Source organism: Prionailurus viverrinus, chromosome D2 (genome assembly GCF_022837055.1).
Source record: "Prionailurus viverrinus isolate Anna chromosome D2, UM_Priviv_1.0, whole genome shotgun sequence".
In the NCBI taxonomy this organism is placed as follows: domain Eukaryota; kingdom Metazoa; phylum Chordata; class Mammalia; order Carnivora; family Felidae; genus Prionailurus; species Prionailurus viverrinus.
In genome coordinates this window covers 87,960,610-88,029,804 of record NC_062571.1, presented here as the reverse complement: position 1 = coordinate 88,029,804, position 69,195 = coordinate 87,960,610, and the positions used below count along the sequence as shown (strand labels likewise).

General features: G+C 61.5%; 1 protein-coding gene across 1 annotated transcript; it reads right to left on the bottom strand.

Moving 5' to 3' along the window:
* Positions 1-10,042: 10,042 nt before the first annotated feature.
* ADGRA1 (adhesion G protein-coupled receptor A1) lies at positions 10,043-43,007 on the bottom strand. The gene is made up of 7 exons (XM_047825677.1): positions 42,784-43,007; positions 41,968-42,169; positions 34,740-34,867; positions 33,276-33,399; positions 27,185-27,306; positions 13,093-13,191; positions 10,043-12,570 (listed from the first exon to the last, which is right to left on the bottom strand). Exons 1-7 carry the CDS (start codon positions 42,981-42,983, stop codon positions 11,367-11,369), a joined length of 2,079 nt encoding a protein of 692 aa, XP_047681633.1. The 5' UTR covers positions 42,984-43,007; the 3' UTR covers positions 10,043-11,366.
* Positions 43,008-69,195: the final 26,188 nt, after the last annotated feature.

Here is a 69,195-nt window from a genome sequence, read left to right as displayed (position 1 = left end):
CGCCCTGTTCGGCGTGGGCCGGTGCACCTGGTGGCCCAGGTGTTGAGTGGAGCTCCCGGGTGCCAGCGCCCCTCCTCCGGGCTCCAGAGTGCCCGGCTGCTTCCCGGGCTGGGCGGCCACTGTGCTAACTGCAGGTTTAATGACAAACCCACTGCGGCGTGTTAGCTTGTGTTTTCACCGCATGCCGCTCATGAGTGATTTCTGCCAAGGACAAATGCAGGCGTGGGCGGCTCTGACTCTGACATCTCACATCTCAGTGCCAGCCGGTGGCCGGGGGGGGGGGGGGGGGCCCGGTCGGGATTGCCCGCTGTTGGTTGGGGGCACCAGATGCCTCCTCTCCACGCCCCCCCACTGTTACTGTTGGCACCTCTCCCCTCCCTCAGTTGCCCAGGATTCTCTGTAATTAAAAAGCCATCAGTGACTCGGTGTGGGCTTTGGGGTGCGTTTGGAGGGTCCCTGCGAGGCTTAGCCCTTCTCTGTGGCTGCGGGTTGGGTCTGTAGGCAGAGGAAGCCCTGGGCCTGGGAACTGGCACTTCTTTTCCTTGTTTCTATTTGTGGAACCGAATTTCAAATAGGGCTTTTTGTGGGTCAGTCTGCAGCCAGAGGAAGGCAGTGGCCGTTGTGTAACATAAAGTTAGCTCGCTCTCTCCAGGGGCCCCGGGGCCCACTTGAGGCTTCGTTGGCCAGTACACTAACCCTAACCCGTTACAAACAAACATTGGTCTTTAAAACCAAATTCCAGACTAAATTCAACTAAAGCCAGTTTAAAGGAGAAATCGCCAAGAGCTTTCTGGCTATGGTATTCCTTCCTGCATGGAGAGCAAAACTGATTTTACGCTGTGGGTCCCTATCGATGAAATGCTAAAATGCTACATCTTTCCCGGATGGATGTTTATGTCTCTTGAAAAACAACGAAATGCTCCATTTCACTCACTTCCCTGGGAAACGTTTCTCAGAAGAAGATGAAAAGATCTGAGACTCAGATCCCGATGAACACGGCCTCCGGCAGGGAGCCAAGCCCCGGGGCCCCGGACCCTCGGGTGAGGCACACCCATTCCTGCCATATTGGGGTCTCCCTCTCCTCTTTGCCCCGAACTCCATGCAAGTGTGTTCCTTTCGTGGACGTCCTGTGACCTGTCCTCTCCGGCTTTCCCAAAGCTTCTCAGGCCACGGCTTTGGCGACTTTTCCACAGAGCCCTGGGACCGAGGCCAAGCTCAGGGGCCTTCTCAGGGGTCCCCTTCGCCCCCCAAACGCTCAGTGTTTCTCACGGGCAGGTTTGTGAATGGACTTTTCCTTCTGTGCCGGGACTTCCGTCTTATCATTTACCCCGAAACACCGGTGGGTTCCCCCACCTTCATCTGAGGGCTGTTGGCCGTGAGGCAGGCACTACCTCCGTTTCCTGATTCGTCTCTTCCAGGGAGAGATCCCTTTGTGGCCTCCCGGGGCCTCAGGCTGACGTTCTCTGTTCAGGATGGTTTCACGCAGCTCTGGAACGAATTCCACGTGTTTATGAACATTCCAGAATGCCGTCTTCCCAGGCGTTCATAGTCACTTGCCTCAGTTTCTGGTGCATCTGCGGGAAGTGAGGGAACTCACTCTGCTGTCTTCAGCTTCTTGAGCTCAGTGTGCACGTCGTGCAAGAGGCTTTGCCTTCAGGACGTGACTGAGGCCACTCCCCTGGTCCGGGACGCTGTCCCTCCACATTGCTCTGCCCACCCCCATGTTGTCGGCCCTGGTGGTCGCTGGGGCCCCGACAGAGCGCGCTGTGAGGAGGGGCGTCGTGTGGGAACGGACGCAGACAGTGGAGAGAGGCCTGCGCAGCAGGTGAAGATCCGTCCCTCCTTCCCGCAGGTACGGGGCAGAGGCAGAGGCTGGTTGGGCCCGCGGCGAGTGCTGGCCTCGGAGCTGCTTCCTCGACGCGGCCGGAGGGCGTTGCCGGCAGGGCATGTGGCTCACGGATGTTCTGGCAGAGCCAGGCTGCCGCGTCCTGACCGTGTGGTCCCGGGCAGGTCACTTGACCTCTCGGAGCCTGTTCACGGGGCTGACGTCAGCATTTGACGAGTGGCGAGTGAAAGGCACGTGGCCCGGGGCTTCCGAATATACTTGGCAAAGGGCACGTGCTCCCCCAAATGAGAACGGCAGGGGCTGATACGTCAAGTGCACCGTGTGGGGGTCCCCGCGACTCTCGTCTTGGGCAGAGACCCCAAGGCAGGCAGGGAGTGGGAGAGTCCCCAGAGGAAACGGGGCTCAGGCGCCCTGCTGGAGGCTGGGACGGGGTCCTCGGCTTTCCCCAATCACTGCTCCTGAGTTGGGTGGGGGAAAGACACGGGCAGAGAGGCAGCTGTCACTCGCTGACTCCTGACACTGAGTTGGTTGCTGGGGAGCTCTGGGGGGGCGGGGGCGGGGGAGAGTGGGTCCGTGTGGTCGGGCTGACGCCTGCTGTGACTTCAGTGTGTCTTCTGCATGCTGACAGGGTCCCAGGGACCCAGGGAAGGCTGGAGGGGCCGCAGACTCTTGGCGGGCCACCTCCCCCCAGTGCCTCCCTCGTCGCAGCCCCAGCTCAGGCCGTGAGACGTGGGGTGTGGCAGGGACAGCCACCAGCACTTTGTAAACTCTTGAGTGTGGCGCACCCTGCTGGGGCCCTCAGCCTCCTGGGCCTCGGGTCCCAGCGATGGGACAGGGACGGGGGGGAGACCCGTGGCCTCTCCTCAAGCTTCTGCCTTCTCTGTGTTCTAGTTTCCAGTGCGGGGGTCCTGGGGGCTTGTGTGCAGCTTAAGAGACGAGCTGGGTGTAGCCGTGTCTGCAGGTGGTTTCTTGTTCTTACCTGGTTCGCTCACTTTTTGCTGACCTTGTTCCTTGGATCCAGGTGGGTCATGCTCAGGGGTGGGGGGGAGGTGGCGCTGCCCTGGGGGGTGCTCCAGGCCAGCACCCCCAGCAGCGCCCGGTGCTGCACGGAACCTGAGCTGGGGGAGGGCAGCAGCAACTCTGTCCTGTCTTTTTTTGAGATTTGGAGGCGGCTCAAAAAGGCTGTTGTGCATCAACTTAGATTTTTCATATATATGTGTATCTTTTTTTAGAGAGGGAGAAAGTGCTAGTGGGGGAGGGGTAGACAGAGAAAGAGAGAGAATCCCAAGCAGGCTCCACTCTCAGTGAGGAGCCCGACTTGGGGCGTGATCCCACGACCCTGGTATCATGACTTGAGCCAAAATCAGGAGTCCAATGCTCAACTTACGGCGCCCCCGGGAGCCCCCAAACCATCGCCTCTTAGTGAGAATCCTGCCAGCTAGTTTGGCCAGAACGCTGGCTGCGGGTCGGGCCCCTCCCCCTTTGCCGTGATGTGCAATCACTCGGCAGCCTCTCGCAGGGACCCTATTCGGTCACTTCAGCCAGAAACGGCTCCCCCTGACTCTTCCTTTCAGTGGCCATCCGTCACCAACCCTGGCAGAGAGAGCAGAGCAGGACAGAGGCCACGGCAGTGTGGGCACCTGTATTCAGGACGACTGAGTGGGGAAGGCTGGGCTCTATTCCAAATGCACCACCGACACAGGGGGTGATGGCCGAGGAAGGTTGGCGGTGGGAAATCACTGGGAGGAGACCTTAGGTCTGGGGGCTCTGGCCACACCGACCTCCCAGGATTCCTGCTGAGGGCGGCCCAGGGTGACCAGGTTTGGAGGGCGGTGTTCTTGCTGAAACCGGATGGGCCCAGGGAAGGTTTGGCCGAGGAGAGAACCTCTGTCAGACCTGCCCCGCTCCCTAGATTCCCGTCTGCCCATGCCGTCCTGGGGGGGAGCCTCACCTCTTGCCCCCACCGCAAGACCCCTCCGCAGTCCACCCTGAATGTAAATGTCATTCAACGATTTCGCTTTGTCAGGAGCCCCCACTGTTGCCAGGGAGGGGCATGTGCTCCAGAGCTATCTACGGGACAGCCCCTGGTCCAGGACCCGGTCAAGACCTTGCCCCAAGGGGACTCCGCTCCCCTGGTGCTCTTCGCAGCCATTGGCCACAGCCCCGTGTTTGGTGTCCACTTACTTCAACTCCGCAAGCATTTCTTGAGCACCTACTGTGTAGCCCACTTGCATTGTGCGGGACATACCCTTCTGTGGGAGGACGAGCGGCTTGGCCCTCCCCGGGAGGTCCAGCAGGGTCTACAGGGCCCAGGGTTGGTGGCACTGGGGTCTCCTGCTAGGGACCCTCATCCGGGACGGGCCTTCGGGTCACCCTGGCCACCCTGGGCTCGTGACCCCACACCTTGCGACCTCAGACTGTCCTGCTGTGTGTCTGCAGAGGCTTCTTTTTTTTAAAAAAAATTTTTTTTTCAACGTTTATTTATTTTTGGGACAGAGAGAGACAGAGCATGAATGGGGGAGGGGCAGAGAGAGAGGGAGACACAGAATCGGAAACAGGCTCCAGGCTCTGAGCCATCAGCCCAGAGCCTGACGCGGGGCTCGAACTCCCGGACCGCGAGATCGTGACCTGGCTGAAGTCGGACGCTTAACCGACTGCGCCACCCAGGCGCCCCTGCAGAGGCTTCTTGTGGCACAGCTTGTGGGGTCCCACGTGGACCCTGGTCCCCAGGATAGCGGTGGAGTGAGGCCAGGGGCTCCTGCCTCTGTACCTGGCCCAGTGAGGGTCTGCCTCCTGTCCGGATCCTGGCCTGAGCTCGCTGCCGGGGAGCTGGACCTTATGGCAGTGGACCAGGCCCTGGGGCTCTCAGATGCCTAGCCGTGGCCACCATTCAGCCTGGGCTGGCACCTGGGGTGTGCAGGGTCCGTAGTGGTCCCGACGGACCCCCCCAGGCCATGCTTTAGCGGCGGAGGGGCCAGGGGGCCACCGGGTTCTGTGCTGCATTTGGGCTCTGGCAGGCCCCGGCTCACAGGTCCTGGCTCTGTCTTTGGCCAGCAGCGGGACCTGAGCCTAATCCCTGTGTGAACACAGTAGGGAGGCTGGAAGAGTGAAGAGGAAGGGCGGAGCACCCAGCCCCGCCCCAGGCCCACCCTGCCCTCCCCCACCCCCAGGTCTGGACTCATCCCTTGGTCTGGAATGTTTCATTCCTCCTTCCTGGAGGGCTTTGGGCTGACTCCAGGGCCCGCTTCTTCCCGTGAGAGCCCCCAGCTGCAGCCTGGCCTGAGCTGGCCCCCTCCTCCCCTCCCCTCCCTTCCCTCCTTCATCAGAGCCTGAGCTAAGTGGTTCAGGCCCAGCTCCCCCAGGCAGGAGGCACAGGGAGCTGGCTAATGCCCAGGGTCCCAGTTTCTCGGGTCTGCCCGCCTCCTCTCTCCTGATCCCCTTAATGACGGCTCTGACCTGTGTGCCAGCTGCCAAGGTGCGTAAGGTGGATGGCCCATTAGCAAATGCGGCGTGTGGAACCAGATGGAAAAGGCTGGAAGGCCCAGGGGCCCCAGCATTCGGGAGGCAGGATGGCTGTTGTGCCCCTTCCTCCCCCCCGCCCCCCCCCCCCCCGCCAGGGTCCAGCAGCAAGGCGCCCCCACACATCTGAGGCCCAGGAAACATAACACGGTCACAAATTGTTCTTCATTCACTTTCACTGGTGACCCCTTCTGCCAGGGGCCCAGCACATCTTCCCAGGGTGGCCCCAGGTACCTCCCCACTCCGGCCCACAGTGAGCCTCCCGTGTCCGTCTTTGGTCCAGTTCTCCCACCAGCGGCTGAGGTCGTAACCCAGCAAGGCCCAAGTGTGGCCCCTGCCCCCCACCCTCTCCCACACCCACCCTCGCCCTCCCCGGGAGTAGAATTGACAAACCCTGGGCTGTGTGTATTTAAAACGCGCGTGGATACATCAGGAGGCCAGCACGGGAGTGGGCACAGCCGTCCCGCTGGCCCAGTGGGGCAGGGGGTCCTCTGGGAGCAATGGATGGGCTCAAGGGAGACGTAGCGTGGGGAGGGATGTGCCACTGGACAGCCAGGAAGGACACCTGCACACCAGGAGCAGGAGCCCAGAGCAGAGGGTGAGGGCCTCCCGAGAGGACACCGTGGGATGCAGGGCACTGTCCTCACCGGGCTCACCAGGTCCAGGGACGTGCGGAACAAGCAAGTGGGTGGCTCTGGGCTCAGCAGGCCTCCTCCAAGCACAAGAGAGTCCCCGAGTGTGTTCAGGCTCCTGTGGTAAATTATCAAGGTCACCAAGTTACTCATGCAGAAACTTGTTTTTTTTAAGTATTTACAAAATTTTATTTATTTATTTTGAGAGACAGAGACAGCATGAGCGGGGGAGAAACAGAGAGAGAGAGAGAGAGAGAGAGAGAGAGAGAATCTCAAGCAGGCTCCCTGCTGTCAGCACAGAGCCTGATGTGGGGTTCGATCCCATGAACTGTGAGATCATCACCTGAGCCGAAGTCAGACGCTTAACCGTCTGAGTCACTCAGGTATCCTAAAACTCATTTTTTATCGATCTTAGAGTAATTTTCAATCTGGTTAGATTTGGACTAAATTGAAGTTGGCCACTTAGCCTCTGCACCTGCTTCTGAAGCTCAGGTGTTCCGTGCAGAGAGCGCGTTCCGTCCCACCAGCCCCATGGGGTTTGGCTCTGTCCTCTGCACATCATCCTGCTTGAGGCCAAATGGAGAAGCCAGTGCTGGAGGGTTGGGTGGGGTGTGGGGGGGCCAGACTGCGACCTGGGCGGGGGGAGGTGCTGCTCTGCTCCCAGCACTGCCCGGTCCCCGGCCCCACGGGGTTGCCTTCCAGCCCCAGGACATAGCTGCCTGGGGACAGAGACTGACCATCCTCCCGCTGCTCCAGACCCCTGGTGAGGGGCTCAGACCTACCCACTGGGGCCCAGAGTCCTCCCCTGGCCGTCCCCCCATGTCAGAGCCTGGCCTCTCCCCCTGGGCCACACGAGCGCTTGTCCCGGACTCCTTCTTAGCAGCCCACACCAATGGTGTGCCCCTGAAGCTGGCGTGGCCCTCAGCACTGTCCATGACGTCCCCGAGCGGCTGCCATGGCGGTGCCATGTGATGGGGTCTGACCCACACCTGTGCAAGGGCTCCCACTTGGGTGCCGGGGGAGATTCAAGCCCCATGAGCTCCTGTCTGAGTGTGGAGACCCTCACCCGGCCCCACCGCCCGCCACAGTAACCCTGAGCCAGGCCCCTTCCCGCTCCCTCAGGCTTGCCGGGGCGGCCCCCCCACAGCCGCCGTGCTCCTGTGGGTGTGGAATCCTCTTGTGGGGTGCCATAGGTCGTGCTTCCGACCCAGGTGTCGGTGGTGGTTCCTGTGTTTGCAGAATCCACACGACTTCTGTTCAAAACCATCCTGTCTGTCTGCGGTGCTGGCTCCAATCCCCCTGCAGCCACGATGGCACCAGGAGGTGGCTCCAGGTGTGCACGGGCCACATGGAAGTGCACTCTGCTCCGTGGGCTCAAATCTGGCCAAGGCTCGAAGGCTGTTGCTCTGCGACGTTCCGAGCTGCTCCCGAGACCTGGGGATCTTGGAACGGCCTGAGGTCGTTTCTGCCCACTGACGTGGGGACATGTTTGGTTTGGGGGTGACCCATGTAGAAATTGTGAGGCATCGGTGTCGTTCGGACCACTCTCCCGCAGGTGCCTGCACACACAGGGGACCCCAGGGCTTTGCTCCTGGTCTGTTCCTTACTCTTGATTGCCCACCTCACAGCACACGGCTGCGTTCTGCACAGCCTGAAGGGACGACGTGGACGCGCCCCACCTGCTTATGCCACCTGTGGGAGCTCGTGGGGTGTCAGCCCTTAGACTGTCTGCTCTGCTCTGTGTCCCGGGACCAGCCTGGCTGAGTGGGGTCCACCGGGACTCACACCAGCTCTCCAGCAGCCAGGGCTTCTGGAGGGAAATTCTTCCTGGCTCTAGCCACACCCCCCTGCGGCATGAGGGGCTGGCACACTCCCCATCCGGCCTCCATAGCGCTCCGAGGTGGGGCGGTGGTGCCCCAGGCCAGCCCCTGGGGCAAGAATGGGGGGCAGGAGCCTGGCTGTGCCTGGGGGACCCCTGCAGGGAACTGGGCTCCCTTCTCCAGTGACCCCGGAGGGAAGGCCGCTGGCCCCGTGGGATGGGAGGTGGGGTCTCGGTGGGACCAGCTTTTGGGGGAAGATGGGCTGGGATGAAGCCTTCAGCCTGTGCATGTGCACATGTGTAAGCGTGTGTAAGCGTGTGTGCACGTGTATAAGCGAGTGGGCGCACATGTGCTTGTGTGCGTGTGCCTGTGACACTGTGCCCCGTGTCCTTGGGCACTCTGGTCCTGTCCCCTGCCCCACCGTCTGGGCATGCCCACCCCTGCACATCAGACCTGGATGTCCTTCCTCCCTGACCTGTGGACGGCAGAACGTTCTTTGATCTTGGATCCAGTGGGCAAAATTTTAACCCCAAGTGCCTGTTGGATAATAAGTCGTGTAATGAAACCTTTTGCCGCAGCCTCTGGGTGGTCGACACAGCCTGGTAAGGAGGTGAGAGGGTCACGTGTGGGTGGGCGGGCCCAGCTGCCCCGGGAGGCGGTGCCGTCCTCAGAAGGGGCGTGTCTGGTTGCCGTGGCCCGTGTTGTCCCCCTCCCACCCTGGAACCCCTGCGGGTCACAGGGTGAGTGGCAGGATGGCAGGCGTGGCTCGGGCAGCACGTGGGGCGGACACGGCCGGGCTGGAGCCTCCACCTCTGTGTGCAGCCCCCTACATGCCTGCCTGGGGCCCTGAGTGCGGGGGGCAGGTGGCCACTCCAGCCCAGCACAGAGCCTGGCCCCTCTCGGGAGGCCCCCACCCAAGAAACTGCTCCTGGGTGCCTGAGCTCACACCCTCGAGCTGATCCTCGTCCCAAGGTGGGTCCCTGAGGCTCAGGGCTACCCTTGACCATCCTGTAGAGTCCCAGCCAGGCAGACAGGGCGTGGGGCGATGGGGTGAGGGGCAGGGCTGCTGAGCCCGGAGCCCTGACCCAGCCGGCGTCCAGAGGTGGCTCAGCAGGCCTCTCGGGAGAGTCAGAGGGCTGGGGGGGGGGTGCCCTTCATCTAACTGCCATTGTGCCTGTGCTCTCCAGACCTGGAGCACCAGCTATGCCCGGAGGAGGGCCGAGCCTCGAACCGGGCCTCCCAGGGTCCCGCAGGGGCAGCCGACCAAGGTTGCAGCAGACGCTGTCTGGAGAGCAGCGGCAGATGCCCAGCCTGGCCCTGGCCGCCAGCTGCCTCGGCTCGAACCGCGGCAGGGATGCGGTCCAGATGTGTCCGGCTTCCAGAGGCTTCGCTGATGGGGAGAGCCTGGCGTCCCTCTACCCCGGGGGAGTGAGATGCACCCCCACGTGGGGTCGCTGTGTGTCTCACATGCTCTCTGGGAAGGGCAGGCACACGTCTCACACACACGCATGTGCATAAGTGCACGCGTGCATGCTCAGACAACACACACCCAACTCTCACAACCCACACACGTGTACATGTGGACGCATGCACATGCACAAATGCACACACAGACAGCACACGCCCGACTCTCACAACCTGCACACGTGTACACGTGCACACACACACGCTCAAAGGCACACACAGACAGCACGCACCCGACTCTCACAACCCACACACGTATGCACATACACACTCATGCACAAAGGACGGAGGTGACATGCCACGAGACCAGAGATGTTGGATCTGGTTCCGACCTCCCGTCCCGCATCCTTCTGGAAGTGTGTTCCATGTGGGGTGTCTGTGCTGCGGTGAGCTGTGGATTTATGCTCTGAGAACATTACATGCGGATGGGATATGTCACAACACTGTCCCAAGTGGACTCAGGAGGCCAAATCAATACTGAAACACACGAGGTTTAATGTTTAGTGTTGAATTTCTTTGGTTTGAATGCGGAGCTGCTGGGGCTGCTGGGGGCGGAAAGGACCACGGTGGGTGCCTCCAGAGGGCCGGGGTGTCCAGGGAGAACAGCCTGTCTGGGCTCCCCGGCCCTGGCTGGGTCCCGGCGCAGATGTGGGAGCCACGCACTGAGGCGGGCCCGCCCCCTCGCGGATGAGAGACGGACGCGGGTGCTATTAACCAGCCTCACAAAGGCAAACAGTGCAAAATACTGTATTTCGTGTGAGGTTCTGCATCTACAGCGTGTACACAGCACAGCGTCGGGCCTCTGGCTCCTATCGGCTACGGAAGCAGGCGAGCAGGCTGGACAGAGACAGAAACTGCCCGGCGGTCATCTGGTTGCCCATCTGGTTGACCTGTGAGGACACGCGGGGTTTGTGGCTGGTCCAGGACATTGTCAGGTTTGCAAGGATCCTGGGAAGCAAGGCTCCTTGTGCTCAGATACTGAGCGTTGCTGGCCCTGGGGACCCTCGACACGCCCCCTCGCCTCCCGGCGTGCGTTAGGAGGGCCTGCTCCTGGTGAAGCACCCCTGCCCAGACAGCGGGGCACACGGAGGAGGCACGGTGATGACGGCTATGCAGTGGGACCCGGTGCTCGGATGTCTGGGCGACGTGAACTCTGTGTGCACGGTGTGTGGTATGCGTGTACATGCGTGTGCACACGTGCGCGTATGTGTGCCGCAGAAAGGCCGTGCACAATCTCACACACGTGTTCCTCAGAATGTTCCCTTGCCCGGGGGACGGGCCCCTTACTGCACACAAGGCTCACCAAAACTGAGTCCGGGCTTGTGCCCAGGTGCTCATGGAAACGTTATGGCCCCTTCTTTTCGGGGCAGGGAACGTTATGGCCCCAAATGCCCTCGTTGGGGCGGGGTACGGTCCCAACAGTGGCTGGCTTTGACGGTCAAGTCTGCTGAAGGACACTGGGGCGTTTCGGAAGGCGTGGGGCCCCTCGAAGGCCCCAGCTAGCGCCCTGGAGAACAGTGGCAGCCCCCCCCGCCCCGCCCCGGTTCCCACACGCTCCCGGATTGTGGTGACAAGCCCTGGCGTCCATGACGCTCTCGGGCCTGTGGGGGCCGCAGGTAGGACAGGTGCTGAGCAGAGGCGCCGACGTGGCCTTCTGCCTCAGACGGCGGCTGGCGGAGAGGCTGGTGGTGACGGCCCAGGTCCAGAGCACCCCGTACCGGGCAGTAGCAGGCCCACCTGCGCCTTGGAACAAAGCTCGACGAAACACACACCGGCCACTGGAAGACGTGGGTGGCACGTCTTCTGCCGTGGCCAGGCCGGTGGGGCAGATGGGGCACACGCCAGGCGCCGAGGGTGATTCCCCTGACGGAACCCCTGCTCTGTTCCCGGGCCGGCCCGGACACTGGGCACGGGGGTCGGAAAGCCAGTGACTGAGACACGGACGGCCCGTCTGACCTCAGGGCCGGTGGATGCGAAGGTGGCCCACGGCGTCTTCCCGCGTGGGTCCTTCGCAGAGAAGGGGGCGGTGGAGGGCGACGTCCCCCGGCCTCACGTGGCGGGACCCTGCTGGTCCGCCAGGGGCTGCTACACGGTGGTCTCGTTCTTCCACGGCCCTGTCCGGATGTTGCCCGTGCCGTCCGCGCTGAAGGACAGGACTTCACACATGTCTCCCTGGAGCAGCCCGTTCTGGCCGGGCCCGCCGAAGGGCAGGGACTGCGTCCTCCGGAGCATCTCGAAGTGGGCCGGGCCGTGGGCCGCCGCCCTGGCTGGCCTCCGCGGGCAGCCGTAGAGCGCCGTGTCGCTGCCCTCGGGCTGGCTGACCAGGGCGAAGGGGTCGCCCTGGGCGCAGCAGGCCAGCGCATGTGCCCCCACCGGGCCCTCCAGCGAGCTGGGGGCGCTGTCCGTGCGCGAGCTGAGGGGGCTGCCGTCCGGGCTGGACGGGACGTGGTAGGCGCACTCCTGCGTTGCGGCCCCCGGGTGGCGGCCGAAGTAGGGGGGCTTAGTTCTGCCCTGGAGGCAGCCGTGCAGGTGCGGGTCGTGCCCGAAGGGGTCCTCCTCGTGCACGTGGACGTGGGCCGCGTCCTCCGTCGGCCGCTCACCGTGCATCTTGGCGCAGCACGGCGTGGCCGGTGACAGGCAGCTGACGTGGCCCCGGGCCGCCTGCAGGTTGGTCATTTTGCAGTGGCCGGCGGGGGGGGGGCCAAAGCCCCGCGGTTTGCCCGGACGCGGCGAGTCCCGCCGGCAGGCCACGGGTCCCAGCGCGTCCCCGTTGGTGTCGAGCGTGGGGCGGGCGCCGAGCGTGGCGATGCCGCGGGAGGGGCGGCAGGCCCACCAGCACTGCCACACGTCGTCTCTCTTGGCACAGTGGTGGATGAGCACGAAGAGCCCCAGCGTCACGCAGAAGGCGCCGTACAGGCAGCTGAAGATCATGTCCAGGAAGTGGCCCTGGGACACGGCCAGCGCCCCGAAGGTCCAGGTGGCCGTGAACAGGAACAGTGTGAAGGCGGCGGCCCGCAGCTGGGCCTTGAGTGAGTGCTCGTTCTGCAGCAGCGAGGCGGCCAGGGCGTCGCAGGCGGGCGGCGTGCCGGGCGGAGCCCCGGGGCTGTGGCCGGCCTCGCGCACTGCCAGTCGCCGCTGCTCCTCCGCCCGCGGCCTGAGCTCGTACCTGCGCTCTGGGTGGCGCCGCAGCTGGACGTAGGTGCCCAGGAAGTACACGCAGGTGACCAGCGCGATGAAGGCCGCCGGCCCGTAGAACGCGCCCAGGCTGGGCTCCCAGGCCATCCAGCAGCTGCGGGAGGAGAGGGCTCAGTGAGTCGTGGCGTTGGGGCCAAGTGCCCGGCGGCCCCGCCGTCCCTGCCTCCCAGAGCTCACGGGGAGACTTTCTCTGCAGCGCGTGAGGCCTCTCGCACGGCAGGGACGCAGACTCGGCCGTGCCCGCCACCCTGCTGGCACCCAGACCGCCTGCAGTCGGGGTTGTGGGGGGCCCGCGCCCACCTCTCTTCGGTGACGCCTTCTCTCCCTGCCCCGGAAGGCCTCGGACCCACTGCCGGAGCCCCAAGGGAGCAGGGCCGACCTTCTGGGGGCACGACCGGAAGGGCCCGAGTGCCGGGTGCCGCGCCTGACCCGTCCACGCTCTGAGCTGGCCCCGGAGATGTGGCCCTCAGTGTCCGGGAGGGGTCTGCTGGCGGGCGGGGGGGACATGTGGGGGGGCAGGCGGTGGTCCTGCTGGGCACCCCCCACAGCGCGGTGCTCCGGGCTTCAGGGGGTGCGGGGGGGTTGGGGCGTCCTCCACTGACGGGGAGATACTCACTAGGGCCCGTCCTCATCCTCTGTCCCATAGTTCCTGATGTTCGTGGCGGCCGTGACCCCGCAGATGATGAAGGGCACCCCTCCGCTGATGAGGTAGAACCTACAAGAGGAGAGAAACCCGCTCATGGCCTGAGAAACCGCCTGAGCCCCCCAAGGACGACCTTGTTGTCCTAGCTCTCCTCCCGAAAAGGAGGGGCCCCATGTCCTTGACAAACACCCACCAACAGGGGAGCCCCCACCAGAGCCGGCCTCGCTCCTCCTCCTCCCTCCTTCATCTCCCTCTTTCTCTCCTCCCCCTTCCTCCTCTCCCTCCTCCGTCCTCCTCCTCCCCTCCCAGCATCTCCCCTCCTCCTGTCCCTTCCCCTTCCCCTGTCCCTCCCCCACTCACATCTTTGTGCACTGCCTGGCAGCCTGGCTTCTCAGTTCCTTGGGGGGGAGTTCTGACCTGTGACCCCCACTCCCCTCAGGTCAGGGACCCATCTGGGGGGAAGTCGACCCCCATTCTGGGCCTGGCCTGGCCTTTTTGCCAGCGGGGCCTCAGCCAGTGGCTCCGTCTGAGGACCTTCTAGTGCCCGGTGCAGTGAGCTGGCTCCTGGGAACGTGAGGAGCGGCCAAGCACACAGTCCACGAGCGCCTGGCCACCGAATGCACCATAGGGGCCACGGTGACAAAGGCGCCAGCTCATGGTGACCACAGGGAGCGGGCGCCACCCTCCTGGAGGAGGGGGATGACCTAGGTCCCAGGACTGTGGGTGGGAGCAGGGTGACCTGGGGACTCTGTGCCTCCCAGAGTTCTCTATGCAGAGAACACGTCCTTCAGAACGAGGACAAATACGGACATTTTCTGACAAAAATAAAACTGAGTGAATTTGTTGCCAGCTGACCTTCAAGAAATGCTGAGTGACGTCCTTCAGGCTAAAGGGCTATTACACCAGATGGAAACTCAAAAGAATGGAGGACACCAGAAATGCTAAATGTTGGGGCAAATAGAAAAGATCTTCCTTCTTCTTGATTAAAAAAATATATGATTGCTTAAAGAAAGATTCTAATACTGCCTAGAGGAGTCGATAATCCATGTCGAGTAGCAGATGCCGTGTCTTTAGCACCGAGATGGCGGGGGGCACAGCCTCACGGGCGGGATCTCTGTATACCTTTCACATGGACGCGTACGCCTGTCAGACCCAAGACAGTGCGGAGAGCTGGTGCACATCAATCCCCGCGGCAATCCGAAACATTGATAAGGAAAAGTTAATAGATAAATTAAAATGAAATGTAAAACATTAACAGAAATAATCCGAAAGAAGAAAATAGGACAGGAAAAGAGGAAGAGAAGGAAAAAAAAAGAAGCAGAAGCAGAAGATAGGTGGTGGAATGGAGACCTGACTCGGCCCAGCGTTCCGGGACGGAACGCCCCAGCTCATGCAGAGGTGGGCCGGGCAGGTGCGCCACGGCATGCTGAGACCGCCCTGTCCGTGGCGGGAGCACCTTCCGTGCGGAGTTGCAGGGCCTCTGGACGTTGATGGAGACGGGGGCCCAGGAAGGCCGTGGCAGCCACCCCGATACCAGGGAAGAAGGGCTTCGAGGGGAAGAGTTGAAGAGGCCCGTGTTACGGCGATGTCGGCGTGGCTCACGGGAAGACACTGTGAGCGCACACGTGTGCGGCCCAAGAAAAGATTCAAAATATAGGAGGCAAAAAGGGACACAAGTAAAGGGAAAGATGGACAACTCCAAAACCACGGCTGGCGATTGAAACTCCCCTCTCTTGGCAGTTGCTGGGGCAGCTGGGCGAGAAATCGGTAGAGAAATAGGAGATCTGAACGATGGTATGAGTCGATTCCCCACAAATGCTCTTCCTGGACCATCGCACCCGGTGACTGACGACGCTCGTTCGTGCCCCGTACCCGCGGTCTGCTCGCCGTGGCGGATGACGTGCGCACCACGAAACAAACCTCGATCGGGTCAAGAGGGTTGTGATCATCCAGAGCATGTGGCCTGACTTCCATGAAGTCCTATTAACAATTAATAGCAGTGAGGAAACTAGGGAAACCACAAGTACCCGGAGGTGAAACCGCACACTTCTAAATGACTCATGGGTCTAAAAAGACGTCATGAGGGAATCTGGAAAACGTCTTAAACACGATGAGAAAGGAAACAGCATATTTTTGGGATGCAGGGCTCAGAGGAACATTCATAGTAGCAAACGCTTCTGTGGGAAAAACAGGGAGGCCTGACATTCACTACCCAGGGCTCCACTCGACGAGGCAGGAAAGGAAGAGGGCAGGGTAAACTGAGTCACCAGAATGAAGGAGACGACATGGAGGAGAGCAGACAGCAAGCAATAGTGAAAAACAGCAAGCCGAGCGTCGATTTCCGCACAAAATCGACAACCCTGTGCCCGCCTGGCCGGGCTGACAGGAAGTGGGGCCACAGAGAACCAGACTCCCGTGGGGCAGGGACGGCGATTTGTAAACAGCCGTGGCCATTACTTCAGCAGCTTAGATGAAGTGGCCAAATTCCTCGAAAAAAATATAAACCAGCCAGATTGAAACAAGAATGAGGAAATCAGAATACTCTGTATCTGGTAAACTGGTTGGCTCCAACATTCACAAAGGTCTAGCAGAGGAGATTCCAGGCCCCTCGAGCGTCAGCAGTGCGTGTGGTCACGCGTCTAAGGAAGAGATGACACCGATCCATCTGCTACAGGCTTTTCCAGAAAATAAAGAAGGGTCACCTCCTGACTCAGTTTACAGGGCAGCAGAAGCCGGTAGGAACAGCAGACAGATGCACGAGAAGAGAGTGAATTGCCCTCAGTGTCCCCCTGAACAGACACAAGCCCCTCTAACAGTGTATCAGCAAACGGAATCGAGGACTTTATGCACAGGATAGAATATCTCAAGTAAGTTTATCGCAGAAATGCAAAGCGTGTTCTTCATAACATTGACGTGGTTCGTCGTGGAGCACAGTAGGGACATACGATTGGCTCGTAGATGCAGTAACAACACCTGACAGAATTTAATACACGTTCATCATGAAAAATCTCAGCAAGCTCGGCCCGGACGGAGTCTCCTGGGTCTGCCGAGCGGCACGTAAGGCAGGGGCTCCGAGTGCCTCTCCCGGGCCTGCAAGCAGCCGGCCCAGGGGCCCGAGCGACGCGGGTGGAGGCGGAGATACCCCGTGAGGTCCGGCGCGGCACAAAAGGCGGGGCAGTGAGCCAAGCCCGGCAGGGCTGCGAGGGAAATGTCCCCGACTGCTGTCGGTGGCTGCAGGAAAATGCCGCTGGTGAGCGTGTGCTTGGGGACCTGGCCTGGGGTCCAGAGCCTACATTTAGCACAGAGAAAGGCGCCGGCCTGGGCTGCGTCCACGGCCGGCTGGGACGCGTGACGTCATGTGACGCCGCCTGCCACGCCTGGCTGCGGCAGCTCTGCTCCCAGGGCTGACCAGGCTCGAGAGCCCCTTGGAACCTGCAGAAAGTCACCGTCCCCCGAGCTGTGCCTCCACCCTCCACGGAGACACAGATCCTGGGGTTCCGGACAGGAGGTCCCCTTTAATGCACGAGGAAGTGCGTGAGGTGACGTGGGAGCGCCGAGACGGGAGCAGCGTGGCGCTCGCCCTGCTCCAGCGGCAGTAGCAGCCCCCAGCGGGTCGCTCTGTGTCCTGGGAAGACAAAGGGGCCGCATTGCTAAGCTGCACCCACGTGGGTGGCTTGCCTTGGACAGCCCCCTGTGGTCCCCCCAGGCCAGTGTGGCCCCCTCGACTCCTGTCCAGCTCCAGTGGCCACAGACAATTCCCAGGGGACCCCTGGCTCAGGGGGACTGCGTCCTCCAAGCCCTCCTGCCTCACACATCCCGCAGGGTGATACAGCCCCCACTGCCTCTGGCCGGGCCCCTCAGGCCGGCGGGCGCCTCGTCCTCGGCTGGGGCTCTCCCTGCCTCTGCCCGAGAGGCTCCAGCCCCAAGTCGCCAGACCACAGGACCGCCGGGGAGCTGGGCTCCTGGTGCCGGACCGGCTGTGTGGGCGGAGGGTGCCGGTGGCCCCTCGGGTGCCCCACCTGGGATGGCCGTTCTCACAGCGGCTGTGGGCAGCCAGCGGCGTGGGCGTGCGGGACACGTGTGGGGCCCTGGCCGTCCCCGAGGTGGGCTGCCCTGTACCAGCCTCAGCTCGCCCGGTGGCCGGGGACCCTTTGGGCCTGGTCACCAGTGCCCTCCAGCCACACCCACCCCATAAGTCTTGAAGCCCAGTCTTGGGTGTCCCATCAGGCATTGTCGCTGACCGGCCAGCTCTGGTGGCACTGAAACCCCTGTTCACTGTAGGACGTCCCCTGATGTGACCCCAGGAGACACTGGCATGTTTAAGACCAGCCACGTCTCTGCTCTCTGTGTCCCCACACGGACCACACAGGGCAAGTCAGCTGGGATTCTGGGAGCTCATGTGGCTCCCAGGGACCAGACCTGTCTCCTCCTCTAGGGGGACGTTTTTAGAAAGAAGGGTGAAGCTGACCCTTCGTGGGACCCCAGCTGCCACCCCGAGGCACCACGCTGGACCCTGAGAGGCCCTTGGACACGCACAGGGCCCAGGGATGCAGGCACCTGGGGAGGAGGGTGGAGGGGGGCGCTTGCCCGACTGGCCTGGGCTCCCCCAGAAGCACGGGGACAGTGTCCCACTGAAGGGCAGATTGGGGAGCCCAGTGGTGGCCCGAACCAAGGACACTCGGCCCAGGGTGAAGTGTCACGCGGGGTCAGTGGAGTGGGGCACGTGATGTGCACGTCCAGGTATGTGAAGTCTGTCCCTGCCGCGGGCTAACGTTGGCCCTCAGAACGGGGTTGTGCCACCTGCACGGTAAAGAGATTAGGGTTAGGGACAGATACAGGGACAGGGATGGTCCGGGTGACCCGGCTGGCCTGACATCATCACAGAGGTCCTCGTAAAGGGAGGTCGAGGTCAGACAGGAGGGAAGACGCTGCATGGCTGGCTGTGAGTCAGAGGAAGACCCCCGACGAGCGTGGCGCCTCCAGAAGAGGCAAGACCACGTGTGTCCCCTGGAGCCTCAGAGGAGCCACCTGCCCTCACCTGGATGCGGCCCAGGACACCGGTTCCGGGTTTCTGACCACCGGACGGTAATGAAATAGTGTGCTGTTTTAAGTCACGTCAGGAGCAGAATGAGAGTACGGTCCCCAGCCACACACACCTCTCCAATGTCACCACTGCCACATGGGTCCCCAGCCACACACACAGCTCTGATGTCACCACCTTGCCATGTAGGTTCCCAGCCACACTCTGCTCTGATGTCACCATCGCACCATGTGGGTCGGGAGGGGGAATTACAGAGCTGGATGCGAAGGTGGGTTGGGGAGGATCAGGCTCGTTGAAGCGCAAACACGCTTCTAGCTGCTGTGAGCGGGAAAAGCTATTTGCGATAAACGCGGCCACAGGCTCATGTGAGGCGCATACAAGGAACTCCTCTAATTCACCGAGAAAAGACAGACGGCCCGACGGAAAATGAGAAAGGGGCTAGAACAGGCAGTGCACGGAGAGAAAGCCCAGTGCCCACAGGGAGCAGGTCACAGCTGGGGCAGGGGACAGAGTGAGTCGACGGCAGGCGGGCAGCGGGGGAGCCTGTGCGGGCGAGATCTCAGGGCCAGCGGGGGCGTCCGGGCTGCAGGAAGGGGCGGCTGAGCTGAGCCCTGGGCCCGAGCCCAGCTCAGTCGGCGAGACGGCAACGTGGACGTCACGTGGACGGTGCAGTGGAAGAACCAGGTAGAAACAACATAAAGCGAGCGAGTCCCTGTATATACACAGCTCAGAGTCCCTGCAGACAAAACTGGAGTTTGAGGACTCACACTTGGCTGGGGAAGCCATAGAAAGAGACAGAAGTCAAGAGCCAGGACGGGGCTGTGGGCTGCAAGTGGGCACAACCCTGGAGGCATCTGGCAGGGGAAGCTTCCGTTTCTTCCCCTGAAGGCACGTGACAAGTTTCGTAAGCTCGCACACATGTTTTTGGCATTTTTTGGTGTAAATGTTCTACTAAAACAAGACAAACACTCCAGAAAGGAGCAGGTGTCTCCCGGAGCCGTGGCCCGGGCAGAGCGAGCGCGGCTCCCACGTGGGCACCTGACTCACCTGTGGCCGATGGGAACCAGGGCTGAAGCAGGAACGAACCAGCTCCCGGGACACGGCAGAAGTCCAGGCAGCGGGCTCGGGCTTTTAATGAAAGGGCAAACCCGGGAGTTCTGGAGGTAGAGACCAGAGAATGATCCGGAAGCCTGTGTCAGGGTTGGCCGAGGTCAGCAGGTGTGGCTGCGGCACAGTCCGACCCCTTCCGCGATCCCATCCGTGGCTCACTCCCTCTCTGCGACCAAAGCAGCGCTTGTCAGTGGTGGCCCCGGGCCCAGCCACCTGGGGCAGGGGGCAGGGGGCATGGGGGCCGCGTTGATCTGCGGCCGGCTCCCCGGGGTGGTGCCTGTGCTGGGGGTCCAGGGGTCCACAGGGTCCACAGGGTCCACAGGGTCGCTGTCCACAGGTGTCTGTCTGCTTCTCAGAGGACCGGCAGCCGTGGACGCTGGGGAGCAGGGCCTCCGTGGCGGTGTCCCTCTTTGTGAGGGCCCAGGAGGATGTGTCTCCGGTGCCACACATCCCGCCACTCACCAGCATCTATTGTCAGCGATGCTTTGCCAGACGTGAACTTTCCCGCCACCAGCCCTGCTGAGCCGGCCTTGATGCTATAAACGGGCCGTTTGAGGACTCCCTCTGTGCGCGTGTGCATCCAGTGAGCCTCGCAGCCTCCGGAGCTGCGGGAAAACCTGACCTTAGAACCCGGGCACCTGCCTCCACCCGTGAGCAATGTCGGACGGCGTCTCGGGGGCCACAGGAGAGACCGGGCACGGCAGACAGTTTCCCCGCAGCCCCCAGCCCCCGATTTCAGACCCAGCAGGGGACACGTGACGGGGTCCCAACAGCCGGACGGGGGCAGTGAGCCCACCTCACCCTCCTGGACAGTTCTGTCCACTGGCCAGCCGTACTTGAGAGCTTCTCCCCCACCCGCCCCAGCACAGCCAGAGGCACTGCCATTGGGCGTGACAGTCACCAGCCTGCAGGTGAGTTGCAGGGACAGGAGAATATTTGGGATTCTCGGTGGGGTCCTGGCTGCCAGGCCCTCCTGGGTTCTGAAGGAGGAGACAGGCAGCAGAAGGAACGGGTTGGGGGATGGATGGGCTGGGGGTGGGCTGCAGCCTTGGGGAGGTGGCCCAGGCGGGGAGCCCGAGGCCCTGGGAGCCCGCTCGGACACCCCCGGACACGAGGAGTCCTTTGGTGCTCGGCTTGGCGGCCGTTACACCCTCGTGGCCTCTCTTCTGGGCGTCTTCCCTGCACGCCCCTCAGTGCCTTTCCTTGGCGGCTTTTAGTGCGTTTCCTCCCTGGATGTGTAACGAGTCTTCATGGAGGAGGCTGAGCGCTAAGTACATCCCACAGGCCCTGCTGGGACGGAGCCCAAAGGGCCCAGGCATCCGGCTGAGTCCAGAGTTGGGGCCCGGCTTCTGCAGACTCCGAGCCCTTGGACGCTTCTCTCTCTTCTGGAGTGCGTCCCATAGCCTGCCGCCGACCACCAGGTGGACCCTGCCCGAGGGGACGTTCACGCAGGCCAGGGAGGCGAGGGGGCGGGAGGGGCACGGGAGCGTGGTCTCCGGCCCGCAGGCTGGTGTGGCCTCGCTCAGTCACAGAAAGAGGCCCAGGACCCCTCGGGGGGCTGACCACTTGGGCCTTCTGGACCCGACTAAACCACCCCCACGAGAGGCACCTCCTCTCCCGAAGAGCGTCCCCCAGGACTGCCTGGCCCTGGGGCCGCCCTGCGGCACTCAGGGAGGACAGCACCCTCGATGTGCCGGGGGAGTTCGTCCAGGCCACGCGTGGGCACGAGGAGACGCAGCCCGAGTGAGCTCGAGGACCACGCGTATGCCGTGGGCAGGTGTGGGGGCTGCGGGACTCAGTCCCAGGCGCCGCCCCGACCCGGGATCCATCTGAGAGACGCCCATCTCCGGGTCCGGTTAGCATTCCGTGCCACCAGATCGATGGTTTCGGAGGAGACCACAGAGCACTTACACACTTGTCTGAGTGTGCTGCTGGTAAAGCCACCGTGCGCTTGGAGATGCACGGCACAGTCACCCACGGCTTGCGCCGGCCGAGGGCGAGTGGCGGCGACAGCCACATGGGTTTGGTGCCTGGAGGCGGGCTGTTGACGAGATCCCGGGGCTCACGCAGAGACCCAGAGCGATGTCTGTGCCGAGCACAGGGCACAATGTGTGTGCACACGGCTCTGCCTGGGGTCCCATCCAGAAATGCACCCTGACATGTAGCGTGAGGCCGGGACGCTCCAAGATTCCGCGTAGAAACACCACAGTGCCGCCTGCCGGGACTCGCCCTGGTGGTGCCAGCCCCGGGGGCGTGTGGCCACTTCTGCCTGAGAAGCGGTCCTGACTTCCGAAGCTCGGCCTGTGAAGCAGGACCTCTGCCCCCCGGTGTGGCATCGTGGGGTCACCGGGGGCCACGGGCATCAGCCGGGGTGGGTCCGGCTCGGTTCGCCGATGGCCTTGGAGCCCCTGCCCCCATGCAGGACAGCCTCCCACCTGGGCCCTGCATGGGCTTCCTGGGGGCTCCCGCAGCCGCGCCAAAGGGGCGGAGAAGCCGAGAGCAAGTGCCGATCCGTGCCGTCTCTCAGCATACACACTGCCGTCGCGGAAGGGGCTCCTGCAGAGGCAGCCCCGGGACCATCCCCCCACCGGGCCGGGCGGTCCCGTTCGGCACCAGCTGCATGTTGGGTGAACGGGCCAGCTAGCGCCTTTCACCACAGGGCTCGCGGCGTCTAGAGCGTGAGTGCCTGGGTTTTAGTGCAGCTTTCTTCAGGTAGAAACACTACCGGCAGGCTTTAAATAATAGTGACCTACCTTGGTGCACTGTATCAGAAAGGCCAGGAGAGGCTGCAGAATTAGGCCATAATCACAGGCAGCTAAATTGGGAACTGGCCCCGAGGATCTCGAAAATCACAGCAGGGAGGCCGGCTTCATTAGGAGACACCTCCCCCGGCCAGCTGCGAGGGGCTGAACGTGTGTGTCCCCAGGCCCACACAGCAAAGCCCCACCCCCAGGTGATGGCCTGGGAGGTGGGTGCGCTGTGAGAGCGGAGCCCTCATGGACAAGGTCAGACCCCAGACAGCCCCCTGCCCCTTCTGCCTGTGAAGCAAGAAGTCTGCTCCCACTGGAACCGAGTGTGCTGGCCCCCGACCCCAGGCGTCCAGTCTCCAGACTGTGAGACACATTTCTGCTGTTTATAAGCCTCCAGTCGGTGGCATTGTGTCAAGGCAGCCAGCACGGATGGAGACCTAACAGAAGGTGTGGAAGCCTTGAGAAGGTCTGTCTCCTGAGAGACCTTGCTGAAGGGGGCTGAGTAGCGCTGTTGGGGGCGCCACGGCTGCGGCCAGCACAGCACTGCTGCCCAGGGCGTGCACTGCTCTCCCGGCCACGCTCCAGCGTGCTCAGGGCTGACGCTGCTCCCGCAGAGCCGCTGTGCAAGAAGCGGGGGGCTGTTGTCCTTAAATTGTCTGTACCGGCGACCATGGTGGTGAGGTCGTGAGGCCGGCTGGAAAAGCACAGACACGGGAAGAGAAGACATCTGAGTAGCAGTTAAAGGGATCCAAGGCAGTGATGAACGGCCCGCGGCGGTTTGGCCTGGAGCCCTCAGCGCGGCGCGACCTCGCGGACCTGGGAGCCGTTCATGAGTCCTGTTCTCTGTGGAGAAGGCTGGCGCAGAGAACATGCAGCATTGTTCTGGCCTCAGTGTTTCTGGGCCCGTCTGCCTTCTCTTACCACGTGCTCGGACATGAGCAGGGGCCGGCGGGCGTGTCTGGGACACAGGCAGCGCAGTCTGCCCGCGGCAGCCGGGTCCGTAGACTGGGCTGGGGGGCGGGCTGGAGACAGACTGGGGCAGAGTCAGGGACTGGGGACCCCCTGATCTGGGTCGGGGGACAAGGACCATCAGGAGCAGTGATAGCTCTCTGACATGAATGGTGGGATGGGGGACACATGGGGGACATGGGGTGGGGGCTAGTTCCCGGGGACACACGGGGGACATTAGGTGGGGGTTAGTTCCTGGGGGACACACGGGGGACATCAGGTGGGGGTTAGTTCTTGAGGACACACAGGGGACGTGGGGTGGGGTTAGTTCCGGGGGGACACATGGAGACGTCAGGTGGGCTCCTGGAATCTGTCTGACACCCAGCCCTGACCCCACAGAGTAGCTGGCCTCTTGGGGCTGACCCCTCTCACCTCCTGTTGTCCCTCGCATCCCCTCTCCTCAAGGCCGTCGCTTCTCAACACGCACTGCCTAGCACTGGTCTCGCCCTCCTGCGTGGCAAAGCCAGACCCTGGGGCTGGGACCTTGCACCCCAAGCTGAGGCTCTGAGTCTGTCCTATCCCCGAGCCGCACCTCCGAGGCCATGGGACAATACTTCCAGTGAGAAGATTTACCCCTTGGTTCCAGGCAGTGACATTTGGCAAGAGGCACGGAGGCAGCACTGAGGGACAGGGATGGGACTCACACTTAGTGGACAGCCACGCCTGCGGGGACACACCAGAAGGGCCAGCGGTCTGGTGGGTGATGCCTGGGGCCGGCCACGGCCTCAGCCAAGGTGCTCCCCAAAGATGGAAGTACCCACTGGGCCGCAGCCCCACAGTGCCCCCCAACCCCACGCGGAGAAAGCCCACACGGCCAACCTGGCCTCGGGGGTTCAGCCAGCAGGCCGAGCAGCGTAACCTACCCCTCGAGGCTGCCCCACCACACCTACGCCCCGGGGCAGGGATGAGGGTAGGAACGAGGGGCTGTGTGCTCCTGTCTCTGTGATGGGACCTCCCCCTGAGGCCGCCAGCCACCTTGGTCAAGCTGGGATTTCCTTCCCTCAGCCTGCCACTGAAGTGCACAGGTGTCGAGGGGACCCCCCACCCCAAAACCTAACCATATGTGGAAATTAAATAGCACATTTTTATGCAACCAACAGGCCAAAAAAAGGAAAGGAAAAGAAAAAGGAAAAACAATCAGGAAAATCAGACAAAACTTAAAATGAGTGAAAAACCCTGCAGCATGTCCGGACTCATCGGCAGAAATGTCTAACAGACAGACTAAGAGAGAGAGAGGACTAGAATTGTGTGGCCGTTCTGGCCCGAGCAGCTAGGCCAGAAAAGAAGTAAAGGCCGCCAGAACTGGACAGGAAGCAGGAAGCAGCCCCGGAGCGCCCGGGTCGCAGTTGTACAGACATGACGCGACGGGACGGACACATTCAGCCACCCCCCAGGACGGAAGACCGCACGGTATCCGGCTGTGTTTCTACTCGTGAGCTAGAATCAACCCCAAGAGAACATCAAGGAGACAATCCCATTCACAGCAGCACGAAGACGATGCTTAGGGAAAAGTCCTCCGCAGGCGGCCTGAGACGCGTGCGCGGAGAGCCAGAAATGTGGCCAACAGAAATCACGCGGACCCTGATAAAGGGACAGACGTCCTGGGTTACTGCGTGGATGCTGTGAATGTTCACGTGCCACACTTCTTCCATGCCAGGCAGCTTCCTTCAAAACTCCAGTGGCCGTGTGTGCGGAACTGATCCGAATGTTCGTGTGCGGGGGACCCTGAGCAGCCAGACCGATCTTGAAACACAAGATCCATCTGTCCTCTCTGCCCCTGGAACCGGCCCTAACGGGAGGGTGGTGAGCCTGACCCCCGGAGCGGGGGCCTCAGTGGGGACCGTCCCCTCTGCTGAGTGGGGATCACCCCCGGGGCTCAGGCAGGAAGCAGGATCTGGCCTGAGATGCCTTCCACTCCGGAGTCCTGTAAAATTTTATGTGGCTGTGGTTTCCTTGAGATCTCCAAATGGGCTTGGTTTTCCCCAAGGCCGAGCAGAGGGGCCTGTGGAGCAAGCGGGCAGACCCCAGCGCGGGCTCTCAGGCCCCACGGACGGACTCCCCTGCGGCAGACCCCTTGGTGGCATCTCTGGGGCCGACTGGCTGCGGGGCCAACATAAGAAATTAGACAATTGGCCCCTCGTTTCTCAAAAAGCTGTGTGCTCTGAATTCACACAGAAGGTTTGAACCCACAACTATTTTCTTTTTACTTCTCATCGGAAAACTTCAGAGGGAGGACATAGGGGCCCCCGTCTGCAGACCGCAGCACCGGCTCTGGTCGCTGCCCGCGCTGCCCGGGCCTCGCCAAGGGTCAGCAGGACGTGATGCGATGCTCTGCTCAGCATTCAGCATACGGTGTGGCCCGGGGGCCCTTCCCTCCCCAGAAGACTCCAGAACTACATTTGTGCTGACGTGGGCACACACAGGCTACGTTGCAGCGCTGGGCGTGGGGTCAGGGGCCAGACAAAAGGATGCCTCCTGGGGGCCAGCAGGAAGAGCCATCGCTGGTAAGAATGGCCCCGGCTGGTGTTGGGCCTGCAAGGTGAGCGTGGATGGCAAGTCGAGGGGCCTCTGGGAGGAAAAGACTTTGGCCCCCAGCTTCTGGGGTCCCCACCATGAGCCCCAGGCCAGGCGTGGCCCGAATAGGCAGCGGGGGAGGGCGGGCCCTCCGCAGAGCCCAGAGTCAATGTCTCCACCCTCCTGAGTCTGAACCTGACAGGTCAGTCCCCTAGGGAGCTGTTGGGATCACATCGCCATGTCCCCCCGCCCCCCCAGTGTCCAGCTTTTTGCACCAAAGAAGGGGACGTGGGAGAGAGGTGCTGGCGGTTTCTAGGCAACATAACAAAAGGAGTAAGTATCTCAGAGTTATCTGTCTCTGTGACGTGGCCAGTTCAGTGCATAGGCACCGAGCCCAGACCCCTCTAGATCCGGGTGCTCTGAGACCCTCGAGCTCACGGCCCATGGAACCCACGTGCCTCCAGCCTCAGGCCCCCCGAGCCCACAGACCCCCATGACCCCAGGTTCCCTGAGTCCACGGCCCACAGAGAGCAGGCCCACCGAGCCCATAGCGTCACAAGACCCCAGGCCCCTGGAGTCCATGGCCCGTGGAGCACAGGCCCATGAGCCACAGACCTGTCGCTCCTGGAAGCCCCTGGGAGTCTGGCTCAGTCACACGCGTTCTGAGGCTGTCAGAGAGACAAGTGCCAGAATGCTCCGTGGCCTCCATCTCATTCTTCAAAAAGCCAGGCAGCGTTTCAATCAATTATAGGCCAGGAAATTCATTTTGAGAGTGATTTTTAAACCCTGGGGACCTGGGGCCTCCCCGGCAGGAGAAACGAGGCCCTGAAGTCTTGCCTTCTGGCCCTGCCCGCAGCAGAAGCACCAGCTGCGTGGTCAGGGGTCTGCTAGCTTCCGAAAATCAGACGGTGTCGGAAAACCTCTGGGGGAGGTCACCTTGCTTATTAAACGATGAGGCATTGTTTTATCTGCCTCAAAATGAGTTCTTCTGATGGTTTTTAAGCGCCCAGAAGTACTCCCAGGTGGCCCTTCAAATTTGGACCCGGACAGAGCTCAGCCCGAGGGGCTGGGTGTCCATGGCCCTGGGACCAGGCCACAACCTCCCAGGGACATCTGCTGCCCCTCACGGGGACCACCTGTCCACCCTGAACCTTCCCAGCCTGCCCAAGTAACAGTCCACTGGCTGGAGCAGGGGCCCCTCTCCAGACCCATCTGCCACCAGCCTTGAAAGGCCCAGGCCACGGGGTCACCTTGGGGTCGGCGACCGAGCCACCTGGGTCTCTCCCAGCTAATGAGCAGGTACCCTGGCTCACTGAGGCTTGTGAGTGAACTGTCGCCGAGGCCGGAGCACTGACCCATCACCCAGGGCCGTCTCCGCTGTGGCCGCAGGGGCGCGGAGCTCTCTGGCACAGAGGCGCGCCCAGCCGCCAGGGGGACACATCGGCCAGCAGACCCGCCGATCTGGCTCCAGCTCTACCCCAGCACCCCGACATCCCTCCCGGGCACCCCGCCCTGCCCCCAGCACCCGCCCGGCCCTGGCCACCTGTGCAGACCGGGTTGTCCCTGGACCCTGTTTCCCTTGAGCCGGTGTGCCGAGACCCCCAGAAGGTAGACCAGGTGGCCAGGCACGTGTGCTCGGTACCTGAGCAGGGGCTGCCTGGGGCAGGGCGGGGCCTTCTTGGTCACCTGCTTGTAGATGTTCCTGGCGGTCACCCCGATCCACAGCATGGTGGCCAGCGTGGAGTAGTGCAGCAGGATGCCCACCTGCGGGGAGAGGTCGGTCAGCAGCGCCTCCGAGGGCCGCCCCCCAGCGTGCTGCCCCGGAGACCGTGTGCCCCCCGAGGCCTGGGTCTGAGCCCTCCTGCTCCCTTCGCGTCCTCAGGATTCAGCTTGCTAGTGACAGGGTATGAGCCCCGTAGGAGGGCACGTGGGGGTCTCACTCAGCGCCGATGACCCCTTCACAGGGAGTTTCCCGGGCCTCCAGGACTCTGGAGCTGGTTAGATTTGTGTCCTGAGGAGACATGGGGCCGGGGGCCCCCGGGCCCGCACACACGGTACCTCTAGGGAGGTCCGTGAGAGGCTGGCCCCATAGGTGCCCCTCCGTGCATGCACAGTGCCCACCAACGTGCCCATGGTCAGCCTGGCCCAGACGCGGGGACCCGAGGGCTCCAGGGAGGACGTCCTCTGGGCTGGGCCCCACACGGGTGCCACCAGTTGAGGGGCGGGCGGCCCTGCAGCAGGGGTCTCCCCACGAGGCTGGTGTCGGGTTGCGTGTGACATAAAGCACCTCCAGGATCAGCCGCTGACGTCCGCTCCCACAGGCGCAGCTGCTGGTTGCTGTGGGAGCTGCTGGCCGAGCTTTTACCCCTCCCCCAGCACTTACTGTGTTAGCTAATCATGCTCCTCTGTCTCCACCTGCTTCTAGAAAACAAGGTTACCTACGAAGCAAGAACCTGACATTTCACGATGACAAGTAAATCATAGCTGTGATCGGAAAGGTGATTCTCTGAATAAAGCTAAGATTGCATTATAATGATTTATTGAATCCGGAATTCAAGTTTCACTTATTAGAAAACCTCAAATAACCAAGGGGAACGGGATGGGTGGGGTGGGAGCCCCGGAGCTGTTTGTGGTTTCAGGGGCCTCCCTGCACACGCCTGGTGAGTGCCGCCTTTTCTGCAGCCTTTTCCGCGGCCTTTTCCGCAGCCTGGCCTGGGCCTCCTGTGGGTGCCCGTGTGCCGGACCTCACCCCAGCCTGGGAACCGGGGGGCAGGCACTCTGCACCTGAACCAGGAGGAAGGAAGGGGCGTGTCCGTCTGGCCCTCAACTGAAGGATCGCGGGCTGTTGAGGGGACAGCAGCGTGGCCGTCACCGCAGGTGACTGGAAACAGACGCCGAGTCCACAGAGAAGCCCCAGGGTCAGCAGGGGGTGGGAAGAGCCGGCTACGCTCCCGATGGGCTGCTCTGAGCCTCGCCCGCCGGGGGGTTGCAGCCTCCACCTCCCAGACGCCACCTTGGGCCGGACACGTGGAGAGGTCATAGGACCCCCGACCTCGGCTCGTGCACCCGGCTGCCGCCAGGACCGGCAGGCTGCCCCACTCTCAGCCCCAACCCGGCGCTGACGCACATCATCATGTGGGGCCACTGGCGGCCGGCCGTTTGTGTTCACGATGTCACTTAGGACTTTAATGAGGTGCCCGGTCATCTTCTTGTCGCCATAGCAACCGTCTGTTCTCCAGTCGACCAAGTTTTGGGCCACAGAGCACAAGTGTGAGCCACACCTGGATAGGGAGGGCTGGCGGGGGTGTCCCGTGTTCAGGTGCCAGGGTGGTCGCCAGCTTGTCCCCTGTCAGCGTGGGGGCAGGCCTGGCTGCCCCCTGGAGGAAAACCACATTTACCATGAATTGGCTTGTGGAGATGTGGAGGCTAAGAAGTCTGAGACCCGTGGCTCGTGGTGGGCAGGCTGGAGGCCCAGGAGACCCGACTGTGTGGCTCCTGCTAAGACCGATGTTCCAGCCTGGACAGGCACAGAGAGTCCCTCCTTCCTCTGTCATCGTCCCCAGGCCCCTGGTGGAGAGGATGAGCCCCATGATGGGGAGGGCACCTGCCTGAGCCAGCCCACTGGTTCCAGCACTGACCGCATCCACACCGCACGGACGTGCCCAGAATGACGTCGGCCAAATGTCGGCCCCGTGATCAGTCAATTGGCCACATTAAAGCTAACTGTCCCGGCTTCTGACGCTGTGGTCTCCCAGCTGTGCCTCGTCAGGCCTGCCTCCTCTCCAGTGGGCAGAGGACAGGGTGTCTATGCTGGGTTACCCTCCATAACAGTAGTGACGCTTCTGTCTTTGTCTGCAAGGCACAGGCCCGACTTAGAGAAATGTCGGGGGAGTCACTTCAAGAATGCCACCTGGAGGGCTCGCTGGGGTTGCAGCCCCGTCCTGTCGCCTGGGCCCCAGCTCTGTCCAGAGAACAGAGGTCACTGTTCTCTCTTGTGCACATGGTGCTCTCTGTCCCTCTTCCCCTGCCGGAAAGCTGGGCAGTGCAGCCAGAGTTAGCAAGGCTCTGCTCGAAATTCACAAACGAATGACCGAAGGTATCACGGCCCCGCTCCCGGGGACACGTAGTCCGGAGGTCAGGGTGGGATCTACTCCGGAGCTCATAGGCTGGCTTCCCCCGACGGGGTTCCTGAGGATGGCCACCACAGGAGAATCAACTGTTTCTCACACTACCGTCATCACCTCTGCAGACCTTGCCTCTCCGGACCCATCCAGACCTGGAGCGCTCCCCGACCTGCCACGCTCCTAGGGTGTCCACCTGGCTAACGAGGCCCCTGGCCTCCAGGAACCCCCATCCAGGCTGGAGCATGGACACAGTTCCCGGGTTTCGGGAGGGGGTGGGCTCCCCAGCGGCACCGAGGAGACTGGGGGGAGGGGGTGCTGAAGCCGGCTCCTCGCCGCCAGGGACCCGGCACAAGAGCCCTCGTTGGCCGAGCGGGACATTTCACCGCCCTCGGCGGGCTCCGCTCTTCGGCAGGCACCTCAAGGCAGGACACAGATTGGGTTTCCCGGGGTATGTGCTGCGGTTGTCGCCGTGCCTATCCAAAGGCTTAAGGAAGCATGTCTGCCCCTCAGTGCGGTTTTTAGTTACCTGCTGGCGGCTTTGCTGCTGGGGCTCCAGCGTGGATGGCAGAATCCGGTTCCCGGTGGGGTGCACGGCCTGGACGGGGATTCGCAGGGAACCCAGCCGGATGTCAGGCTGCCTGGGCCCTGGGACGAGGTGCTGTCTGGTGGCCAGTGCCTGGAGCCGGAGCTCAGCCCGATTCTTCCCCGTGCCACCCCTGCTTGAACAGCCTCTCACCCTCCCGCCCCAGGGTGAGTCGCCTGCCATCTGTGCAGGGGACAGGTCATTTTGTGTGCACAGACTGCCATCGAGGTCGCCACCGGTGCACCTGAGTGTCAGATAATTAGGCCTCAGCAGCTTCCACAGCATCAGTAAATGGTTGTAGGATTCACAGCAACAGAGGCTGTAAGGGGAGGGGCATGAGCGCCCTGATGCCAGGCTGAGACCCTCCCACCACGTGGCCCCGGCAGACACACACCACCAATGACAGAACCGGAAGAGGGGAGTCCTTGGTAAGATGGCTCTTCAGTCCATGGGGCAGCCCCCATCTGGCTCCTGCCTGGGCACTGGAGGTCACTGTCCACTTGGAGGTCACTGTCCAGCTGGAGGTCACTGTTCACCTGGAGGTCACTGTCCACCTGGAGGTCACTGTCCACTTGGAGGTCACTGTCCCCTTGGAGGAGACTGTCCACCTGGAGGTCACTGTCCATTTGGAGGAGACTGTTCACCTGGAGGTCACTGTCCACTTGAAGGTCACTAGTTCCCTGGAGGTCACTCTCCACCTGGAGGTCACTGTCCCCTTGGAGGAGACTGTCCCCTTGGAGGAGACTGTCCACCTGGAGGTCACTGTTCACCTGGAGGTCACTGTCCACTTGGAGGTCACTGTCCCCTTGGAGGAGACTGTCCCCTTGGAGGAGACTGTCCACCTGGAGGTCACTGTCCACTTGGAGGAGACTGTTCACCTGGAGGTCACTGTCCACTTGAAGGTCACTGTTCACCTGGAGGTCACTGTCCACTTGGAAGTCACTGTCCACTTGGAAGTCACTGTCTCCTTGGAGGAGACTGTCCCCTTGGAGGAGACTGTCCACCTGGAGGTCACTGTTCACCTGGAGGTCACTGTCCACTTGGAGGAGTCTGTCCACCTGGAGGTCACTGTTCACTTGGAGGTCACTGTCCACTTGGAGGTCACTGTCCACTTGAGGATACTGTTCACCTGGAGGAGACTGTTCACCTGGTGGTCATTGTCCACCTGGAGGTCACTGCCCACTTGGCGGTCATTGTCCACCTGGAGGTCACTGTCCACCTGGAGGTCAATGTCCACTTGGAGGAGACTGTTCACCTGGAGGTCACTGTCCACCTGGAGGAGACTGTCCATCTGGAGGTCACTGTCCATCTGGAGGAGACTGTCCATCTGGAGGTCACTGTCCCCTTGGAGGTCACTGTCCCCTTGGAGGTCACTGTCCACTTGGAAGTCACTGTCAACCTGGAGGTCACTGTCCACCTGGAGGTCACTGCCCACCTGGAGGTCACTGTCCACTTGGAGGTCACTGTTCACCTGGAGGTCACTCTCCACCTGGAGGTCATTGTCCACTTGGAGGTCACTGTCCACTTGGAGGAGACTGTGCACCTGGAGGTCACTGTCCACTTGGAGGTCACTGTCCACTTGGAGGTCACTAGTCATCTGGAGGTCACTCTCCACCTGGAGGTCATTGTCCACTTGGAGGTCACTGTCCACTTGGAGGAGACTGTCCACCTGGAGGTCACTGTCCACCTGGAGGAGACCGTCCATCTGGAGGTCACTGTCCCCTTGGAGGTCACTGTCCACTTGAAAGTCACTGTCAACCTGGAGGTCACTGTCCACCTGGAGGTCATTGTCCACATGGAGACTGTCCACCTGGAGGTCACTGTCCACTTGGAGGTCACTGTCCCCTTGGAGGAGACTGTCCACCTGGAGGTCACTGTCCACGTGGAGGTCACTGTCCACTTGGAGGTCACTGTTCACCTGGAGGTCACTCTCCACCTGGAGGTCACTGTCCACCTGGAGGTCGCTGTCCACTTGGAGGAGACTGGCCACCTGGAGGTCACTATCCACCTGCAGCAGACTGTCCACCTGGAGAAGACTGTCTGCCTAAAGGTCATTGTCCACCTGCAGGTCACCATCCACCTGGAGGTTAATGTCCACTTGGAGGTCATTGTTCACGTAGAGGTTACCCTGCCCGTGGAGGCCACTGTTCACCTGGAGACCACTGTCCACATCACAGGAAACTCTACCTGGAGATCGCTGTTCATTCTGGAGGTCACTGTCCACATAGAGGTGACTATCCACCTGGGCTGAGCTGGAGCCAGGAGCAAGGGGTCTGAGCGAGGCTCTGGAGGGCGGAGCCTACAGAGAGACTTGGGTGTGGGGCCGCCTGTCCTGGGCCAGGGCCGCACGGAGCAGCAGGAGGAAGCAGGTGCTGCTGGTGGGAAGGCCCCCTCCGAGCTCTGTCAGAACCAAAGGGCGCTTCCCCCCTCTGAAGGAAAAGTCAGGTGAGGCCATGGAGTGGAAAGAAGGCCCTTTGGTGACTTGTTCTCAATGCTGTGATGTCCAGAAGCCCCTATTCTACCTGAGACGGGAGCAGAGCCTCTGGGAGTGAGCTCCATGTGGGGGGCGGGGCCTCTGCGGCCTGGACTCCCCAGCCACCTGCTCTGGTGCCAGAGCATACCTGGACGGTGGTGGCGGGAGGTGGCAGTTGGCCCCTTCTCTGTGCTCCTGACCTGGCCAGTCTCTGGGAGGCGGGAAGCTCCCGACCCTATTCCTGGGACCAGCACCGTTTGCCGGACAGGAAGCGTCCAGTGCGCATGTGACCAGACGCCTCGGAGCCAGCTGGTCAAGCGAAAAGCAAAGTACCTGACACGATCCAGTGCTGAGCAGAATAGTCAGCCTCACGTGGAAAAAGGCTGTAATACAGGTGCCCTGCATGCTGAACTACCCCCTCCAGGAGACACATCTGAACAAATACTCGAGTGTTTTTTCATAAACAAGACAATTATCATACATTTCCCTTTTGGTAGGAGCGGTGATAAACACTTTAAGTTTTGTAGCAAAATGAGGTGTGGATGGCACTCACCGCCTGGCACAGGATTGGGTATTTGGTGCGGTTCACGCCGCCGGCAAACACTGTGAAGGTCAGGGCCGCGTGAAAGCAGAAGTTGAGGAGCGTGTGCCGGCCTTTCCGGCTGATCCGGATGGCACTGTGGGAGACGGAGATGTCCCATCAGGACCCAGCACGCAGAGTGAGGTGCACAGATCAACCCTCTTCCCCAGTTGCCATGCTCCGTCCACGTGGGGACCGAGCTGAAGACCCCCAAGGTGTCACCGAAAGAGGCCGGGGGAGCCCACCCAAAGGACCAGATGGATGGGAACACACAGGGTGTGTGTGGCACCCTCAGTGTGTGGTTATTGGACGTTTTTGTGTTAAATCGACTTGGAATGCTAGACTGGAGGGTTTTGAGAAATCTCGAACCTGGTCATTGGACAGATGCTAATACTGAAACCTGAGACTCTATGCCTTGTCTGGTCACAGAGCTAAAGGGTGGGACACACCTGGCCACACCTCCTGATTCCCAGGATAGAGTTCTTCTTCCCTCTCTGAGCAGATGTCTGGTACCTCAAGAAGAGGGCATGACTGTGACTGACTGGAAGCAAGACCCCTGTAGTCTGTGGCCTAGGACCTTGCCTATGGCTGTGACCACCTCCATGACTTGGCCTCACCCCAGCTACAGCCATGGCAGAGATTACTCATCCTATTCTTACAGCTGTAATGGTGGCCACAGTTTCTCCATGGCCTTGGACATGCCCAACCCTCTCTCCATGATCATGGCCTCAGATATGCCCAACCCTCTCCCCATGATCACGGCTTCGGACATGCCCAACGCTCTCCCCATGATCATGGCCTCAGACATGCCCAACCCTCTCCCCATGATCATGGCTTTGGATATGCCCAACACTTTCCCCATGACTGTGGCCTTGGACACACCCAAGCCTCTTCTCATCACTGGTTATGTCCACAGTCTAGGCTTTGCTCATGACTTTGGTTATGGGCTTGATCCTGACCATGGCAGAGACCCCTCCTCACATTTCACAGTGCATCTTCCAGTGATGCAGACACCCCCAGGTCATTTCCCCTCACAGGCAGAGGTGGCCAGGAAACCAGCTCAGAAGAAAGACAACTAGACGCCCCCCCTGCCCCGCCCCAGATTAAAAGGCACAACGCAAAGGTGTGTGAGGGTTCCGCGAGCTATGCTAACTTCCCAGGGCTGTGGGCTCTTGGAGCACCTGAACTGACCCTGGGCCATTGGAGGAAGTACCTATTTCACCCCTTTTGATAAGAACATAGGTGGCCCTGGTGGAGGCTGTCCCTGAAAACTGTCCCTGAAACTCGGCGGAGGATTTGGCCACGCCTGCCATGTAGGCAGGTGGTCGGTGAAGTACCTTCCAGGGACTTCTCACTACGTGGGGTGGGGAGGGTCTCGTTTTAGGCTTTGCATTTGAAGGTGGAAGCATGCAGTCTTGGTGCCGAGTGGGGCCTTACTTTTGGTGCACGACGTAAGTGATGACAGAGGCGAGGAGACAGAGCAGCATGACGGCGGTGCAGGCATACACCACGGGGTGCAGGAACTCCCCTGGGTCCTGGGGCAGGGAGAGCACGGTTTTCAAATCCTGGATAGAGCACAGAGCAGAACGAGTGGGCAACGTGGCGAGGAACTGTGCACCTGGCGGAGCCACCTGGCTCCCCCCAGGTCTGGCCTCTCCCCTGAAAGTGGTCGGAGGTGTCTCCTGAGTGGAGCGGAGGTTTGTGACGGGCGCCCCGCTTCCTCGGAGCGCGGCTGTCTCCCCAAACCTGCCCGCGCGAGGGTCTGGATGGAGCCGTGCAGATGTCCCGCCTCACGTGCATCAAGATTCTGCTTTACGAGATCCCCCAGGAGAATTTTGTGTCAAGCGAGTCCCTGGAGCTGACTCAGGTCAGTGGAGGAAAAGCAGCTGCCGTGATGGGTCGGCAGGGCCCCGAGGCCCTCAGGAGAGCACCCGCTTGGCACGAGATTTACGCGCCGGGACCACGTTCCCAAAACTCCAGCAATAGGAAAAACGGCCGCAAAGCGCATGGTCATGTGGGCGGGTTTGCGTGGCCTGTGCTCCAAGCTCCAAAGCCCTGGAGGGGCCCCCAGTGCACAGACCCTCGTCTGCTGTGCGGGCTCCACGGGCTGGGAGTCAGGAGCCCTGGCCTCGTGCATCTTTGCCCTCTGCCCTCTGACCCCCCGAGCAACGCTCCAGACACTTCCTGTGTTGTAACTCGTGGCGTCACAGGGAAGCCCTGCTGTGAACTGAGCCAAGTCCCCGGAAGCACAGGCTGACATCCTTGTGCCCCATGTGACTGGTGGAGGCGGCTGTCACGGAGGTGACGGCCATCACAAGAGGTCATAGGGTGAGGCCTCGTTCGACAGGACCCACGTCCTTATAAGAGGGAGACTAGGACACGACCTGCCCAGAGGAAGGCCGTTTGAGGACACAGCAGGAAGGCAGCCGTCTACACGGCAGGCTATTTCTCATAGCCCTGTGACATCTGATCTTGAACTTCCAGGCTCCAGGACAGAGAGAAAGACAATTCTGTATTTTAACCTGCTCTGTCTGGGGTGCTGGTTGCAGATCCCCTGGACTCCCAAGGGGTTCTGGAGATGGACCCCCACTCCTTCCCAGGGCACTCCCACTCCCACTCACCGGGCACTTTAAGGCCCCTCCCCAGCCCAGGGTGCTGGTTGTGTCCCCTCTGCTCCCTTCCCCAGGTCTTGACCCCTCAGCTCATGCTCTGAACCGTGGGCTCTACCAGCATGGCCTTGGTACTTGCCAGGCTTGGGGGGCAGGTGAGGGCAGGTGAGGGCTGTGTCCATGGAGGCTGCCCCGGGGAACCCCGGGGAGACAGTGCTGAGCTGCCCAGCTGTGAGGACAGGCTGTGGTCAGGGTGGGGGGTCAGCAGCCGTGCCTGTGGTGGATGTGCCCACCCTGGGCCATGTCTAGATGCGTGGTCAGCGCAGCGGGAGGTGGCCGGTGCTCCTCCAGGAAGGCACCCAGCCTGAGTCACGTGGGAAATCGAGAGAAAATCGTCCTTGCAGGGCCCTTGGCCTCGCCATGGCCGGGAAGCTTCTATGTCCAAGAGCTCAACCTGCTTCATTTCCTGGGGGATAATTTCTTGTCAGTCCAGCTGAGATGAGGCCCTGGCCAGCCGGGGGACAGCCAAAGGGCCACCCTGGTGTCCAGCCATGGCCTCTGTCCCCTGATCTGCTCCTGCCAGGGACTTTTCCAAGGAGGTCTCTCTGCTGCCATGACGATAGCAGATGGGATCCTGTCACCAGGGAAAAGGTTCCAAGTGACCCGGACACGACCCAGACTCCTCCCTGTCTGGCCGCTGAGGGATCTAGCTGACTACCAGAGCCGGAAGTAGCACCCCTGGCCCAGCAGATGACCTGATGTGACCGAAGGAGGGGCACTGTGTCACTTGGCAGGCCGTGGGCTGGACACCGTGGTGATCCCCTTATGGTCCTGACTGTCCTTCGGCCAGGAAGCCTGAAGGGCAGGTGTGGACGTGCACAGAACACTGAGGACTCCTGTCGGGACGACTGGGGTTTCAGCAGCACCCGTGTTGCACATGTGGCCCCAATTCCCATGAAATGTCGAGCCCAGGAGGAGAGACATCCAAGGAGGCTGGCCTCAAGGTGACAGGGTTCCAGGGCTCTCTTGGGGAAGTGAGTGTCCTGCCTGATGCAGCTGACCAGGCCGCCCCCCCCCCCCAAAACACCGAGGCTCAGCCCCGGGGGGAGGATCTGCGGCCTGAGTCCCTGCAGGGCTACCCACCCTGGCCACTAACCCATGGCTAATGGAGGCTTCCTCCTAAGGTACACACGTCAGGCAGGCCTTGATGGCTGGCGCGGGCACCTGCTGGGCCCTCCATCCTGCAACACAGAACTTCTGTCCGTGTGAGGACAGATTTCTGTGACGTGGGACTTAATTGCCTGTTGGTGAAGAAAGAACAGGTGTTTTTTGTTTTTAATTTTTTAATGTTTTTATTTATTTTTGAGAGAGAGAGAGAGACAGAGCACGAGTGGGGGAGGGGCACAGAGCGAGGGAGACACAGTATCCGAAGCAGCTGGGGGCTCTGAGCTGTCAGCACAGACGCGGGGCTCGAACTCATGAACCGTGAGATCATGGCCTGAGCCGAAGTAGGACACCCAACTGACTCAGCCACCCAGGCCCCCCAAGAGTAAGTGTTTTATAAGAAAGGTGGAGCGGGGCCGGGGCGTCACAGCTGAACGGGCCTGCTGGGCTCCTGTTGGTGTCCCGGTCCACTGGAAGCGCTCACACACCCGGCATCCCAAGTTCTGGAGCGCTTGCCGTGCGAGATGGTGGGAAGGGCGCGCCCTGTGGCTCCGGAGAGCCCCAAGGGTTTGACACCTGTCACAGGAGGCCAGTGCCAGCTTCCAGCCAATGGAAAATCACTGCAAAAGTCGAGGAAAGCAAGTTTCTGTGGTCAAATCCTGATATCAGATGATCTTCTCACTGTCCATTTCTTCTGAGAGTTGGATGCTGCTGACAGGTGTGGAGCGGGCCTGGCAGGCTCTTCGCAAGTCAGGCCTGATCGTGTCCCAGAGACGTGCCCGGGTCCTCGTGTGCATAATTAGTTCTCTTCACAAAGATGATGGCTTTTAACCTGGTGTCTAAAAAACACTGGCACTTCTCTTGGAGCCCTCTGGCTGCTGGGACCGGGTTCCTGTGCACATAATGTGAGCAAGCCACCGGCGGAGCCCGACCCAAGCGTGTTTTCTCACCAGTGTGCTCGGCACGCCTCGGGCTGAAGCCTGGGGTGGGCCCACACCTCTGGGGACTCGCAGTCCCTTCGTGCCCTGTCTTGGGGCTCCGTCACCACTCCCCCAGAGACCCCCGCCTTCCTGCCGTGTTCGCAGCCCTGACTCTTGGTTGGAGGTGGGGGCAGGGACGGCGGGAGAGGAAGGCAAAGTCTGCAGCGACGCCTGGTGCCCTGCGTCCCCGCCCTGCATGTGCGCCCAGGGTTGGAGAAGTGCGTCCGGTGGCCAGGACCCTCATCACAGAGCTTACGTTCGAGCGCATCCTACCCGCCAAGTCTTATCCACACACACTTCATGCTGAGCCAGGGGAAATGAGACCACCGCTCCCGCCACAGGCAAACGCGTCGGGAGGTCAGTTCGCGACACAGCGTGTCCCGATTGCGGCGCCCGGGCCAGCTCACGCACGGCCGAGGTCACCCTGCTTCAGGGATGCGTTCCCATCCGAGGGACTGGCTTTGAGCGAGGCAGCTGATCCCAGAAGAGCTGTGCCGAGTGAGTTGTAGCAGAAACAGAGCCTCGCTTCCTTTCGGCTTCTACTTTCTTCCTGCAAGTTAGTGACCAAGGGTGTCTTCTACATTTTTAGAGACGACGCTTAAAAGTCAAAGCAGGGAAGGCAAAAGGGAGACACTATTTTATATTTTAGGGTTCGCACATGCACAGGTTCCTCCCGGAGGGCCCGCGCTGCAAGTGTCCCACGGACAAAATCCTCGTGGTGTGCGGGGCTGACTCCCCGGGACACGTCCCTCCGGGGCCCTTCAGACCAGAACGGACCTCACGCCCGAGAGGCTGGGCTCAGTCCAGACAGCCGCTCCCGCCGCCGTGGCCCCCAGCCCGCTGTCCCTGCTCACTGCTCTGCCTTTCCAAGCTGCGTGGCCATGTCTCTCCTTCTGGGAAACCGAGGCTCCATCGTCCCACGGGCTGGCCTGTGTCCTCCGTGGAGCTGGAGGCGCAGAGCCCTGGTCTGGGGTTTGCGGGCACTTCCCCTGGTCCTGAGGGTTACCCTCCTTTTATGCTTTATTATTATTTTAGTTGGGTGTGTCTTTTGGTATGTTTTGCAAATAAATCGCCTAGATGTTAAGAGAGACAGGAAGGAAGGAGGAGGGAGGTCTTAAGTCAGGGGCTGGCCGCGGGGCGCAGGGAAGGGGCTCTTCTCCCCAGGAGGCGCAGACCCTCCTCGCCGTCCTCTCTGCCTCTGCTCTGTACCGACCGAGACTGATCTCGCTGTTAGCCCCCAACGCCCCTTGTCTGAGTTTTTAATGATCACTGTATCTTATTGGTCCGTCCATGGCAGCGTCCCGGGGGGACGCAGAGGCAAAAGGTAAGTAATTTATTTTCCGGAGCACAAATTATCCTCACTGGACGTCACATTTGTACAGCTGGTGCGTGTTTCTCTCATACTTTCCCCGTGTGGGAAATATAGCACAGGGACTGCGCCAGTCCCTGCCCCTCAGGCCTCTACGTCCATGGTCTTTTCAGGGGTTTTAATTCCATTGTTGCTTTTTCAAATGTGGGGTGCTGATGTGCAGAAAAGGGGTGTCCTGTGTCTTTGGGACTCCTCTGCTCCAAGCAGAGCTGGGGGCAGGCCTGGCTTCTCACCCTGTCCTGGCTTCCAGCCCCTGCTGGACGTGACAAAGGATAGTCTGATGACACCGCGGTCAGCCCTGAATTCAGGGCGAGTGTGAACTCCGTGGGGTCCTTGGCAGCCGCTGGCACCTGCTGGGTCTGGGTCATACCAAAGTGAAGCCACTGAAGGGGGGTCTCTGCCTCTCGGGCTCAACATTAGTGAGCGGATGGACCTGTCCTCTGAGGTCCCCTTGATGTCCCAGTGATCAGAGGAGTCCCCATGACGCCTTGTCAGCCACGGGGGGTGTGGCCGGGAAGGCAGAGGTTGTGCAAAATGAACGTGGCCTCCCTCACAGCGACCACGCCGTTCCTCGGGTGAACCACGAGACCTACGCTGTGAAAGGAAACAGGAAGAAAGCGCACAACTTCGGACAACCTCTTACTCCCTTCCAAGATGCCACCGAGCTTTGGGGAGGAAAGTGTGCGGATCACAGAAGGCCACGGGGTGCAAAGCAATGCCTGTCTGGCAGCTGCTCGGACGTGAATACCAACGGGGCCACTGTCCACACCTGCCCCGTTTGCTAACAGCTGTGCTGGTGGCCTGTGGCCTGCAGGCCCCACAGGGGAGCGTCCGGGCTGCCTGTGCCTTCACGGTCCCGCCGGCACGCTGACAGCAGACGGGGCGCCTGTCCAAGAGGGAGGACAGAGCCTCAGTGTAACGCAGGCGTCAGCGTGGCCCCCGAAGCACTTCCGCAAGACCGCGCGTCTTCACGCTCAGGAGCCAGAGAGCGGGTGGCTGGCCTCGGTGTCAGGGAAGCGGACCGCCAGCCCGGGCACACGTCTGGCTGGCGGTGTGAGTGCAGCAGTGTGGGCGGGCAGGGGCGGGCCACCCTGCTGGCCACAGCCTCTGGTCTTCCTTGTGCCCTGGGCCCCTGGGGCGAAGCCACGCAGGTGTCCACACTACAGTCTCAGGGACACACGCAGGGAAGCATTTGCAGCAGAGCGGCCCCCACGCTGGGCTGGGCTCTCCATTTCTTCTGGAGACTCTCCAGTGTAAACGTTATTTGTTAAGAATCAAAGCCCAACGAACTGCGGAGATCCTAAACCCTCCGGGCAAGTATAACCCGCCAGTTTTCACTGTCCTGGGCTGGCCAGTGTCCAGCGTCTGGGACCAGAACACAGTCACTGGGGACTGAAGGCAGAGTATAGACGGGACGCAGAGTGGACATGGGGAGGGTCACACAGCGGTGCTCGGAGAGGCCAGGGAAGCTGCTACAGGGTCCCCCCCCCCCCCCGCCCCCCCCAGCCTCCTGCAACACCTCTGAGCTCACCCTTTGTCTGCAAATGATAGGTTCCATTTGCAAATAAGGCTCTAACCTGAGGGTGAAAAGCTGGAAAAATGCCAAGGGGGGGCAGCCCTGTTTGGCAAGGCACCCTGGGTCCCCTAAAAAGCTGGGGCCCCGGCCAGGCCGGCAGCCTCCCCAGGAGTGGTGAGCCTGGACGCACAACCTCTAGGCTGCCTGTCACCCTCCCGGCCAGCGAGGCTTGGAGCAGTGGCATGCACAATGTTGAGTCTTGGCCACAAGCCCGACCTTGTTTGGGCGTCTCGAGCAGAACAGGAAGGAAACGAACAAGTGACTCAGACAGACCCCCCCCCCCCCCCATGAAGCAGACAATCGGTGTGCATTTGAGTCATTGCTGGCGTCCGAGCCACGGCTGCTGCCGGCCACGTGTCCTGTGGCCATCGGCATTCCCTGCACGCGCTGGGCCCTCCACCACCGTCCTTCACAAACACACACAATGCATTATTTACCCGGCCACCAGCCTTCCCGGAACGCAAGCCGGCAGCGACCACATCCAGGCTGCACGAGCCTCCGGGACGAGTCCCCTCACGGCCCTGCCCACAGCAGCCGTGCCCCCTTTTCTGGTGACAGAGGCGTCCTGCCCCCGTCTGCTCTACGTGCTTCTGAAGCCCACCCACGTCTCCCTGCCGTGCAGCCCACTTTCTGATGGGAAGGGGCTGGCGGAGCTGCCCTGGGAGCGCTGCACACGACGGCCTCGGACAGGAGGGGCAGTGACCCCGGCCAGGGGCCAGGGAAGGCCTCCCCGGTCCTGCACCCGAGCCCTGGGGGAGGGACCCAGGGCCATATCTCCTCCCATGATTAAATGGCTCCACATTGCAGCATGCCTGCCACTAATTAGTATGATCGACGCTGAGCAAGCCCACAGCAGAGCAGCCGGCGGGCAGCCCTGGACACCGGGGCCCGATGCTGCTAACTGGCCACGTGGTAACTCCACGGACAGGGGTGGCCGGGCCCCGCTGCCCGGGGGGCGCGTACTTACCATGAGCCCTGCGAAGCTCCTGCAGCCAGAGTGCGGACGGAGCGGGGTCGCCGCTGAGCCGATTATGTGGCACCCTCCTCCCCGCCGGCCTCCATGGCCGTCCCGAAGGTCAAGGTCCCACACAGTGGCTGTGGGGTCCAGCCCGGGGCCAGGGGCCTCAGGGCGACGGTGGGGCGGGTGAGGGTCACGAGGTTGTCTCCATCTGTGAAGACAGGGCACGGTTAGGGCAGGGCGGAGGGTCCCCGGGGTCTCAGCCAGGCGTCGGCCCCCCCGTGGCCATCCCACCCGGCCAGCCGGTCGGAGCGTCGGGCCGGGGGCTGCGTCGCTAGGGGCATGCGGGGGGCCTGCCGTGTCTGCCAGGCTCTGGTGCTGGCCAGGGGCTCAGAAGCCGCAGGGACCTCGGGCAGCCCTCCCGGAGCACTGCCTTCCCCACGTTGGGAGCCGGCCTCGGCTCGCCGCCCAGCACACGCAGCTCGGCCCCGAAACATGTCTGTCAGCTTAAGTCAGGGAACTGAAGAAGCCTCGACTCGCCGTCCCCACGATCGGCCAGCCCCGGGCCAGCAGACACAGGGGCCGGCGTCGCCCCCCAGACGCGCCATCTCGGTGGTGGCTCCGCGCCTTCCGCGGAACCCAAAGTTATACAGCATCTGCATCCGGAACAGCAGGAGCCGCCCCAGCCCGCTCGGCGCTGATGCCCGAGCAACGGCTGGGGGAGTGGACGCTATGGCCGGAGGGCTCCGACCCTGCCCGCCGCGCTGCCTCCCTGCCCGGGCCCACCCGCCACGCAGCCCCGGGAAACGCAGCCCAACTTCTCACCTATTCAGGCAGAGGCAGCGGGAGCCCCAGCGCTGCGCCGCGCGGTGCCGACGGGCTGTGGCGAGTTCTCTGTGCCGGGGAGCAGTTTTCCATTCCGAGCTAGCAAGTGGAGTTATCAACAGATTGCAAGACTGCAGCCCGGCCACGGCGCCACGGGCACTGCACCGAGAGAGTGAGTCAGAGCCAGGACCCGCAGACATTCAATGCAATTCTCCGCGGGTGGCTTCCAGAGCTCCGCGTGGGGACCGCCAGCCGCCTCTGCGCCTGCTTCGGAGGGCGGGCGACAGCCGGGCACGGGGACCGGGCCGGGAAGCAGGAGCCGTAACCATGGGGATGGGGGAGGCGCTGATGGCGCTGGGCGGGCTGTGGCCCGGCTCCCTGCGGCAGGGCAGAATGGTTCTTCCCAGCCCCGCCGGCCGCCCGGCACACTGCAGAGCCGATTTAAAGAGACAACCGGCCAGGTTTTGCCTCCGCTTCCAACAGAATCGGACAACTCACATTAAAGCACTTCCCTGAAAGGAGGCGGAAGGAGGACTGGATGATTTCACTTTATTTTTAAAGAAAATCCTTGTCCGTTGAAGGCTCCAGGAACAGAAATGTGAGCAAGAAACCAGAGTTCAGAGGAATTCTCATAGTCCTTGTATTAAAATATTCTCGCATCCAAATTGCCTGCCGCTGTGGGTGGGCCGTGGCCTTGCACAGAGAGACCGCCACCCCCATCCAGGGTCCTGGCCCAGCCCCCCGTCGGGCCGGGTGCTGGGGGGTGGAGGACAGGTGAGACCTGGGGATGCGGGTGGGCTTTGCAGCCAGCACGACCCCTGTGAGGGCTTCTGGCTCTGTGCCCCCAGTCAGGTGCGGCTGGGGGGCCTGGGGACTGTGCTCGGCACACACGTGTGAGCCTGGGGGAGGCCCACGCTCTTGCCTCCCGGCTGGAAGGTCAGGACACTGGTGCCTGCTCGGGAGAGCCCCCCCCCCCCCCCCAATTCTGGAGGACCTGGGCCTGGACTCTGGGGCATCACTGAGATTCACGACTTTCTCAGCTCGTGGCCCTTGCGTCTGGGGGCTGTGCTCCCCATGCTTCTCTGTGGGACGCAGTGATGAGGCCTGGGATTTGGACAAGGAAGGTGAAAGCCAGAGGGGTGAGGAGTGTGCGGCAATGTGGTTGTCCGCCCCCAAGCCCTGACCCGCCCCAGCTTTCCGGAATTGCTCCCCTGGGGGTGGGGGGCCCCGGCTTTTGTTCTGGACAAGTGGGGCAAGGAGGAAGGCGGGAAAGCCCGCTGTGAGCTCAGGGTTCAGCCCAGACTGCTGGGCGGCCCCATGGGGCTTGTCCACCTGTCGATCCCTCCACAAAGACTGTCCACGTTCAGGGCATGACATGAACACGGGCCAATCCCTCACCAGGGCTCCCAGCCCGGAGATGGCAGAAGGGTGGTGGGAAGGGCACAGAGGAGGGGCATTGCTGGCGGCCGCCGGCAGTCTCTTGCTCTGTGCACAGCCTTGTGCTCCATCCCAAGAGCCTGTGATTTGCCCTGGCCTCGGAGCAGAGGCGGTAGGACCAGAACCGGGGCCTCCTGAATCCCAAAAAGGCAGCTTCTGGGAGAACTTACAGAAGAGGCTATTGGGAGGCAGAGGACCGGGCCAGCCCCAGCCCTGGATGCCCCCAGCAGCCCCTCTGGTCAGGCCTCAGTGGTGCCCTCGAAGGGCACGTCCAGACCCTGCACTCTGTGGCCTGCATCCAGGGGGCCACACCCAGAATCCACACCTGGGTGCAGGTGGGGTGTCCCTCTGGAATCGCTGGGCTGCCCCACACTGAGGGCTGTCGGAGGAGCCTCATCGGAGGGCCTCTGGCTTTGTGAGGGGCACCGCTACCCCCGCCCGCCCACAGCTGCCCTGCCATCGCCCCTCCGGGTGCCCGGTGCACAGCCTCAGGACTGCACACTGGCAGGACATCTGTTACAGACCCAGGCCTGGGGCAGCAGGTGGGGGCGGGGCACGGCATCCCCTCACACATGCCAGAGGCCATCTGTACCCAGCACAGGGCAGCACAGCTGTGAGATGGGGAAACAGGGACACCAGCGGTCAGACTCCCTTTGCTGTCGTTCCATGGAGCCTGCCTGGTCGTCCCCCTGCCCCCCCGCCCCCGGAGGGTCAGGGACTGTGGGTCCAGGGCTCAGTGTGACCGGCCATTGTGGAGAGCCTCAGATCTTCTCTCTAATGAGACAACGTCCTCGTCTTGGAGGACAAGGAGGGACCCTGCTCGATACGGCTGCACGGAAGCCATGGCACTATGCTTGCTCGGGAGGGACATGCCCCCATGTTGCTCTTGGGGCCTCAGAGGATCGGGGCCACAGAGACAGTTGTCACATACTTCTCAGCGCTCCCAGCGCACCAAAGGCTCTGAGCGAAACAAGTGTTCTAGGGCTCAGGCCTTCTTACGGCACCAGGCACTCGCTCCTGATACTTGCAGGGGGGCGGGGGGGCGTGTCTCAGTTCTTTCCAGGACCAGCGTCTCCGCAGGGAGCTCTTGGCTCCGCTTCCTGCAGGAAGGCCAGGGTTCTGGCACATTCTGAGTTCAGGCCTCTGTACAGAAGGGCTCACCGCAGGCGTGGGTCTGCGCTCTGTCTGCGTGGGAGGCAACACTGACCTCTGGACGTCCAGCCCTGACCTCCTATCCGCTGCCTGAGCTGTTCGTTCCACTGAGAGTGGTTTCCTTCGCCTGGGGAAAGTTGCTTCTGACTCAGAGGTGGACGGCTGGGGCTTTCTGTGCAGGACAGCGCGGCGGCCTGCTCAGGCCCTGCGTGGGACTTCCAACTAGGGGTTTGCCTAGTCAGGGAGCGTAGCCCCAGGGGGCCGAGTCCTGCTGCTCGGATCGAGCTGGCTGAGTGCTTCTGCCGTGCTGAACGGCCAGTGTCCAGTGTCCTGGGTCCCTACGACCAGGCCACGTGCTTGGTGGGTGGCCTTTCTCTGCACCTGCCGGCTTCCGGAACCGGCAGCCATTCACGGGAGAGGAGGAAACGGTCTGAGGAGGATGGTGGGGCCGCCTCAAGACCAGCCTCACAGCGGATGGAATCAAAGGGTGACGGACGGCTGGGGGTGTCAGCACGGTGACGGAGCCAGTACAGAGGGGCTCGGGGAAACTCCGGTGCTGACTTCCCTCTGTCCGTGGGGAGCGCCAGCTCAGGTATTAGGTGGCTAGAATGGCTCAGGCCAGACTTGCCTCCTCTCAGAACATTTTGGGGACTTTTGCGGGTACCCGCTTTCCAGCCACCGCAAGGGTCCTGGGAACCCAAAAGCAGAAACCCACGGTTGCTGGAGACGTGTTTCCGGGTGAGAGCGCAGCCTGGCCCTGGGGGGTGCAGGACGCGGGCTCTCGGCGCACTTAGCATCCGAGGCTCACGAAGCGGAATCAAAACCGGCTCTCCCGTTGCCGTGGCAACCAGCCCCGCCCCCTCAGGCGTCAGTTTGCATCTGTGCAGACCATTTCTCACAAAGATTTGCCTCAACAGATTCATTCTGCCCTGAAGTGGAGCCTAGTTTGAGACCCAAACAATGAAACTAACAAACTTGTCAGGCTCCCAGGAGGAGTCAGGCCGCTGCCCAAGGCCACGGGGAGGTCACAGGGAGGCCACGGGGCGTTTGGTGCTACCTCCCATCTACCAGACCATTCGCAGTCTGTGGAAGTGTTTTCAGGGTTCACCTCTGGAAGGTGTCCTGCGGGGTCGGGCTCCAGGGTGGGGGCAGTCTGAGCAGGGCCCCCCAGGGCTCCTTGGGCCCCGGCCCCTTGCAGACTCTGGGGGGCAGGCGGTGGGGGGGCACGCAGCAGCCTCCAGTTTGCTCTTGTATGTTTAGTCTCGTCTCCCTCAAATCACATTTTCTGCCCCTTCTTAGTCTTCTGACCCCAGGGGTAGGACACACAGCAGCCACATGGGTACCACCCAGGGGTGCTGTCCGTGACCAGGAACTCAGGGAGCCGCACCCACACCTCCTGGGCTCGACGGTGGCCCAGAACCCCAGCCACAGGCACGGGGCGAGTCTGCTGGGGGGAACTTCGCACGCAGCAGGGCGTTCGTGGGGTGAGAGCTGGTCACCTGGGGGTCGGGGCCGCCAGGAGGGGCGGCAGGGCACCAGCCCGGAGCTGGCTCCGTGGAGACGGGAGGGTGTGTGTCTCCTGCAGACGTGCGGCCGTCCTAACCAGGGCCTGTGTGTGGGCTTTTCCTGGCCACACCACTGCTTCCCGCCCAGCTGGCGTCACGGCTGCACACGGGACCAAGACAGAAGCGGGAACACCCAGGGCTCCGATGGTTTTACACCAGGACTAGTCCAGTTTCCAGACCTGAACAGTTAACCAGAAGTTAGTGCTTCCTGAAGGCTGTGGGCCGGCTGGGACGGGGGCCGGTGTCTTGGGGCCCGACACTCTCTGTGGGCCCAGGTTCCCATCTGGGGCCCCTGTGGGTGGGTGGCTCCGGGGGTCCCCTTCTACGAGGGCCGTTCCCTGCAGCCCCGTTCAGGGTGGCAGACGCAGGCAGAGCTCGGGGTCCTGCTCAGAGGAGCCTGGGAGTCCTGCCCCCTCGCACGTGCCCTCCGTCCAGCACCCGCATCTACTGTTGTCACTTCTCACCCCCTGGTGCCCTGTGTCTGTGAGGGTCAGGCCCAGAGCAGTCCGTGCAGCGCCTGAGGGGATGCGTCTGTGCTGTGCGGGGTGCAGCCTCTTCCTGGCGACCGGCCCGGGAGATCAGCCACCGAGGAGCCCTCGACCCAGCTCCAGCCTCTTGGCCCTGCCGTCTGACCTGCTTGGCCTGCACCGGTCCTGGGGCACGTGGCCCTGCCAGGCTGCCGGTCCAACACGGCCCGGCTCAGCCCGGCCTCGCCAGCCTCCTCCTCGCTGCTGCCTGGTGCCTCCTGCCAAGGCTTCTTGCGCTTGGGCCAAAGCAATTTTACCAGATTAGACGTGGTCAGAAGCAAGTTGTTCTGCCTGGCAGTTCTGTTAAAATAATGATTTGTCTGAAAATTAATATTCCCGAGTCACTGGTTCTCTGGTATTAGCAGTTTTGGCACACCACGAGACAGTCTTCTAGTGCTTGATATCTTGAAGCATTTCTTCCTCTCCTTTTAAAATATCCTTAAGCATAAAAATAATCTTTATTTTTAATTTCCAACAGTTTGTCAGCCAGATATTCTTGCTTTAAGCTGTTGGAACAGCAGAGGTTTGGGACGATCTGGGCACCTAAGAGCAGGGCAGGATTGGAATAACACCGCACAGTGAGGCACGGAGTGTGCATACGTGTGCACGTGTGCGCAACAGTGTGCGTGTGCAGGTGCGTGTGCAGTGAGAGGGCCGAGAGCGCCGTGGGGCACTGGTACCGGTGCCCGAGGCCGGGCAGGGTGATGAGTGTTGGTCACCTTATTGTTTTGGATCCATATCTTCAGAAATTACCTTCTTGAGTCTATGTAGGTTCTTTTGGTAAAGAAAACCCCCAACAAAATCAGTGTAAACAATAACAAACGACATGATGTTTTTATAGTTGTAACATTTAGATTTTTTCAATTAGCTCCTTATTGTGGTCATTTGGTCAGCTCCACTGTTTGCCTAGATCACAAAGCAGGATAGGAGACATAACTCAAATTAATTCTATACACACCAACCCCCCCCAAGGGATGAGTAGAAGGCAAACATCGTGGAGCAAAGGCGGAAAACCACTGAAACCCTGAGGAAGAACTCATGAATATAGTGAACATTTACCCAAACACAGTCCTACAGGAGGCAGGGCTTGGCGCTCTTGGATCCGTGCCCCGCGGGGTCTCTGATGACACCAACGTGCAACGGACCGCGCGCAGGACAGCGGGCACCGTGAGGACGGGAGCAAGGGTGGCCTTGCCGGAAACTCGCAGGCTTCTTGGGAACCGTGTCTGCTCGGGGACGGAACCACAGGGTCAATGCCGAACCCCAGGTCACGCTCGTGCTCCAGCCCACCTGTCGCGGCCGGGCGCCCGTGGCTCTGGCTGTGCTGCTAGGCGGCGCTGGTTTCCCCCAAACTGGGAGTCCTTCTTTCCCAAGGGGGCTTGCTTCTCTGGCTCCCGGAAGTCTGTAAAGGCTCAGACCCTCATTAATCTCACGGTGCGTTTCACAGACAGTTATGTGACCGGTGAGCCCAGATGTTCTACGTCTTCCCACCAGAGCAGCAGGAGAAGGAAGAACTCAGGAAAACGTCGGTGAGTGGGAGGTGGGTGGAGGAAGCAGAAGGCACACGCGGCCGTCCGCGGCAGGAGGACCCCACTGGCGCAGCCGAGCTGCGTGCCGCCACCAGCCCGGCCCAGCTTGTCCCCGGCATCCCTGCCGCCCTGGACGTCCCTTTCTCTCTGGGGGGCCCAGGGGCCTCCCTCCCCTCCCCCGGCGGGGCTCAGGGGCCGTGCCGGCCTCTTTCCTCCTCGCCCTCGCGCTGCCCCTGCCGATCAGCCCGGACCTGCTCCAGGCCCAGACCCACGGCGCCTGGAGGGGCTTGAACCTCCCTCCACGCGACCTCCTCAGAGCTGCCCTGAGACCCCAAGGGCGGCCGGGCGGGCGTCCCTGCTGACCAGGCTCACGTCAGCCTTCTTCCGGGCAGGCCGCACCCTTTGCCCCGGCTCAGGGGTTCAAGCCCCTGCAGAGGGCAGGATGCCCTGGCTCCCTGGGCTTGTGGGGTGCGAAGTGCAGGGCCCGGGGCCGCCCAGCAGTCGGGAGCTGTGTCCCCCACCTCGACCTGACCTCAAGGCGCCTGTCCTGCAGCTGGTGACCCGGGGAAGTGATGGCCAAGCACAGACCGCACCGGGTGGAGAACGGGCCGTGTAGGCCCCGGGGCCAGACCTGACCGTCTTTAGGGAGTCTGGCCAAGGCCTGCAACGCCCAGGACCCCCGTGCCCCCTGGAGCGTGAGGGGGCAGCATTGCCGAGACCTCCCGTCTCCTACTTCGAATCCCTCCGTCCTGCTGGTTTAATCCTCTGTCACTTCTGAAACTCTGATAAAACAAGCCTTCTTAATCCTGGATTTAATAAAAGATTCTCCATTGAGCAGTTTTCTCCAAATGCAGTTGGGACACAGCCGGATCCATCAATCAGGCTTTCAAGATGACTTCTGAAACCTGCCTCATGTCTGCCCCGTTCTCCGTTCCCAGTGTGGGTGCAGGTGCCTCCCCACGGCCCTGCGCACCCAGGTCCTGGGCCCTTCGCAGGTGGTGTGTGTGGGGGAAGGGCGGGTGGGCCCAGGTTGTTCCTGGACCAGACCCCTGCCCGCCACTGCCCAGGTCACTGTCATAAGGATGAGGTGCTTTGTGCCCGGGGGAGGCTGGCCCGTGTCAGCTGGTGGCACTTCCTGACCAGGAGCTCCCGTGGGCCCCTGGAGGGCCCAGCTGTGTGCAAAGACCACCGCCTCTGACCCCCCACCCCTCCCCGGGCAGGCAGCCGCAGAAACCCAGCTCCGGGCCGGCCCCACACATGTGCATAGCCACCCCGACGGGGAAGTGATGGATACCAGACGGAAGCAAAGAGGATGCTGCACCTGGAATCACTCCCCAGGCAAGTGGCTGGACCCTGGTTATCTGTTGCTTAGAAAACTCAGGAAAAACACAGACTCTGAACATCTGCATCTCCATCCGTATGGCCTCCCGGCTGCCGTCTGGGCGGTTAGCAAAACCGTGTGCTGAGACCCCCACGTGCACCAGGAGGGGTGTCGTGCTGGAAGGTTCTGAGCATCCTCTCTGGGCTTCGCAGACTGTGTTAGAGGAGAGACATTTTGGAAGGAGGATGTTAAATTGGAAATGAACCCGAAAAGCTTAATGTTTGGATTCCGTGAAGGAGATACTATGGCTCTTAAGTTCTCGATGAGGCATCAGAAACGTGTGTAAATCGGGCGGTTTGCAGCGAGGCTGATGCGTCCGTGGCCAGGCCCTCGCATCCCCGGCAGGCGGCACGCAGCCCCCGGGCCTCTCCCTGGAGCCCCATCTTCCCTGCAGCGTGTCCGCGAGCGGAGCGTCGCTGCCTGGGGCGTGGCTGCGGCTCCAGATGGCAGGTCCTCACCCCTGCGGTCTGTCCCCCAAACTGACAGAGACCAGCTCCCCTCGGGAGGAGGCTCACGTGTGCTCTGCATCTCCAGGTCTCCAGGACCCCCAGTGCCAACCTGTAAGCAGCGCTCCGTGACCTCTCTGGTCCTCCCCTCGCTGAGCGCCCTCGTCACCGGCCTCCTCTGCAGGCCCCAAACCAGGCCCATCTGAGACCCGGCCCGCCGCGCCTGGACATCCTGCCTCGGGAGGCTTTTCAGGGGCAGGAACTGACCCAGGCTCCGAAACTGGGAGGAGGCCTACTTCTGGGAGCACGTCACTTCTCCAGGCGCAGGCCTTTGGTTCCCACTGTCCTCCGCCAGCTCCTGGGGGTCCTGCCTCTCCTCCCACGTGTCAGAGGCGCTGAGCTCCCAGGTTAGACCCAGCAGGTGCCTGGTTCGAGGGCTGACTTTAATTCTCTCACAGAACAGGTTACTGCTGGCCACCTCTCCTGGCCACGGGCTCCATGCCCCAGGGGCCCTGCTTCGCCGGCCGTCCTGCCCCTCACGAGGCCCACGCTCTCCTCTTGGGCCTCTGGTGGCACCATGGGGGCCAGGACCAGGGCCGCCGTCCTCCCTCCTCTCCTGCTGTGACTCCTGATGCCAGGCCCAAGCCATACCCCTCTGGACAGTCACAGGCAAAGGCCTTGCTGGTCATGAGAGAGAGACAGAGGGACAGAGAGAGAGAGAGACAAAGGGGGAGACAGAGGGACAGAGAGACAGAGACAGAGAGAGACAGATGGGAGGCCTGGGGAGGAAACCTCCCTGGGAGGCTGTGCCCTGGAGGGGCCTGGGTGGAGCTGGAAGGAGGGTCTGAGAAGCCCTCCTACCCGCCCCCCCGCCCCCCCTCCCAGCACCTGCCCCGTGGCTGCTGTCACAGCCGCACTCGGGGTGGGGGGGACCTGGGGGCTCAGGCCCCTCAGAAACCTCTACTCTGGCGGAGTCATCATGGCTGTCCTTGGAGATGCCGTCCGTCTGTCCCTGGGCACCCGACTATGTCCCGGCCTGTGTCCGGCCGGCCAGGCAACTGTCAAGTCACGTGCTCTCGGTGACGAGAACTCGTGTGCGGTTTGTGTTCTTGGCAGCAGACATCGGATTCACGGTAACTGGTTTCCATGGTGATGCATCGATCCTGGCAGGTGGTCCCCCCCTTGTGGAGAGGCCAGGTCGCTCCTAGAGATGGGGTGCAGGGCCCTCCGCTCGGGTCTGGAGGGCTTGGAGCCGGTGGAGGAAATGGCTGCCGTTTAAGGCACAAGGGACAGCACCGGGTCACAGGGCTGCTGGCCAGCAGTCTGACTGTCCAGAGTGAGCCAGCAGGCAGGGCTTCGTGGAGGAGGCAGCCTTTGAGCTGTGTCTTGAGGGAAGAATGGGACCTCACCGAGCAGGGAGTGGCTGGCGGGGAGCACGCCGGGCCAGTGTGTTTGCAGAGGCGGCTGGTCTGGCCAGGCCGTGAGCAATGGCACAGAGACACTCGGCTGACTGGACGTCTCAAAGGCCAGTGAGAAGGGAATTTCTCAGAGGCACTAGGAAGCTGCCAACATCTCAGGCACAGGACCCCTTCCTCCAGGGTGTGCTCTAGCCCAGGGCCCAGGCCGCTGGTCCCTCACCCCTGCCCCAGCCCACTGGGTTCACTGGGCTCTGCTCCCAACCATGAGGCCTTCTTAGAGGCTGGACAGCAAGAGTCCAGCAGGAAGGCCTCTGCTCCGAGACCACACTCCACAGGGGTTGCTCCTGTCAATGCTCAATCCCGAACCAATGGGGGCAGATTTTCACCCCTGCTCTGGAATGATTTAAATGCCCCAAGGCAAACAGAATTAAAATCATCGAGTAGGTTTCTCACTGTTCTAAGAAAACATTGGATGCTTTTCCGTTCCTTCATTTAGGGTTGAGCAAACGTGCTGAGGGCTCAGGAGGCTGGTGGCACGCTAGATGGACGTGTGGATACACAGAAGTCCCTGTCTCAGACCTTCCCAGCAGGGGCCCAGGGACAGGGTGAGCAGCGGGCAGGAGCTGAGGCCGGCCCAGGGCCGAGGACAGCCACACCCTCTCTGCACAAGAGCACAGCCCTGACTGGGCTTGGGCCCGTGCAGGACATGGTTGGGTCCCCCCAGGGATCCCCCGGCCGCAGGACTGCCTGGAGCCCTTCGGGCCAAATCACTCAGACATAAATGAACGTGTTATTGGTTTTGGTCTGAAGCAGATGAGAGGTCAGTGAAGACTTTGCAATAAAAAAACCAGTCACATTGGCCACAGGTGCCATTTGAGAGATAGCTTCCACAGTGAGAAAGTCTCTCCTGTCTCCCGCTGAAGCCCAGACCCGGCTTTAGAGAATGACAGGAGAGTCATAATTGTCGTGTATTAATTTATAGAGCAAAGCACCTGGAAACCAGAGCCTCTGGAAATGCAGGGAACTGGTCTTTGTGGACAGATGAATGTGGACAGGCCTATGTGGAGGGGTTTATGTGGATGGGTCTATGTGGACAGGTCTATGTGGATAGGTTTTGTGGACAGATCAACGTGGCTGGGTCTATGTGGATGGGCCTATGTGGATGGGCCTATGTGGCTGGGTCTATGTGGATAGGTCTATGTGGAGAGGTCTATGTGAATGGGGAATGAGGTCTGTGGGGATGTTCTCATGGTGATGGGTCTATGTGGACACATCAGTGTGGATGGGTCTATGTGGATGGGTCTGTATGGAGGGATCTATGTAAATGGGCCAGTGGGGATGGGTCTGTGTGGACGAATATACGAGGCTGGGGCCATGGGAACAGGGCTCATGGGGGGCGGGGCTGGAATTTGGCTCCCACAGGCCAAGAGGAGGCTTTTCTGATGGTCGGACCTTGCTGGGTGCTGCCTGTCTAGTGGCCCAGAGTGCCAGGAGATCGCCACAGTCAGGACAGTGGGGTTCGGGGTGGTCCCAGGCCCCAGAGAGTGTCCCTCTGCCTGAGGCCACCTGCATTTCCCAGGGTGGGGGTAGGAGGGCCCTGTGGGAGCTCTGTGGGAGTTAGTGCTTGGAAGATGCCCTCAGGCAACGCGGGACAAAATTCCCTCAGGCTGTCCCCAGGGGACACTGAAAACTGACACCCTTGGCCTGGGGCGGGTGTCAGGGGACCACCACCTGGAGTCCTGGGGTCTCCTTCTGTTGAACAGAAGGAGGGGTCCCAACACAAGGCAACCTGGCCGGGTCTGGGGTCAGATCACTCGCCTCCAGAGAGACCCTGAGCCCGGCTCTCACACACCTGGGGGTTCGGACCCACTTTCTACCCTGGTCAACTCCCAGGCCCTCCTCCCCCATGCTCCGCCCAGTACTCCCCACACCTGCTGGGGAGAAGACATCCCTCCAACTTGTCTGTCCAAGGCCAGCTGGTTGGCCAGCCCTCACCACACGCGCCAGCTCCTTCCACTAAACCTCCTAGTATCTCCCACTGACTGCACATCGGCTCAACCCTGATACTTCAGGAAAATGCTCACCCGGACATCCCTGTCCCCAGGGGGACACTGAGGCCCAAGGTCACACACCAGGCCAGAGGCGAGGCCAGAGGCAGGGCGAGTGCTGAGTCTGAGCCCCCCACCCCATGTTGTCTGCTAGCGGACCCTCTACGCACTGGGTTTCTGCAGCGCCACCCCCCCCCCCCACACCCCGTCTTTCTGGGGTCCACGTGACAAACCTTCTCATGAGGAGTCTGGCCTCAGGTAGACAGCACCAGCCATGGCTGCTTTGTCTGATGGAGATCTCTAGTGACCTCCAGCCCCTCCTGGGGGACAGAATGTCCCCAATCGACCTGTGGGGCCTCGGGGGCCAGACAGGCCCCCACCTTTCAGACTCTAGCTGCCCAAGGCGCATCCCCTCTGTCTGAACTCCAGAGACAGATGCCTGGCCCCAGCCGGGTCGTGTGTGCTCGCTGAGTGCTCAGGTCCCAGAACGGTGGCCCTCACCTCTGTTCTGGGGTGGACAGGCTGTGAGCCACCCCTCCACCACCCCGTGCTCCGTCCTCAGGACGCCTGGAGCGGACCACTCCTGAGGACAGCCTGACAGACGTCCGTGCGTCCTGGCTCTGTTCAACAAGACGTGCTGTGAGGCCATCATGCTCCTGGGCACCTTCCGCTCTCTCACCTGTTACCTTCTTGTCCCCTGAGGACATCATGCTGTGGCTGCTGTGCCGGCGGAGAGTGAGGCGGGGCCGGCAGCTGTGGCGTCGGTCGTGGGAAACAATGTTTGGCGTGCTCGCTGATGCTAGGCTCTGTGCACCCTGTGACCTGTGCACAGGGGACCCTTTAGCCCTGGGAGTGACCGGAGAAGTGACTGGCATGTCTTCAAGGAAGGCCAGGGGTGTTCCTATAGCTGCCGCTCGCAGACCGATATCGGAGGCACCTTCATGTTCACGGGGTGGGTGGACTGGGCCAGCTGCGGTGCGCTCACATGAGGGGCCACGTGGCAGTTAGAAGGAGTGTGGCGGGCCACACGAGGCCTCCCACTCCAGGCAGGAAACGAGCCGCACAATTCCACTCATGGTTCAAGGGCGTCCCCAAGACAGGCCGGGACGGGGATGCTTCCACAGGTGGCGCTGGCGCCCCCACACGCCTCGGGTCGCCCTGGAGACAGAACGCCATCGTGAGCACGTTATGCCCCCAAGTCAGGGTCGGCCCACCCCTCCAGATGGGTTCCCGGGGGAGAGAAACCCTCTCGTGAGAAAGTGGGGAGGTGCCTTGAGGCAGCGAGGGGTCAGCTCTCCGGTGTCAGTGCGCGGTCACGGCTGCGCTGGCCCGACGGGCACCTCTGTGGAAAGCCAGGTCCCTGACCCCAGCACCGTGAGGCGGGCGGTGAGACAAAGTGGCTGACATCGTCGGGGCTCTGGTACCCGCCTGGAGCCCGTGGCCCCCTCTTTGACTGAGCGTTTCTCAGGCCGCAAATTCAAACAGCAGAATTATTTTTTAAGCGCCATCATATTCAACGTGTAGAAGCCACTGGCCCCTCAGGAGGTGTCTGCACTCGATGCAGGGACGGGAGGTGACTCTCCAAGGCCAGCTGCTTCTCTCTCTCGGCGTCCGGCAAGGAGGCCACTCTGCCTCTGCCCCGACTTGAGCCTGGGCTGGGGAAAGTGACAGCCCTTCTGTGCTGGACTGGATGTCCAGTTAGCTCCCCACTTTCTGTGTGGAGACAGTCCGCGCAGAGGCCAGGGGCATGCACCTGCTGTCATCACAGCCCTTTGGGGAACTGCAGGGAGCCGTCCCGTGAGCCTGTCCATCTCGGCCCTGGGCACTCGGACGGCTCGTGGGCTGGGCCCAGGGAGCCCTGTCTGGAGCGGACGCACCTTCCACCTCCCCTGCCTGATGCTGCAGGTGAGAAGGGGCAGCCTCAGCCCCGGGCACAGCGTGCAGGCGCCCTGCTTCTGTGGGAGGCAGGCCGCACCTCTGTCCTGCCCGCCCCCCATCCCCCGTGTGCTCCTCTGTGTCCACTGCCTTCCATCCTTCACGATTGGCTCCTCGTTGGCTCGGGGGGCCCGGCCACCCCTGTACTTCCTGTCCCACCCCTGCTGCACCTCTGCTGCCACCCATCAGGCCTATAGGGCACAGGGAGCCCATGGTGACCGAGGGGCAAGATGGGCTCCCTGAGTGTGTGTGTGGCCACGACCATCGGAAAGCAGGAAATGCTTGCCCCCCAAACAGCTGCCTGCGGAGCCTGTGACGGACACACAGAGGCTGCCCCTCCAGGACCCCTGCCTGAAGAGCCCCCGCCTCAGCCTGGGCCCCAGGGGCTCCTGGGAGTGGGCACCAGGAAGGAGATTATTCTGCACAAGGTTTTCACCAAGGTCGGTCTCACCTATTCTATTCCTTCTAAATTAGCTCTTTTCCCCGAAAGCCTTTGCAAGGACACCCTGGGAGCAGTGGTCTGCGACTCTGATGGGATCTATGTTCCACCATCGTCCCCACTCGCTGCTGTCACCCCTGTAGGCTGCCCTCGCGCCCTCTCCTTGGGTGCAGACCCCGGCCCGGCGTGGACAGCGAGTTCACAGCCCCACCCTCCTATGCAGTCTGTCCCTGTGACCTTGGGCTCCAGGGCCTGTGCACTCAAGCCCCTGGCTTCTATGTGCATCAAGGTCAACTAGATGCTCAGGCCCGCTCCAAGCGAGTTCTGGCTTGTCTGGCAGCCCGGGCTTGGCGTGGCTGGTCTCTGTGCTGACTCGGAGTGGGGCTGGAGTGGGTCGGAGCTCGCCACCAGCCTGCGGCAAGGAGCCCATGCCTGAGGGACAGCGTCTGGTCTGCGGGCCTGTGGAGGTGCCCCAGGCTCCTTACCTCCCACAAAGGCCAGGATCAGCCCGGGCCCCTTCCTGAGACTCTGGGACGGAAGGCCGCGGTGGGCCCCCAGGAGGAGCCCTCTTGGGGCTCGCTGTGGAAACCGGGGTCCCTCTTGTCCTCCTCCTGAAACGCTTTGCTCAGTGCTGTTCTGAGATGCTTCCTGAGGCGGGGTCCCCGAGACCCTCACGCCCCTGCTCAGAGCCACGCAGCCTCTCTGGTGTGGAGGGCCCAGCCTCGCCGCCTGTGCCCTTGGCTCGCCTGTGTCTCGCCTGGGCCCACCGAGTCACGAAGAGCCCATCCTGGGTCCTCTCCGTCTCTCTCTAATGTCTTAGCCTAATGACGTGACTCTGGACTCATGCCTCCCCACCCCCAGGTCGCAGAGCCCGGCCGGCACTGAGCCCTGCACCTGCCCGCAGACCTGCCTGTTTCTCGGATGACAGGGCCGCCCCAGGAGAAGCACTGTCTGGGCACCTGCGATGGCCTCATTCTCTAAGAAGCCGTGTCTGCAGTCTGTGAGGACGCACAGATGGCAAGTGCAGACGCGAGCACCTGTCTTGGGGACAGGTTAGGAACCAGAGAAGCAGACAGAGCAAAACCAGGGCCCGGGCAGAGTTCGCTCCTTCTGTCAGAGGCACATTGTGCCAGCGCCCGCTCTGAATCCAGAGGGTCAGACCTGGGTGTCTGCAGGGAAGGTCACTGGGCTGTGACCTGGGGACAGGGCCTGAGGGTGGCCTCTTTCTGGTCTCTGGTCTCAGCCAGATGATCAGCAGAGAGCCCTGCCCACAGGTGCTCAGGGAGCCGTCACCTGACGCTCCAGCCCTGGAGGTTGGTCCAGGCCAGGGTCCGGGGCCTGCTCCCCGGGACGTCACATGCCCGGTGCCCTCATCGCATGCCTGGTAGTGTCCACACCTGGGTTGTGTCCTCTATGGTGGCCAGGCACCGGGCGCTGTCCCAGGGGGCAAAATCCTTGACAGAAACCCACCTTGTAGGTGGCCGCGCCCCCTTGGGGTTCCCTCGGCCTTGGCCGTGGTCGGTCCCTCTGTCTGTCTCTGCCTCCTGCTGCCCAGAGGCTGGCTCATCGCCAAACAGGGTCATCTTACTGGATCCCATGGGATTTCCCCCTTTAGGAGGAGGAAAAACCCTAGGAGGGTGAGCGAGATGAGCCCTGGGGGGCTCGGCCACTCAGGACCCCGGCGGGGAGGCTCACCTGCTGTTCCCAGGGGTTGCATCTTGTCTCGTGTGGTCACAGAAGTGCAGCAGTTTGTGGGGCGTGCTCGGGGCCTCTGGAAGGGTTTGCAGAGGCATGTGGCAGAGGTTGGCTGCTGAAAACACAAGCTGAAGTACAGGGTGCAGGGGGAATCAGATGAGGGAGCGTGCCCTTTGCCAGGGTCCCAGGCGGCCCGGCACAGAGGGCCTAACCGTGGGCCGCGGGGGTGCGCCAGGCCACGGGATCGTGGCGCTGTCCTCAGGTGCACCCCAAGGCACAGACCGGGGCGAGTTGGGGACACGGCGTCCGGCACCCTCTGGCATTAGCGAGCCTGGCTGGAAGCCGGCCTGGACGGCTGGGGGGGCCCCGCGGGGAGGGGACGGGCCCCGCCGTGTGTTCTCCCTCCTGCCCGGTCACGCTGAGAAATGCCGGCCTTCCGGCCTTCGGCGAGCACGGGGACGCTTCAGCCCTCGCGGCTCTTTCAAAGCTGCTCACATTAGCAGTGGGGGTCCCGGGAGCCCAGCACTCTACCCCCCACCCCTGGGCTCGACTCCCACCCACCTTCCCGCCGGGAGGATGCCATGCCAGAGGCGCCCGGGAGCCACAGTCCCCGGGTCCCGCGTCACGTTGTCGACGGCACTTACCTGGCGTTATCCTTGCCCGTGAAAGGGGCCGTGGTTCCTGGAAGCACTTCTGTGGAGGCCGCCTCGAAACCACCTGGTGAAAGCGGCTTCCGAGGGTGGCGTCGTCCGTCTGGATCTGGTTCCTGATCGTCACTGCCCCGGCGGGCTGGATGGCAGACGAGGCGCGGGGAGCGGGGGGGGGGGGAGCGAACTCGGTGCGGTGCCGGCCAGCGAGCCACGGGGACGTGGAGCCGCCAGAGAGCCACGGCCGGGCAGACACGCCGCATGGTGGGAAACGAACTTCCCACGTAAGAGTGGCCAACATCTGCTCTGTCCCCGGGCTTTTCCTTTCCCTTGAGTTTTACGAGGAACGCGTTCCTTAGGAGCGGCCAGGACACTCGGAACGTGGGCCGCCCTGCTCGTCGGCTCCAGCTGCTGTGAGCGTGGCTTCTGCTCCGTGGGCAGGCGGGTCTCTGGTGGCTGCTGGGAGGGCAAGGCCACAGCCACCTGACCTGGAGCCACCAGGAGGAGGAGGAGGACGTGGCAAGGCCGCCGGTGGCAGCGGGGCCAGGACGGGCCACCCCAGGGTCTCCCTACACCCACGGTGCCTGGCTGTCACCCACGTCACGGCTGTTGCTGGGGTTTCTCCCCACGTTTTTATGGCCCAGTGACGTTCACGGACTCAGTACGGGATCACTGAATGGGCAGGCGGCAGAGGACATTTGGCCCCAAAGTTGTGTGCTTGCCACTGCCTGTGTGACAAGTCGGGGGCAGACGGTAAGAGTGGGGTGATGGCCTGGGCCACCCAGGCCTAGGCGTGTTCCGGCCACATGCTCAGCCTGCAGGTCACAGGACGCACGTGGGAAGGAGAGAAGTTCTAGAAACAGGCCTGCCTATGAGTTGCTCATGGCAAGATTGGTGCTCAGCTCAGCACCGAGGAGCCGGCCAGGGTGGGTGTCCGGGCCAGGGCCCCATCTCAGGCCTCCCGGCGACTAACCCCGGGCGCTGGACAGGGTGAGGCCGGGGCCCCCCAGGCTCTGTGATGCTGTGGCTCCAAAACGTCTCCTGAGTAAATCTGAGAATGTGTCAAGGCAAGAAGATACCTTTTGCTCATTACAGAGGCCCGGAGAGTCATAGATGAGGAGTGTCATCCGTTACAAGCTTCTGGGTCCCCGGGCACGGAGCTACCCGGCAGCCAGCGTGGGCAGGTGGGTGGGCGGACCACGGCCGGCTCTCCCCGGGCCCAAGACTATCCTATCATTCTCGTGTCCATGCGACCCCCTGGCACTGGCCTTGGGGGTGGGTCCAGGGACAGACAACCTGACGGCCAGGGAGCGGGGGTCCATTGAACTGTGTCCCGGATGGTGGTAGACTGAGCCCCCTATGGCCGGCAGAGGAGACCTCCGAGCCTGTCTAGCTCCTGTGTGGGATCAAGGGTGACCCTGTCTAGCTCACACCCCCACGCTGCTGGACAACGTCCCCACCCTGCAGCTGGCAGAGTCACCAAAGCTGTGGCATGGCTGAATACGGGTCGTCTTGACCTGCAGTGGGTGAACACAGCGACAGAGGGTGACGGAGCGCGTCCTATCACCCTGAGACCCCGGTGGGCACTCTCCCACTCCGCCGCATTCCCAAAAACGTCCCGTCTCAGCCGCGCCTTAAAAACCTGCAGCTCTGGGCCTCAGACCCCTCCGTGGTCCAGCACAGCCCCCCTCCCCTTAGCCGCACGGGCCCCACCGTTCCATTCCCTGCTACTGGAGACCCTGCAGGCGGGGGCCTCTGCTGCACCCAGGACACTCAAGACGTGCGTGAGGGAGTGAAGGAGACCATCGTCCCCCACCAGCTCCTGAGCTCAGGACTTCCGGGCAGGCTGCAGACTTACCGCAAAGCCTGACAGCCGGCGGCCTCTGCAGGGCGGCCTCCGGGCTCGCAGGGAGGGCGGCGTCTGGGCTTTGCCTCCCAGGAACTTCACTCGGGTGTGAGAAGTGGCGTCAGGCTCGAGGCCCTGCAGTCTCGTGCCGGGCCCGGCGTCTCCAGGCCAACACCCGTTAGAGTCTCCTCGGGTGCGATCTGGCTTCCGCCGCAGGGCTTCGAATTAATGACGTGCTCGGTGGAATCCCAGGGTGTTTTGCAGTGTTCTGCTTTGATCAGTGGTTTAAAATGTGCTAATAGGTCTATCTGGGTGTCTTAGCTGTGTGGCTTCTCAGGATCCAGGATCACTGCTGTCTTCTCCTGCGGCACCTGTCCCACCCACACGGCACCAGGAAGGGCTCTCGTCGGAGACGTCAGCCCATCCCCAGGACTCCTGCCCACATGTCTGCACCGACGGACCCTGGGCAGGTGGTGATGCTGGGACCCCTGTCACCCTGGACGGCTGCCGTGTGTCTGTGGAAATGCACCCGGGGGCATAGGCCCCGCCCTGCTCCCACTCAAGTGGGGACACTATGGTGCAGGTTTCGCCCAGAGGACACGTCCTAGGACTACAGGCCAGCAGGACTGGGACGGGGCGGGGCTGTGCTGCTGTGCAGGGGGCTCTTCCCAGGCAGCCATGCTCCACTGTTACTCTGCCCTAGGCACGACGGGGAGATGGGCTCCCTTCCCCAGACACCCACACTTGAGACCAGGCCCTGGCTCCTTCCTGTCCCGAGGGTCTGGCCTCGGTCCATGTCTCAGGGACAACTGTCCAGTATTGAAGGTAGACGTGGTCTCCTGGCTGCCCCAGGCCAGGATGGCTGCCATCCGGCCCAGCCACTGTGAGGCACCTCGATCTCCGGGCCCTGGTCCTGCTTAGGAGAGGCCTGGGTGGTAGTTGGGCTGAGAGTCTGGAGGCCAGCACCAGCCTGGGGCTGTGAGAGGCCTTGGAGGACCCAGCCCCCGGCTGAGGACGTCTGTCCCCAGGGCGGGGACACCCAGAGAGTGGCAGTGCTGGCCCCTTGGTTCCTGGAAGTCTTGGCCGCCGTGCCGTGCCTTTCGACATTCGTCCACCCCGTCTCTGAAGCCTCAGTCCAGCAGCTGCCCTGGGAAGCGCTGCTGTTCTGGGCTCGCGTTTGCTTCCCGAGCCCCGGGTCGGGCGGAGGGCACGAGAGCCGACATTCCCGACGGCTCCTCCAGCCCCCCGCCCCCAGGGACAGCATGATTAATCACAATATGCAAATGACTCATTTAAAAAATCAATCACGCCAGGGTGGTTTGATTCATTATTCAGGACTTGAGGTGTGTGCACAGAATTCCTAAAGACCCACCAAATCAAGGATCCTGGCAGTCGTTTCTGAAGAAAAGACCCACGGTCTCAGTGGACAGTGCTGTGCCCTCCAGCCCTGCCATGCTTGCTTGCACGGTATTTCGGCTTCTCCTGGTCTCCCAGAGATGTGGTGGGCTCCCAGGGCCCCGTGGCTTCGTGGGCAGCCCAGAGCCTGACTCAAGTGGCCGGTCGGCGGGGCCAGTGGAGTCTGGCCGAGAAGCACGAGCCGTCGGCTGGCCTCTCCAGACAGCAGACGAGGCCACGACACATGGGAGTCCAGCCCGCGACCAGATGCCCCAACCAGGCCCCGAGAAGCTTGGCCTCTGGCTCCGGCACCGTGCGGTCAGGCCAGCACCCGGCCTCACTCCGCGCAGCTCCGGTCCCCCCTCCCTCCACCCCATCCTCGGGGCCAGCTGCCCCGGGAGCTCCTTCCTTGACTCCCGTAGCCACACTTTGTTTAGAACCAGATGGCCCGTGTTCTCATCTCTGGCAGGACAGTTGCCCTGTGACCCTGCACCTGCCACGTGTTTGAGTGGGGTCCAGGCGGCACGCCGCGTGCAAGCAGGACATAGCGGGGCAGGCCAGCTGCAAAGACCCACTGGGGCCCCCGTGGCTGCCGAGTCGAGAGAGGTTTCACCTGGTGATACAAAGCAAGTTCCAGAGGACACGGCTGGGTGGTTTTCTGACCCCGGCAAGGCCCCTGTCTGCCTCAGTGCCTGGTCCCAGACGGGTCAGAGGGATCTCACCTCAGCTTGTGGGGCTGGCGGTGGGGAGAAGAGAGGGGTGACTGCAGGGCATATGGGGTCAAGGGCATCTGTGTCTGAAGGGTTGGAGGCTGTCAGCTCTGGCTGCTGATGGGAGGACAGGAGAGGGCAGAAGGCTCCCGACCCCCAGCTGGCAGAGGTACTGTCCCCGGAGATGGACAGCTACCAGGTGCCCTCAGCCTGCACAGGTGCACAGGTACACGCAGGCTCCGTGCCCAGGGCTCTGGTTCAGGACCAGCATCCACACCCTCACCTGCTGCGGTGGGTCGTCTCTGGGAACGGCTGCAGCCTCTCCCCTGTCCATGCCTCTCTGCCACGGGCTCTGTGGTTCCTCTCACCCTTGAATCTGCGCTGCCCCGGTGGCCAGCTTTGGCAAACGGTCTGTGGCGGCTGTGATGTGATACCCGTTCTGGCCTGAGGCTCTCGGGGCCTGCGGCTCGTGTCCGCCGTCCTGGAGCCCTGGGACACCGCGAGCCGGCCGGAGCCGGTGGCCAGGGGACGGGGGCCTGTGTGGCGGGCACGAGCTTTTCCGGCCAAGGCTGAAAGCAGAAGCGCGAGCCCCAGCAGAGACAGGAGAGCCTCCAGCTGAGCCCTCAGAACCACGGGGCGTGGAAATGGCGGTGGTTTGAGCCCTGCTGAGTCTGGGGGATGTCCGTGTTCGATGCGTTCTCTCCCTGAGAATTCCTCGCCTCAAATTGCAAAGAAGCCCCCACCCGGCTGGGACTTCACACCTGCCCGCAGTCTGCCCTTCCAAGGAGCCGAAGCAGAGAGAAGTCCTGCTGGGTCCCCACGGGAAGCTGTCCGCCGGCCCGGGACCTTGGGCTGTGGGCCAAGGGACAGCCCCGGTGTCAGCGCCTCCCCCCCGCTGTCTGTGGGTGTCTGCCCGGTGACTGGGGACCGTGCAGCCCACAAGGGAAGCGTCCCACCTCCCACGGGGATTTGTGCTTCCAACGCAGGAGCAGACGGGTGGCGGGGGACACGGCAAGGTTTGGGGCTGACAGCAGGGGCCCGGCCTTCCCTCTGTTGTGCTCGCGATGAGCACTTTTTGCTTCCACACAGACTTTCATAGCTCAGGAGCCTCGCGTCCTAGCACAGAAATGTGGGCTCCCGTCTACTGAGCAGTCACTTCTTATCAACATCAGCCTGTGTTTACCTCCAAGCGGAACAAGAATCACACAATTTAAATGCCTTTCGGAGCAGACCACGTGGCCCTGGTGCCTTCCGTGTGCGTGTGGAGTGGAGTGGACAGGAGTCAGGAGGATACATTCCCTTGAAGGAATGTTCAGAGCAGGAAACAGTGACCCCAGCACAATCTTTTCTTAGAAGTCCTTGTTCCCTCCAGCAAAGCCGTGGGATGGCCTCCAACACGGGAACCAGCCCCAGCACCAGCCTCCAAACATCACTGAAGGTCCAGGGGTCGCTGCCCAAGTAGATGGCTGAGGGGCCAGCCAAACAGACTCCCACCGCAAAGCCTGCCGCCTGGGCTCACTCCGGGTGCCGTACGTGGAGACTCCGTGGTCTCAGCAAGATTGTTCAGCCCCAGCATTTTCGCCGTGTGCCCCCGCGGCGGGGATGTTCGCGAAGCCACCGGCAGGTTCTGCGTGAGGCTGAGCAGGACCGCAAGGTGCCCGGCACTGGGCGGGAGTTGGGGGTGGGGACGGGCTAGCTGGCACGCGAGGGGCGCTTCGGGGCCGAGTTAGGGCTGGCTGTGGGCCTGGGGTGGTGAGGGCAGACCCCAGCCCACAGGGCTTCTGGGGACGGGAGAGGTTTCAGATGGGGACACTCCACGAATGCCCAGGGCTGACCTAAGACCATGTCCTCACCTTAATTTAAGCAATTGTTCTCACTTACTGCGACTGTGTTGGAAAAGGAGACTGTTCATTTAAAACTAAGCAGCATGCTGTGAGCATGTACAGGAACAGCTGGGACCCAGCCTGGGGCGAAGCGTTCTGTAGTAGCTGTCCAGGGTTGTCCTAACAAATTACCGTAAACCGGGGGGGCTCAGAGCAACAGAAATCTACTCTCTCACAGCTTCGGAGGCCAGACATCCTGAATCTAGGCGCTGGCAGGGGCTGCGCTCCCTCCAGAGGCTCCAGGGGAGGGTCTGCGTTTTCCTGGTCGCAGCTTTGACAGCTGTCTGCATTCCTTGACCTGCTGGCTGAATCACCCCTCTCTGTGCCTCCACAGTCACGGTGCCTCCTCTCCAGTCTGTCTCAGACATCCCCATGCTTCCTCCTGTCAGGACCCTTGTCACCTGCACAATCCAGGATGATGGTGTCTCAATATCCTTAACCTATATCTGTTAAAGACTCTTCTCCGAGGAAGGCTGCACTCACAGGTTTTGGGGGCTAAGACACACGCATGGGGTTTGGGGACCACCACTCTTCAGTCCTGGGGACCCACAGCCCAGAACGCAGGGGTGGGTGGACAAGCCAGGAGCTGAGGACCTGGGGGCAAAGCAGGGGCAGGACAGCCTCCCAGGGGATCCTGCCTCTTGAACAAGATACTCTTTTTTTTTTAAGTTGATTTATTTATTTATTTATTTTTTTAACGTTTATTTATTTTTGGGACAGAGAGAGACAGAGCATGAACGGGGGAGGGGCAGAGAGAGAGGGAGACACAGAATCGGAAACAGGCTCCAGGCTCCGAGCCATCAGCCCAGAGCCCGACGCGGGGCTTGAACTCACGGACCGCGAGATCGTGACCTGGCTGAAGTCGGACGCCTAACCGACTGCGCCACCCAGGCGCCCCAAAGTTGATTTATTTTGAGAAAGAGAGCATGTGCAAGCAGGGGAGGGGCAAAGAGAGAGAAGGAGACAGAATCCCAAGCAGGCTCCATGCTGTCAGCGCAGAGCTGGACGTGGGGCTCAAACTCATGAACCTTGAGATCATGGCCTGAGCTGAAGTCAGATGCTTAACCCACTGAGCCCCCCAGGCGCCCCTGGATGTTCTCTTAAAGTTCATTTCATGCTGTAGTCACCATGGGCACGGAAAGCTTAACTGAAATCTGGATTCATGGAAACCAAAAGCTTTATCACACTCTTGTTGGTGTCGAGTCCTGGGACAGCAGACCCGGGGAAATGTCGGAGCAGACAGGACTCACTGCCCACCAGGCGGGCGAAGTCCACTGAGCTTGAGACCCGAGACCCAGACTTCCCGAGGGACCGTATGTTCACCCCTCCCGAGTCTTGGCGCCTCCCCCCGATGGGCAGATGCGTGGAGCAGGGACGCTGGTTCACCTCCCCTCCCCGAACGGACAGGATTCTTCTGACCTCTTTGCACCTGCCTCAGGGCCTCTGTCACAACGGTGCTGCTATGGCCCGGAAAGCCGTTTCTTTACTCTCCCTCTCGACAAGGCTGGCTGCTGTGGGGCCTCGACTTGCCCATAACTCGGCCAAGAGCCTGGCATACGAGGTGCTCAAAATGCAGGAGGCCGAGAACCGAAAGGCCCCGCCTGGGAGAACTTAAGTGAGAGAGCCGTGCTCCTGACACCTTGTAATTACCGACCGGTGTCACGGGGGCAGTCACTTTTCTCGACCCCAGAGGACAGGAAGGCTTCTGACAAGATATTTAAGACAACCTTCTAATTTCCCCCCAGTGGGTTTTGTAGACCCATTCTGCGGAAGATACTTGATCTCGGTGTTAATGGGGACATTTGGGTGACGTTTACGTGGAGGTGGAATCCCGGGAGCAGTGAGGACAGCCTGGCCCTCGGGGCTGCCTGGACCGCGGCGCCTTGCTGTTTATCCGCGAGGTCTGCTCTCCGGAGCGCTTCCTTCCGGCCTCGGTGGAGCCAGTTAGTGGAGACCGGGGGGTGGGAAGCGCACAGTGCTGGGTCCCTGCGACTTCGGGGAGCCGGGTCAGGGTCCCTCAGCTCAGGAAACACGAACATGCCCGGGACAGGGGATAGCGCTCACTTGTCCCCTGAAGTTTGGTTCAGCATTTCTGCCGCCAGTTTCTGGGTCACGACTTCGCTATCCCTTTGGAACTTATTTTGGACCTGAACATTGGAGATTGTTCTTGGGAGGAGAAAACACTCAATGCTACGAGGTTTTTTCTACCTACTTCCCCAGTTTTGGAGTGAGCCATACAGATTAAATTCTATAATGTAGCACCACCTTCTTATACTAAATATCACTTTAATTGTTATATGTTGGCAGAAATGGAAAGTTCATCATAAAAGGTTTTCTTAAAATACTCCGAAACTGCATTTACTTGAGACTAGATTGATTAAAAATTGATTAGCTTTTGTTTGAAACGCCTGCATTTTAAAGCTCTGTTACATTGGGTAAAAGATTCTCTTCCCTCATTTACATACATTTTAAACATTAATGTGTTTCCTAAAATGAGAAGTTTTCTCTACAAAACAAAAATGTTTAGCCTTTAAACATTTATATCCTAAAATAAAAATAAAAATTTGTATCTAAATGGTTTTTAAAACACCCTTCTCGGACTTTGGTTCTGGCCGTCCTTCCGTGCAAACTTGAAGGTTTGTTGAATTAACACAGTCGTTTCAATGCCTGCTGACCTCTGCCCTGGCCCCGGGAATCTCTGAAAGCTGTTTGTGGTCCGCATCTCTTCTATAGACGTCATGTCGTGTGCCTGAAACAACCACTGGGCCCAGAACGCGGTGGGGCAGGCGCTGCAGGTCACTTGTGTTCACGGAGGAAAGGGGCCACAGGTCAAAGCAAGGACCCCGAGCCCTCCCCGCTGCCCCCCTCCCCCCACCCCCCCAACACGGAGCTGACCCTAATTGGGGCCGAGCCCGCCAGGAGCGCACTTGGACTCCAGGTGCAGCCACCGGCCACGCGCTCTGCTTTTGCGGGTTTCTCTCATCCAGGGTGTGATGATTTAGTTGTTTCTATAAAATATGGTACATGCTCCTTCTTAAGAAAAATTCAAACTACACAGGAAAATGTTAAGAAGGCAAAACAATTATCCAAAATCCAACCACTCAAGGCAGATCCCCCTTGGCAGGTACTTATAGCTGGAAAGACCTCAGTTTTGAAAACTGGGATGACACATACCCAGTATTTTCATAAAACATATAGAATACAATTAATTTTACTTAACTTTAAGCAAAGGGAAGTCGGTTGAAGTGGATCGGAGGGGACAGCACATCGAAGAAACGTCGCTTCCCCGTAAGAGAGTCTTTGAAGACCCCGCAGTCCCGGGTCTCGCCTTGAGAGGCACGTGGGTCCTGATGGCTTTCGGAACCGCCACAGCTGTGGAGACCCCGTGAGGTGGTCAGAGGGGAGCTGGCGTTCGGAACGAGCAGCTGAGGCTGAGGCCACCTGCCCCAAAGACACAGATGTCGTGAACCACGAAGGGGTTCCAGTGGCTGAGTTTTAGAAAACCTTCGTGTCCCAGTTGCTCCTGTGTGTTGACTGTGCACCCGTGTGCATACCTGTGCGTACACCCATGCACACACCCATTGCACACCCTTGTGCCCTCCCGTGTGCTTCCTCCAGCCCCACTTCTGCATCCCCCATCTCACAACATTATTGCTTTTCTAACGTGCGAGGGGCACTGGGTGAATTCGTGTCCTGTGATTCAAGCTCAGTGCATACAGGAGGGGCTCGAGCACACACGTCCTGGCCCGTGGCTCCTCCACTCTGGAGTCCTCACTCTGGTCTGGTCCCCGTCAACCCTGCCATGAGACGTTCTTTCGGAGGAGCGCTGGGGCGGAGCGCCCTTGAGGCCTCTGTGCGTGAGAAGGCCAGGTGGCTGGGTGCCCACAGAGGGCAAGTTCGGTTTTGCTCATTCTCTCCCCACCTTCTTTGTCGGTTCCATCCCCAGGACCCGAGTGCCCCTACAGGAGGCCCAAGCGTAGCCAGAATTTTCTGTCCGTTCACGTGATTTGCTTTTTCTGCCTGGATATTCCAACGATTGTGTCTCTATTCTTGAAATCTGATAACCTCGCCACGACAGGTCCTGGTCAGTAATTCTGTGTCACTGAATGTTTGAGGACACTGTCCACCACGTGTTGCTTCGAATGTTTCGTATCCTGCCTGGCCTGGCCTCCTCCTCGGGAATAACTCAGCCAGTGGGTCCCCTCTGGGTTCCGAACACTCGTCTCACTGAAACTGTTGGTGTGGTGGTTTGTGTCCACTGTTTTCTTGGTTTCTCTGAGCCTCTGGCCACGTCCCTGACGCTGTTTTGGCCACGCAAGGAGTGTCCATCTGTGCAGTGTATTTATTCTCTCTTCCCTT

Bases quoted from the DNA above. Each gene is read 5' to 3' on its own strand.
- ADGRA1 (XM_047825677.1), bottom strand. From the start codon at position 42,983: ATGTCTGCGGGTCCTGGCTCTGACTCACTCTCTCGGTGCAGTGCCCGT. The intron at 13,192-27,184 runs GTACCGAGCACA...CTCCTCTTGTAG, and splicing joins CCCAGGCAGCCCCTGCTCAG to GTTCTACCTCATCAGCGGAG. The intron at 12,571-13,092 runs GTGAGTATCTCC...CTCCTCCCGCAG, and splicing joins GAGGATGAGGACGGGCCCTA to CTGCTGGATGGCCTGGGAGC.